We start from the raw sequence: 72089 nt of genomic DNA on the forward strand, positions 1-72089 counted from the left end.
TGCAATTCAAAACGTAAAAAAATGATTGTTACAAACAGTTTTATGTGTAATTTGGAAACATTTAATGAAATAAATATTTTTTTTTAAAGAAAGAAGGCAATTCTTAACAAGTGCTATCAGAAGGGCACAGCTAATATAAATGCGTACAGATCATAGATGGAATGTGTCAGTCAGGGAAGTCTAGTTTACCTGGAATGGTAATTAGACAAAAGGGTATATGAGAAGATGAAGTTAGAAATGTTGGTATGGTCCTGTCTGCATAAGTTCCTCAATACCATAATAAAGCGTTTTGATTTCCTTTGAATCCCAAAGGCAATGGGGAGCCATGGAATGCTTTTGAGTAGGGAAATGCAATGGTCAGACCTGATCTTTCAGACTAGTTTGTTTTCTGTGATAGGGAATAGAAATTGACATTTTTTTTCCTTCTGAATTGTTGCTGAGCCAACCAGCCATGGCAGCTTAAGAATAATGAAGGCCTCTTCAAGGGAGACACTGAAGCTTCTGTAAATCTGCCCCTTTTAAGTTTACTCATCTATCAGACAAAGAGTTTTTCACCTTATCTTTTGGAAATTGCTGCCAAGTAGATATATTGATTCAGCAAGCCATTTAACCAGTGGGATGTCTATTATATTTTACCACATTGGTAAATGTGGTTTATTTAATCCCATTCCCTGTTTAAAAGGTTTCAATGTTGATACAATCTGTGGAGACAGATGTACAATAAATTGTGCCCTTTTAATGGAATTACTATCCAGAATAAAATGCTACAGAAGCTTCCCACCCTCGAGTGTCAATGTCTGAAGGAATTATCTGCCACAATATACTTGGGGAAAAGTGGAATGGAGGGGTTTAATTCATTAACCTCAGTAAATATTTTTGTCTCCCTCAAAAGAGATTTTCTCCATGTCAGAGGCTGGTGATCACAGAAAATGGGTTGAGGAAAATGTAACAAATATCCAGCGGTCTTTATATCATGACATCTAAACGGACTGGTCCAGGCCTACTTTGTATACACAAGCAGTGAGGCATATTGCCTAGGATGTTGGGTACTGGAGCAGGTGGACCTTGGGTAAAAAGCTCCAAAACATCTTAGCTGGGGGAGTAGGGACAGGGGTGTGTATAGGGGGTGGAGGCCACGGATGAATCAGATGTTCTCTTTGAGACTTAGTTTCCTCAAATACAAAAAGGAAGATAGTATTACCTGTAGCATCCGCTTTACAAGATTTTAGTAAGGAAAAAAAGAGATATTTGTTACAATACTGTCATTCTTGTTGTTTTCAGTATACCTAGATCACCCAACAAGGAGAGGTCACATAGGAAACACCAAGGATCCGCTTCTGGGAGAAAACATCCCATCTTACTCTGCCACATGAGCAGAAGCGGTATCTTTCCATAGGATGTGTAGCCAAAATAGGCTGTGTATCTAAAAACCATGACTAGGACACTCATTCTTTCCTGCTGTGTGCAGAGAGGACAGCTAGGTGGCACGGCAGATAGAGAGCAGGGTCTAAAGCCAGAAAGACTCCTCTTTCTGAGTTCAAATCTGGCCTCAGACATTTACTAGCTGTGTGATCCTGGGCAAGTCACTTAACCCTGTTTGCCTCAGTTTTTTCATCTGTAAAATAACCTGGCAAAGGAAATGATAAACCATTCCTCTATCTTTGCCAAGTAAAATCTAAATGAGGTCCCAAAGAGACAGACACTACAGAAAGATGATTGAACAACAACATAGGTACCACGGTAAGATACTACTCCCCTCCGAGTGATAGGAGAATAGAGAATGTCTTCTACCAGAGGCAAATGCCTTGTGTCTCTCAAGTGTTTGCACTCATGCTAGTTGAACTGAGCATGCTACAAAACTTTTTTAATGTATGCAAAATACCTACCAAATTGCAAAATGCTATATAAATATTGACCTAAGTAGTCGAATATAAATTCTGAATTATGTAGGTAATAGACTCTTTTTTCATTGTACATTTCAAGAACTCAGTTAGTCAAGAAGCATTAATTAAGCAGCCACTGTGCACCCGGCACAAAGTTCCAAATGGGTATAGGGAGAAATAGTCCCTGACCTCAAGGAAATTACTTTCTAATAAAGAAGACATTATGCAAATGAATGAACATATTCAAAGTTGATAAATATAAATTTGGGGGAATGAAGGCAACTGATAGCCGAAGTTCCTCCAGAACTGTCTTATTAAGTGCTTTTCTCCTCCTTCTGCAGTTCTTTTTATTACCTCACTATATTTTTTTACTTTAGCATGTGTTAGGTTTGAAGCATATTATTATTATTAATTATAATTAATATTATCATTAATATTATATTATAAAATTATAATACTATTAATTTTTTTATTCATTACTAGAGACATTATAGTTTAAGGATAAAAGCACTAGAATCAAAGTCTCAGGATTTGAATTCAAACCTAAGTCTTCTACTTATTGCCTATGAGACTCTGGGAAAGTCATTTCATGCCTAAGCTTAGTTTCCTCATTAGTAAAATTAGAGTGGTATGAACAGAACAAGGGTGGACTGTTTGACCTCTGACATCTATTCCACTTCCCAGACATGACCCGACGAGGTTACATGGTATGCTAGAAATATCATATTGTAAATAGTACTGGAATAGAACATAGAACACCTGAGAGGCAGCTTGATAGCTCAGTAGATAGAGCACTGGGTTTGAAGTCAGAAATACCTGAGTTTGAATCCACTTTCAGACCCTACCAGCTGTGTGAGCCTGAGAAGGTCACTGTAATAGCAATGCTACTTCCGATACTTTAGCTGTGTAAGGCTGAAAACACCAGCACACGGGAGGGCTCCTAGCACAGGTTCTTTGATCTACTTTTCTAAGGAAAGCAACTTTAAGGGGTTTATAGTCTCACTTTAATTAAATATACTTATATCATTAACTTAGTTTAGGGGGAAAAGTCAGCACCCTGACCTTCAGAGAAAATGCAAAACAAAATTACAAGCAGAAATTATAAACAGAGACAACAAACACAAATCAACAGACAGGGCTTCTAACTGTCTGACCAAGACAATACATACATAGTTACCAAAGAGAGAAGCAGCAACATATGGGTTTTCAAAACGGGGTGGGGGAGGCTCCTTAATAGCTACCCAGAGTCTTGTCTGGCCAAATCACACAAACACTCTTTCAATGAGTGAGCCCCCAAAGAAAAATCTCTCCTCCCACAGTTCTGAATGTTCTAGCTTAATGGCTACCATCAGAGCACATATACCCTTTTCCAAGGCCGAAGGGCCTCACACCTCTGAAGGGTTTCATACCTCTTGTGATTAGCAAAAGGATTTGGGCCTTCCTACAAACAAATGAAAGACTCAGTCAAAGGCACTTCATTGCCTGGATGTTGAGAAGCACTCAAAAAAAAAAAAAAACACTAAAAAGTTCCACTTTGCTTGCCCTTACAGTCAGCCTCTGTTTTCATTAGTTTCCTCAACTATAAAATGGGGTAACATTAGAAGGGATCTGCAAAGATTGTTGTGAGGCTTAAATGATATAGAACTTATAAACCATTTAGCACAATGTCGGACATACAGTAGCTTCTATATAGGAGCATCTAGGTGGCATAGTAGATGGAGTGATGACCCTACCATCAAGAACACTCCTATTCTGAATTCAAATCCAGACTCAGACATCTACTAGATATGTGACCCTGGTAAAGTCACTTAACCCTATTTTCCTCAGTTTCTTCACCTGTAAAATGTGCTAGAGAAGGAAATGGTAAACCTGTCTCGTACCTCTACCAAGAAAGCAGCACATGGGGTCAGAAAGAGTCAGACACACGTCAATGACTGAACAACAACAAAGGCTCCATATTATTATGATTATTAATTATTACTATCATTATTATTTTCAGTTCCTGGCTTTGCCTCTTAAGAGCCCTGCGATTGTAGATGATGCACTTGTTCATTCAGTCTTAGTTTGTTCATTGGTGAAATGCACATAATAAAAGTCCACTGCTAATATGGAAGAATTATAAGGAAGTGACCTGAAAAATGTTGAGCTCATCTAATCTCATTTGATAGAAGAGAAAGTAATCCTCAGAGCACAGAAGTGACTTTTCCAAGACTGAAAACATGGTTCGACTATGATCCTAAATAAGCCCCTAGATTTAGAACTGGAAGGTACTTTAGAAGGTGTCTAGACCAACCTACCTCCATTAATAGAAGAGGTGGAGGAAATCAACCAATGTCTCATGGCTAGTAAGTAGAAAAGTCAGGATCCAAAGCCAGGTCTTCCCGGATCCAAATACAACATTCTTTGCAGAAAGCCACATTGTCTCACAAATAATTCAAAACGTTTTAAATCAATCAGCAAAAATATACTAAGTCCATACTACAGCATATAATAAGAACTGTTCCAGGTACTGGGTATGCAAACAAATAATCCCTATCCACAAATGCTTATCTACTAGGAACTAGTGGGAGATAACCTTTTCATAAACACATATCAAGTATCTATGGAAAGAAATCCACTTTTTGGAGGGGTACTAACCTCCAATCACTGAATTTCCAGTCACTCCAAGGGGAGTCTAGAAAGGCCTCTTGAAGAAGAGAGCTATTTTGAGAATTTTAGATTAAGTAATGATTCAAGTAAGAGCAGCTAGGTGGCACAGTAGATAGACCACTGAGCATGGAATGAGGAAGATTCATCTTCATAAGTTCAAACCTGGCCTCAGACATTTACTGGCTGTGTGACCCTGGGCAAGTCACTTAACCTTCAGTTTCTTCATCTGTAAAATGAGTCGGAGAAGGAATGGTGAAACACTCTGCCAAGTAAACCCCAAATGGGGTCATGAAGAGTTGGACACAACTGAAAAGCAACTTACCCACAAGAGCAAATGATTTAAGCTGTTTTTATTCCATCCTAATGGTTCCTCATAGTACTAGGTTCTGATTCTCAGATTCTAAGGAAGTATTCCAGCCTTCTTTTAATCCTGAAGTTGTTGTGGTCCTAATTAAGGACTAGATCAGTGATTTCCTTCATTATACAGAACTTCCAGATGAAGAAACTCCCTTGACCGATAGAGGTCCTAATCTTCTCTGTAACATAAAGAGTTGCCTAGAGCAGCAAGTGGTTAAATGACTTTCGTAAGGTCACACATGCTAGGTGCATTAGAGCTAGGAATTGAACACAAATCTTCCTGTCTCCAAGGATAAATATCTATTAAACCACACTGCCTTTCTGTCACTGGCAGCAGTAGCATCAATCCAGATCTATATATGCATGGGCAACTCTGTCCTAGAGCAACTCCCTTCAAAGATAAAGACTAGCCCCATGTCTGTAAGTCTTGGAGAGTCTCCTGGGGCTCCAAAGGCTTACCTAACTGCTCCAGCATCACAGTGTTTCAATACATGAAAAATTAGACTTGAACCCAAGACTTCCTCATTTCTGAACATCCCCTCTAGCTGCCACAGTGACCTGCCTATTGGACTTAACTGTAGCTGTGTTACTCTAACATCATTGAATTAAGAACTGTCCTGAACTCATTTACCTCTCCTGAATAGTTTGGTCATTGCTTCCATCATTCACTTGTGTCTCACTCTTCATGACACCATTTGGGTTTCTTTGGCAAAGATAATGGAATGATTACCATTTCCTTCTCCAGCTCCTTTTATATATGAGGAAACTGAGGCAAACTGGGTTAAGTTAGTTGCCATCTGAGGCCAAACTTGAACCTAAATCTTTCTGACTGTAGATCCAGCATTTTATACATGCTGTGCAACCTAGCTGCCCTTTTTCCCCCATATCATAGCTATTTTAAAACTCAATGTGGAATGATTACCTTCACTCAGAGCTTATCACAAAAGCTGGGAGTGCCCCCTCCCATAAGTTCACTATAATAATCACCACTGTCACCACTACTACCATTAATGTTGTTCTTATAGCCAAAAACTGGCACGAAAGGGGGCAGTCCACACCCCAACTTTATTATTATATAATGAAGCAAATGTACATGCAAATCTAATCAAGTGTCCTGTAGGCACTGACATTTACAAGAATCTGGCTTCACTAGCCACATAAAATCTGGAGCGCACCAAAATGTCACTGCAAGGAAAAAAAAAAAAAACAAGGCCCAGGAAGCCTGTCAAAAAAGAAAGAAACACAAGGAAAAAGGAAACAAAATCAAAACAAAGAAAATAAAAAAACAATTCAGACAAACTTAACCATGCGTCCCACTGTGCTCTGAGTCATTTTTCATTCTGCCTGGAAGAAAAAGACTATAGCCTATCTATCCTCAATGTGCTGTCAAAGGAATTATATTCTTTGAATGCTTGCCTTTCTGAAATGACTTTGTGCTTATCTGTGTATATCTTCCAGGGAGATGGTAAGGTCTGTTATACTTTGGTCTGTGTAGTTGCCACATCTTAATAAATATTTGATGAATAGAATTGGTGAATGATCTAATTTCAAGGCCCAGTAGTTCATCTGGTCACTCTCTATCAGAGGCAACAAGCCGGTAGTCAATGACCGTTCTAGCAATTAGGAACTCCTTTTCAAAGCAGAGGGGTTTGGAATGGTTGTAAATGATGTGAATACTGAAGACTGACCCACAGAAGAGTAGTCTCATAATTCCTAAAGATAATTGTTTTACTCCCAGGGAATCTTGAGCACTCTATCAATTCTTTAAAGGCACAGATATGAATATTGTTCATATTTGCAAATGGCTCTGCCAGTATCCCCCCCACCCTCCCCAAGGAGAACAGATTTTAGAGGACATGGAGCTTAATATCATTTTACATTTGCAGAAACTGAGGCCAAAAGAGGTTAAATAACTTATCCAAAGTCACATGAGTAATGATAAATGACAGTGGAAGGATTTGAACTTAGTTCGGGTGATTCCACATCCACAGGGCTGTTAACTTTGAACCATGCATATGTATAAAAGCCTTTTGACACTTCCTTTTTGATCCTGTAATACATTCTTCTGACCTCCTTCTTAATCCTATGATTAAATGAGAAAATAATTGTACATAATACTAATGATGATAATAATAGTGATAAAAATAGTAAATTTAACAAGATATTTCTAAAGGACTTAGCACAGACTATGGCACATAGGTGTTATATAAATGGAAAGAGAAGGAGGAGGAGGAGGAGGAGGAGGAGGAGGAGGAGGAGAAGAATCTTATGGGCAATACAGCTAAGAGGAAGAAAATCCTGAGTTTGGATCTGGAAGAAGTAGTATCAAGGTCTATTTCTGGCCCTGATGTGCTCTCTGTCCTTGAGCTTTTCTTTTTTTTCTTCCCTCCTTTCCTCTTTTCTTCCTTCTTTCTCTTTCTTTTCTTCCTCTTCTTCCTTCTTCCTTCCTTCCTTCCTTCCTTCCTTCCTTCCTTCCTTCCTTCCTTCCTTCCTTCCTTCCTTCTTGTTTAATTGTTTTCTTGTTACCTTCTTGGGCTATTTTCTCCCTTCCTTCCTTATTTGTTTGTTTAGTTGTGTACATATGGGCCTCAAAGTGAGATAACTGGCTCAAGTATGTATTTTAGTAGTTTAGCTCAAGTGTGTAGTAACTTTCTGTACATAGTTCAAATTGTTTTCTGTATCACCTGTGCTGATTCCACTATACCCAATTTTCTTGCAGACCTTCCAAAATTTGTAATTTTCTTCTTTTGTCCATGTTTGCCAGTTTGAGAAGTGTTAGATAGCAAGTTAAAATTATTTCTATTGGGACTTGTCAAATTATGAGTAATTTAGAGTATTATTTCATATAATTAGTGGCAGCTTGGATTTCTTCCATTGAAAACTATTTGTTTCTAATTATGACCATTTTTTCCTATGGAAGATTGATTCTTAGTCTTATAAAATTGAATCAGTTTCTAGTATCTTGGAAATGCTGCCTTTACTAGAGAAACTTGCTTCAAAGTTGTTTTTTCCCTCTAATTTTTGTTACATTTTTGTACAAACTTTTTTTAATTCTATATAAGAATTTGTCAATTTTATCTCATATGGTCCTTTCTATCATTCAGTCAGGAACTGTTCTTCTACCTATAGATCTAAAATGTGTTACTTCCTTAATCCCATGTTTTTTTTAAGATTTGAAGTTTTATTTATGTCATAAATCCATTCAGATCTTCTCTTGGCATATGGCATGAAGTATTGATCTTAACCCAATTTCTACTAAATGTCACAAAAAATGTCCTAACAGTTAGTGCCATCCAGAAATGGAACAGACTGCTTTGAGAAGTAATGGATTCCTACTCCATGGAGGTATTCAAGCAGAGACTAAGTGACCATTCTTCAAGCATGTTATAGTAGAGACTACATACCAATATCATTTGAATTAGATGGCTATGATATCTCTTCCTCCTCCCCAAATCTTCCCATTTCTTCTTAGAAATCTTGGCCATTCCGAACAAGCACTCAGTAGGCACCTATCATATGCTGAGTCACTAAGGCTAGAAAGACAGTAAGTAACCTGCCCCTATATTCAAAGAGCTTTTGTTCTATTGGTTTAACAAATATGTAAACAGATAAGCAAAGGCAAAATGCAACCTAAGTAGATGAAAATCATTTGCAGTGGAGGACGCTAAAACTGGAGACATCACTAATGTCTCTTATCAGAGATGGGATGTCATATGGACCCAGAAAAAAACTAGAAATTCTAAGAAGTGGAGGGAAGGCTATGATGCATTTTGGGCAGGAGGGACAAGTTTAAAGCAGAATGTGAATGTACTATTATTATCGTAACTGTCCAGGTGAGGGGTGAGAAAGAGAGTTATAGTAGAGAGGTGCCCGTATGAATAAAGAGATGGAAAATGAGATAAACTTTTTAACTACCAATTAACAAATGTTTATTAAGTTCCTGCCCATGCGTCAAGTGCTGTGCTCAGCTCTGAAGATTTTACATAAAAGTCCATGTTCTTGAAAATCTCACAACTGAATGAGACAGCATGCAAACAGTTATTTGCTAATATATATGGCATAAATTGTAAATAAATAGAGTAGAAATCAAGAGGCTCTGGGAAATGCTTCTTGGAGGGCATAGGATTTTAGCTGACTTGACGGAATCCAGGGAAGCCAAGAGGCAAAGATGAGGAGAGAGAGAGAAAGAGAGAGAGAGAGAGAGAGAGAGAGAGAGAGAGAGAGAGAGAGAGAGAGAGAGAGAGAGAGAGAAGGAGAGAAAGAGAGAGTTAGTTATTTTCAGGTATCAGGAACACCCAGTGAAAATGCCTGGAGTTGAGATATGCAAGGTCTTATTCAAAGAAGTCATTTTCACAGGATTGAAGTGTGAGGCAGAGGTAGAAGATATAAGAAAAGTGGAAAGGAAGGGGGGAAAGATTGTGAGGGGCTTTAAAAGCCAAAAAGAGGATTTTTTATTTGATTCTGGAGCTGATTTATCAAATAGGGGGCTGATGTGATCTGACCTGCTCATTAAAAAGATGACTTTGACCTCTGAGTAGAGGATGGACTGAGGGAGAGCAGACATTTATGGAAGGCAGACCAACCAGCAGACTATTGCCATGGTCTAGGTATGGGATGGTGATGGTCATCATCATGGTGGTGGCAGTGCATTGGGAGATGTTACAAGTAAAAGTAAAATCAAAAAGCCTTGGGAAGAGATTGGAGATAGTAGATGAAAAAGAATGAGAGTAGAGGGAGACATTTAGGCTGTAGCCTAGGTGACTGGGAAGATGATGGTCTCCCTTAAGATTTGCATTAGAAAGTGAGGGAGGGGGGAGAATCAATAACGGCTTTAAGATTATAAACCTAGCTAGCTGGCAATTTTTGCACACACTTTAGACAAGCCAAAAATCCATGAAGGCTTATTCTTTGCTAGCCTTTGGTTCAATATCCAGATTATTCCATGAGACATAAGAATATGGAGTCATTTTATTAACTCCCTTTGTTACATTTCACCATCAGCACAAATGGTTACCACCAGGAAAGGGCCAGGCAGAACTACTTTCTCGGAATACATTAGAATGGTAGAGCTTTGAAAAAATTACATAAAAACATATGTTTATCATAGATATCTTTGGGTTTTATGCCTTAATAGACTGGAAACTCCAAGAGGGCAAGGATCATGCTTTATCTCAAAGATGTATTTCCTTCAACACTAAGCATAGCATTCTTTACATTGTAAACACTTCATGAACATTTGTTGAATAAATGAATGTACTGATAATAGCATCCCTTTGTTACTGAGTACAATGAGAAAAACTTAGGATATTTCTTTTACTGATGCTTAGAGTTGTCAAGGTTTAGGTTTGCTCTCCTGCTTGAACCAGACCTGGATACACAGAAAGGCCTGGGATATTTCTGCATTATGGTTTCAAAAAACTAAGTAATATTCATTTTCTTGTGTAGCCAAGGTAATGATAGATTTCTTTTGGCCATGAGTAAAAACCATGGACATGCTCATGGGAGACAAGTTCTTCATTAAGTGGAAAAAAATGAATGGGTGCTCAAATTATAATCTTAAAACTAATTGAGAAGACAAAGGATGAATGAGCATGGTAATTAGATAGGTGATAAAAGGGGGAGCAGGAGATATTCTGGTTAGTATATGACATTACAAGAACAAGTAATACATTAACAGGAGAATTGATTATCACACGCTAGGCAGATGTTTTCTACTGTTTGTCCAGAGGCAGCAAGGTTTCTCCTATAAAACAAAGAAAATAAAATTATCTGCTCCATTCAGTAGCTTTGTTCAGTCCACCCTTGGTCCTTAACAGTAATTTTAAGCTTGGAAAATCAGGTTAAGGTGGGAAAGTATGGACCATTGGCTTAGTCAGCGCCTTTAGGCATACACAAAAGTTTGGGCATGATTACATAATGTATTCAACAACAAACATATCAGTCACAAACTTAGCTAGTACACACTGCATAGATCTGGATTGACCAATCAGCCCATGGATGCCCCGGGATAGAAGTGTCAGGTATCTTTGGTACTGTAGATTGAGTCCAACCATTTACCCAGTTCAGGAAACAACTAAATTTAGAGTTATAGGAACTGAGTCAAATCACTTAATCTCCCAACTTCAGTTTCATCTGTAAATTGAAAGGGTTGAACCAGATGGACTCCAAGGTCCTTCCTAGTTCTAGCCCTCTGATTCTCCTATTGCTATTATCTCTTTCTTCTCCATCTTTTCCACAAGAATAGAATCATATGAAAATACATATTTAGCTAAAAATGGATGTTGGAGAACATCTAGATTAATCCTCAATAATGAGATGTTTTTGAAACTTTTTTAATGATTCCTTCTTTTTTAACCTTTGCTAAAAACTGGGTAAGCTATGTCTATGGCATTCCCAATTCAACTAGCCTAGTAGTTCTATTAAAATGCAAGTGATGTTAATCCAACATAATCTGTTACTGCAGAGACAGGCTGATCCTTCGTGATCACTGCTTCCTTTATCTAGGGGTTACCAAAAATCAGAAATAACACCAAGGATGTGCTGGAGCCAGCTCAAACCAGCTCGCTAGAGTCAAGTGGGATTTTGTAATTGTAAACAGTTACACTTTAGAAAGAAGGCAATACTCCAAACCCTGACTTCATTTATTGTCTGTTTATTGAGTAGACTTAAGAAAGTGATGGGGGGGGGGTGGCAAGGTTAATAGAGAAGATTAAACTTAAAAGCATATCCCCTGTTTTGGGTAATCCAGTCGCCGAGCATTTACCAGCATATCCCTAGATAACACCATTGGCAATACTGAACTATTTCAACATAGGATCACAGAGTTAGAGCCAAAGTGACTTTAAAAGACAGCAAATCCAAACCTTATTTTACAGATGAGGAGGTTGAGGCTCCCAAAGTTTAAATGATTTGCATAAAGATTCACAGCTGATAAATATCGGAGGCAGGATTCAAACTCAAGTATTCCTGACTCTTAGCCTGGTACTGTAGCCCTATACTATGTAATTTCATCTAAATTCTTTACTCTTATGCATTTTAAGTATCATTTTACTCTGTGGCATTTACCAAAAGGATTTGTGTCTTCTGGGTCCCTGGTCACTATTCTACTTTTCTCTTATGACCCTTTACCCTACCCTAGTACTTCTTAAGCCAAATATTTCAATTTTTACAATGAAACAATTGGAATTATGCTTCTGGTTGTGTAAAAACAAAACAAAACTTCTGTATCTCTTCAGTAGAATCGTAATGTGACAGATAGTGTTTAATTTTTTGCCATTAACATTAAAGGTATCTAACAAGCTACTTGCACCCTAGAAAGCATTAGTGGTAGAATTTCAGTGTATTTTTTATTACCTCTTGAGTGAACACTGGAAATAACACATAATAAACTCATAAGAAATATAATAGAGTTTGAAAATTTTTCCCCTGAAAAAAATGGAAGCAATTTTCTGAAGTTTTCTACCGTGCTCTGATAGAGTGAAGAGAAATATATGGCCTGAAGATTGACATTTTTACACTTTAAACCTCAACTTTGGTGGGTTTACAAATGGAAAAAAATCACCAGGCAATTCCTCCCTTTCATGTCCATCACAGCTACTTCCCACCCTTAGAAGCTATTGTATTTCAGTCTGTTCCCAGGCAGATTCACTCAAGATCCAAAAGAAAAGGATCCCAAAGAGGCATAGGCATGACCCTTCTACTAAGGAGTCGCAGAACTTTAGAGGTAGAAGGATCTTAGAGGTCATATAAGGTCAAAACCAGATCAATAAAAAATTTACTTTTGAATTAATTCACTTCAACTAAGAAATGTTGTGTCTACTAGGCACAAGGCCCTGAGCCTTAAATTTCATGAGAAAAAGTTATTCAACTTCTGCTCAAGTACTTTCAGTAACAGAGAACTCACTACTTCTTAAGGGGATCTGTTTATGTTTAAACAGCTCTAAATTCTTTGTTTATTTTCTTCCTCTGACTCTCTCTAAATGAAGCTGTTGACATGACTTTCTCAGCAGATATTTTCTTAAAAACACATGAAAAGAAAACATGATAGAAATAATGAGAAACATGTGCTAATAAAACTGAAATATGTGTATTTCACTGAAACGGCTACTCTCTCCAATGGGGGTACCTACATCAGGTACCTATGCCTTTTTCGATATGAGACCCTGTGCCAAGAGGTGAGGATGCAAAAATGGAAGCAGTCACTGTCTTCAAGATGTTTATATTCTACTGGACTAGAGGCACTATTTATGAAGATATGTATGTATATGTACATACATATATACATATACAAACATATGTGTATATATGATATGTATGTATATGATTTACTATATATATATATGATTTATCATATGTGTGTGTGTGTGTGTGTGTGACAGGTAGGTGATATAGTGAACAGTGCACTAGACTTGAAGTCAAGAACACTTGAAGTCTGAATCCTACCTCAGATGTATCCTAGCTGTGTGACCCCCAGCAAGTCACTTAACCCACTTCCACGTCAGTGTCCATAACATAAGTATAATAATAGCATCTACCTCACAAAGTTTTTATGAGGATCAAAATGAACTAAAGTAAGAAATGGATGGGCTCAAGAAAGATTTGAATAGGAGGTGACAGGTAAGTTGGGGCATGAATGGATTCCAAGAGGTAGAAGTGACCAGGATGAGAATGTAATTCCCTTCAACTCACTCCAATTCAACTTCAGAAGCTTTAATTAGGCACTTAATATGTGCCAAGCATTGTAGTTAGATACCAGGGATACACAGACAAAAAGAAAATTGTCCCTGGCCAGAGGAACTTTTATTCTAGTGGTTGGTGGGAAGCAAATGCATAGATGTGCATAGGAAATACAAAGTGATAGGGTGGGGAATTAACAACTGGGGGAATCATGGCAGGTCTCTGATAGGAGATAGTACTTACTGGAGCAAAGCCCTGAAGGGAGCTTAGGGATTGCTAGACATGAAGGTGAGGAAAGAGAATTCCAAGCATGACAGACTATCTGGGCAATGTTATCGACGTGTATAGGAAATGGAAGCCAATCAATTTAGCAAAAGTACTAAGGGAGTGAAGTGGAATATAGTATAATTAATCTGAAAGTCTAGGTTAAAGTCAGACTCTGAAAGACTCTAAATGTCAAATTCCAAACAATCACCTGTTATCCTAGAGTCCACTTATTCTATATCCTCTTTAGCATATCAATGACATAACAAGCAGCTAGATACTGAAGTACAACAACGTTGGGCTTGGGGTAAGAAAATCTGGACTTTGAATCCTTCTCACACATTCACTCATTTATGTGATTTTGGCCTAATCCCTTGGTCTCCTTTTGTTCATCTATGAAATGTGGATGATAATAACAACTATCTCATAGGTCCGTTGTTAGAGTCAATTGAGATAAAGATTGAGAAAAGGATTTCAAAACTTTAAAGTGTTATATAAATGCAATCTATTGTAGTCTGGTCAGAACTGCAGAATAAAAGCAAAAATTTGTTCCATGTTTGGAGCTGGATAGAGAAGGGAGAGGCTAGAGATTAAGAGAAAATTAGGAGATTATTCCATTAGTGAAGGAAAAAAATGAACACGAATTTTGGTTGTGTGATGCAAAAACAGGGAAGGAAGGAAGAAAAGAAGGAAGGGAGGGAAAAGGAAGGACAGAAGGAAGGAAGGAAGGAAGGAAGGAAAGGAAGGAAGGAAGATGGAAGAACCCATTAAGCACTTGCTTTATGTCAGGCACTGCTAAGCACTTTAAAAAGAATCTCATTTGATCCTCACAAACAACGTTATGATTTAGGGGTTATCATGATCCTTATTTTACATTTGAAGGAAATTGTATAGAAGAAGTTAAGTGATTACCTCACTACTAAGTGTATAAGCCACACATGAACTCAGTGCATATTAACTCCAAGTCCAACTCTTTATCCATAGATCTATCATTTTCCTAGGTAATTTCCCTGAAATATAAGATTTGTAAAAAGCAGGGAATATCATTCACTTCTAGTACGTTACATAGAAGTGAATGATATATCCTTAAAGAATGTGGAGAGCATTTAGATTTCACAAAATCACATTATCATAGAATTGGAGTTGGAAGGGAACTTAGCAGCCATATAATATAACCAACACCTGAAAGAGAATCGCCGCTATAAAACACTCAATAAAAGGTTAGCCAACTTTTATTTGAAGACCTTTCCAATAAGAGAAGACACTGCAGTCTCCCTAGACACTTTGCATCATTTTTGGATAGCTCTAATTTGTTAGGACATTCCTACTTTCAAATCCAGCCTAAAGTTGCCTCTTTTGATGCCTATCCCATATTTTTAGTTGTTTTGTTTTTCTCTGCTTGCCCAAAAGGACACATTTTATACCTCTTCCACATTGAAGTCTTTGAAGCTTTTGAACCCAATGGCAATAGTCTCCAGGGTAAATATCCTCATGTCCTTCAAATGATCCTCATGACAGCAAATTTTTGAGGCCCTTTATCATTCTGATTGCATCACTCTGGAATTTCGTCATATTACCAACATATTTCCATCTAGTGCCCAGAAGTGAGTATAGTGTCATGATTACAATAAAACTCCCATCCCCCATCTCTTTATTCCTCAATATTGAATCAAATTTGTAAGCATTTATTAAGTGATCACTATGTACCAGACACTGTAGAAAGCACTAAGAATATAAATAGAAGCAAAAAGAGAGACAGTCTCTGTCCTCAAGAATTTTACATTCTAATAGGGGAAGGTACCATAGAAAGAAGCTGAAAATCAGGGGCAGGCAATGGAGAGATTTACTGAGTCAGAGATATGATGGATAAAGAAGAACAGACATTCAGGGGCAGAGCTGGAGAGGAAGGAATGAGTGAACATGGCTGGACTGGAGACTTCTTCAAAATGGAGGAACTGAGAAGAACTGACCAATCAGAAAGAAGAGCTGCAGGGCAAAGTTATCTTCTGGACAAAGAGGTTTCTGAGCACAATGGAAAGAGAAGTCTAGAGAATGAGGAGCAGAATCCAAAGAATGAAGGAGTGAGCCGTGGGAGCTCTGATTCTTGGTGCCACTCAAGAGTGTCCTGAGATTTGTTTTGTTCTGGTTCTTGGCCCATCAATATACATTGTGGCATCATTTTAATCTTGCATTCTAGTAAAAGCCACAAACATTGTTTTTTTTCAGACCAATTGCTGCCTTACCATCCCTCCTGGCCAGAAAAGTATTTTTTTGAATCTAAATCCTAAGACTTCCTGTAAATGGCTAGTAAATGTAATTTCATCTTTATCTCACCTTTCTGATCATTCGGGATTTTAACTGTTATACAATGTGTGAACCACTTTTCCTGTCTTCTATCTGAACTATGAATTACAATACAGAAACAGCAGGATCCTGGTTATAGATGAAATCCACACAGCAAAGGGTCATAAGACAGTGTGTGCTGGACATTATCAATGGCAGGTTAGGTGAATACAAGTTGTGTAGCTATAGTAGAGGTTCATTTGGCTACGTGGGTTGGATTAAATTCTCTCTGAAGTCCCTACCATCTCTGAAATTCTGTCATTCTGTATACGATGTCTGATTATGGAGCTGAATCTGATAGAAGAAAAACATGGGAAAAGGTTATTTAATTGGAAGACGACTATTTTTCTGCTGTTGGTTTTTCATTGAATTGTATTTGATGGGGGTGGGGAAAATTACCTAAGTAACAAAAACAAGCCAATGCAAATAAGATTCTAATTTCCTGTATCTTTTTTTTCCTTATAATCACCTAGAGCTTAGCATTATTCTAGGAACATGGTAGGCATATAATAAATAAGTTCTTGACTTTCCTAATAAAAACAGAGTGAACAAGCATCTTTACATGGCTTTGGAGTAGTTTTCTTCATTCTGCCCACTCCATATCCTCCAAAACACACACACTTCCTGGTTCATCCTGCCTATCCTGCGTATGTTCAATCTTTCACTTCCGTGGACATATTGTGGAGATTATTCTCCATTATGGAAGCATTTCTGTTTTTGTAAAAAGCAATGACATACCACAACCCCCAAGAAAAGCCATGCCGATTTCTCACTCTCAATCTCCAAGTAATTATAGTGAAAAGAATTGTAAAGCCGGTAGCATTGTCTGGGACAATCATGCTCTTGTCTTCAGTGAATGCGTCATTTCTCCAAGCTTCATGAAAAGATTTGTAGGGAGATAGTAATTATGGCACACTCACACACACACACACACACACACACACACACACACAAAGAATGACAGCAAAATCACCTGAATTCCATAGGATTAAAAAAAATCAATCTGTTCAACTGTGTAAGTTTCCTACATACATTCTTATCCCATTCTCTGTCAACACAGTTTGCTTTGCAGAGATGATGATAATCAAACTGAAGACAAAGGCAGAGAGGGGGGCCCTGTTCAGAAGCAAAGGCTGAGCTATATTTTGATCAGCCACTAAAGGATATAAGATTGTAGAGTCATTGGCACAAAGGCCTTCTAGGCCAAAGCCCTCATTTTAAAGAGGAGGACCTGATAGTTTAACTATCTTGTTCAAATACAGACAACTAGCAACTATTCAAGGTGGCACATGGAAACAACACTGGACGGTGAGTATGAAAGACCTGAAGACGATCTTGCTCCAGATGCTAACTGTGTGACCCTCAGCAAATGACAACCTCTCTCAGCCATAATTGGGGATAATATACTTGGGGCTGTTTGGGGATCAAACAAGATGGCCTCTATATGGTCTATTGCAAATCTTAAAGCACCATATAAATGCTGGCTCTCAAATATTATTAGCATGCAGGTATGATTCCAGAACTGATCCTCTTTATGCAATTCTCGGCTGCCTGTTCTGCTCAGAGGGAAGACACTCATAACATGACCAAAAAAGTCTTTGAACTCAGTTCACAGTAATCTATTTTGTTTCCTAGAGTATTATAGTCCAGGTAAGAACGAGGGCCTGATAGACCAGAGCTCCTACGTGGATCAGAAGACAGGGCTACCTGGTTCCTCCCAAAGGCACTTTGCAGGCACCAAAGTGCTATCAGTTTCAGAAACTCCTGCTTGCTCTGCACATGGGGTCCTTGTGTCCCATTTGGCCTTCTGTTCAGTTTATGCCAACCAGTCAACCCGGACTGTTCTTCTTGGACTTATCTCTTGGCTTGGTGGGCATTTTCTCTCCCTCGCATTCACTTTTCATTTCCCAGTTTCTGGAAGCAGCTTGACTCACAAGTAATACCCCCATACCCACACTCAAACAGAAACTAATGTAAATAGACAAGTAAATGCAAAACACTTTGATGAGGGAGATAGCGCTATCAACTCAGAGGACTGAGAAAAGCTATACGTAAGAGGACAACCTCTTTATGACACTGGATATAGCATCCAAGGGCATTGATTCTAACCCTAACTCTGCTATTAACTCCCAGTATGACTTTGCACAAGTCATCTCGCCTGTAAGCCTCAGTTTCCTGATCTGTAAAATGAGGAGAGAGCCTTGACTTTGAATTCCCTTCCATTGTTTCCTATAGAATCCTATGATCTCGCACCGATCCACAGGCAGTGAAGGACCAATACGCTTTAGGAAGTCAGCGTGCTGTGTCAGAGGTTGAGGTTAACATTCTAGTTGAGTTTTTCAATTTCCAACCTCTATGACTTTATGATTAGAAATCAAGGGTTTGCTGATTCAGGGAGAAAGGGAGCCAAATTCTCAGAATAAAACTCACAGTACAGCGCTTCTCTTAACAATAACTGGAAATCTTTTAAGTTGGGAGTTTCCAAAGTTTCGCCAGTTTTATTGAAACATTTCTTCAGAATTCATCTAAAATGACTCTATGAAGGACACAGAATCACTGACTCTCAGACTGACAAATGTTAATTATCCTTACAAAATTATCAAATGTTAGAGTAGAAAGGGACTTTTCGAGGGCATCTAGTCCAACCTCATGCATTGAAGAATGAATCTCTGACAACTATCGAACACTTATAGTGAAAGGAGTGTCACCACCTCATGAGGCAGCTAATTCCATCTTTGGATAATTGGATAAGAAATAGAAGGATTTTGTTGTTGTGCAGTTGTTTTAATTATGTTCAGCTCTTCATGATCCCTTTTAGGTTTGTTTGTTTTTGCAAAGATACTAGAGTGGTTTGCCATTTCCTTCTCCAGCTCATTTGACAGATGAGGAAACTGAGGCAAACAGCGTTAAGTGACTTGCTCAGGGTCACATAGCTAGTAAGTATTTGAAGCTGGATTTGAACTCAGGTCTTCCGGAATCCAGACCTGGCACTCTACCTGCTGTACTACCTAGCTGCCCACGAGGATTATATTGAGCTGAAATCTGTATGTGTGCATATATGTGTGTGTGTATGTATATATGTGTGTATATGTATATGTATATATGTATGTATATGTGTATGTATATGTATATACACACATACATATACACACACATATATACGCATATATACACACATATATACATATATATACACACACATGTACACATACACCCATATATACGCACACACATACATACACATCTATATGTATGCATGTGTGTATAGGTGTATGCATGTTTATGCACATGTTTATGTAGGTGTATGTATATACATATACACATATATACACTGCATATATCCGTGTGTGCACATACATGAACATTTGTGTAGATGTACACATGCATGTATATGCACATATGTGTATGCATTTGCACACACTCAGTAGGGCATAGAAATCCATCTTACCGAACAAGAAAGTAGGAGTGATGCAGGATAGGAGAAAAGGGAAGGGATAAGAAAGTGGGAGTAGATTAAGGAAGTCAGTGGTCAGAAGTAAACAGACTTGAAGAGGGCTGGCCAGGATGAAAAGGAAGAGAGAACAATAAACAGCTAGGGGACAGAGGGATTCTAGGTAGTAATCATAACTGTGAATGTAAAAATTAGATAAACTGACTCATAAAATGGAAGTAGATAGTAGAATGGATTAGAAACTAGAGTCCCACAATTTGTTGTTTACAGGAGACACACACCAACAGAGTTAAAATAAGGGGTTGGAGCAGAATCCATAATGCTTTAGCTGAAGTAAAAAAGGCAGGGGTAGCAGTCATGATCTCAAAGCAAAATTAAGCCAAGACTTGATTTAAAAAGATAACCAACGAAACTATATTTTGCTAAAAGGTGCCATAGACAGTGAAGTAATAGCCAGAATTTTTCAGCAAGTTTCTCTGATTTAAAACCTCATCTCTCAAATATACTGGGAACTGAGTCCAATTTGTAAAAAATAAGATTTTGTTATTGTTCTGTCATGTCTGACTCTTTGTGACCCTATATATGTACCATAACACTCCAATACTGTTTATGGGGTTCTATTGGAAAAGACAGTGGATTGGTTTGCTATTTCCTTTTCCAGTGCGTTAAGGCAAAGAAAGATCAAGGGACTTGCCCAGGGTCACGCAGTCAGTAAGTGTCTGAGGGATTTGAAGTCAGGTCTTCCTAACTCCAGGCCCAGAGTTCTATCTACTGAGCCACTTTGCTGTCCCACTGAGCCATTCCTCAATTAATTAATGGTCAAGGAATATGAAAAGACAGTTTTCAGAAAAAGAAATCAACACTATCTAAAGTTATTAAAAATGTTCTAAATCACTAATGATTAGAGAAATGCAAATTAAAACAACTCTGAGGTACCAACTCACACTTATCAGAAATGACAAACCTGGAGGGGATGAGGGAAAGTAGGGACACTAATGAACTCTTGGTGAAGTTGTGGACTGGTCTAACCAGTCTGGAGAGCAATTTGGAACTAGACTGAAAAGGGCTATTGATCTGTGCATATCCTTTGATCTAGCAATACCACGGGTAGGTCTGTAGCCCAAAGAGAGAAAGAAAAAGGCAAAGGACCTAAATGTACAAAAATATTTCTATCGCCTCTTTTTGTGGTGGAGAATTGAAAATTGAGGGGATGTTCATCAGTTGTGGAACGGCTGAGCAAGATGTGGCATATGATTGTGATGGAGTACTATTGTGCTGTACACACAGAAATCATGGTAAGACTTGCATGAAGAGATGCAAAGGAAACTGAGGAGAAGCAGGTGATCTTTGTCCAGAGCAACAGCAATATTTTAATGCTCCGATCGATACAATGATCTAAGGCAGTTTCAAAGGACTCGTGGTGAAAAAATGCTGTCCACCTTCAGAGAGCAAGCTGCCCGAGACTGAATGGCAATGGGAGGAGAATTTCTCCCTTTATTTTTCCTGCTTTTATGTGATATAGCTAAAACAGAAATAGATCTGGTGTGATTTTAGACGCATACTAGACGTAGTGCTTGTTTGCTCAGTGAGTTGGGAAGGGGGAAAAGAGGGAGAGAATTTGGAACTCAAATTCATAAAAAAAGTTAAAAATAAATAAGTAGCATTAAAAAGGAATCTTGCCTCAGGCTCCTCCCAGCTGTGTGACCTCAGGCAAATCTCTTAATTTCTCTCAGCCTCAGTTTCCTCAGATAGAAAAGGAGGATAATAACAACTTCACATGATTGCTGCAAAATCATTCAGGTGATAAATGTAAAATGCTCTACAAATCCCCAAGGCTATATAAATGCTAGTGATTATAATTAGGTAAGCAATCTCTTTTATAACTGATTAAATATGTAGGAAGGGAGGGAAAAAAATATGCATTTATAGAACACCTACTATATGCCAATCACTGTGTTCTATGCTTTACAAATATTCTTTCATTTCCTCCTCAAAACAACCCAGTGTGAGGTAACTGTTTATTATCCCCATTTTACTGTTGAGGAAACTGAGGCAAACAAAGATTAAGTGCCTTTTTCAGGGTCATACAGCTAGGTAGTGTCTGAGATTATATTTGAGCTCAGGTATGTGTGTCTGTGTATTATATATGTCTGTATATGTCTATATTTATGCATATATGTTCATTTATTTATATGTATACATACATATATACACAGAGACATGGAAGAGCAATATTTAAAATTTAAAAGAAAGTAATCACAGTGAAGGGCCTTCTAACTTGTCAAATATATTTTTAACCATCTTCCTTTTTGAGTTGATCTTAAATTGACTTTCATATTACCTTAGAAGCCTTATGTAAGGTTTGTCTCAAGTGAACACATTTATCTCCATGCTTTGCCTACCAGTTTGAAGGAATAATTTCAGTATGAAAAGTAAGTAAATTGCCTAACATATAATAACACTTTCCAGTTGACAAAGTGATTTGTTTTTATTCCAGTAACCCTATGGAGTAGAGTATAAGTGTCCCTGTTTCCCAGTTATCAGAATTCCAATTGAACCTTGATTTCTCTCCTATAATATGTCTTTTTAAATGAGAGCTCTCTTTGCTGAAACTTGCAAAATTAGGGGCTTCACACCTTTCACTGAGGCTTTTTTTTTCATTCCATGTCCTGACCTTTAAAAAACATTTGATTTGTTGTTTTCTTCCAATGTTCCCTTCAATAGCTCGTGTGTGTGTGTGTGTGTGTGTGTGTGTGTGTGTGTGTGTGAGCATGTGGGAGAGAGAGTGGGGAGAGAGACAAGCAGACAGATAGACAAACACAGGCAGATGGAGACAAAGGGAGAGACAGAAAGACCAAATCAGAGATGGAAAATAAAAGAGAGAGAAATAGAGAATAAGACAGAGAGACAAAAAAGCAAAGACAAAAACACAGAATATGATGTGGAGAGATAGAAACAAAGACAGAGAAAGGGAGAAAAAGACAGCAAAAAAGAGACAAAAGAAAGCTTCTAGAACAAATGATTTCTATGATTTCTTTATGCTATACTCTTCAGTTCACTTTAAATTCCACACCCCTTTTAATACTCAATAGGTCTTTAACATTCAGTTGGGTTATTTGTTCACATTTCAATTTTTCTTATAGATCCAGAATCTGCTAAAAAAAATTGGGGTGGGGAGCAGCTTTCTCCCTTCTACTCCCTTTCCAATATCTGAAATCCCCTGAACAGAGTTGAACAGTTCATCAACATAGTTATATTCTATTTCCTCACAGGAGGCTTCGTAGTTTTTATCCTTTGGAAATAGTTCATCTGGGATGATCTGAGCATTACAAGTCTCATCATGTAGGCAGCCAACATACCATGCTTATCCTGTGGAGGAGAGAGGAAAAAGAGTAAAAGAAAAACTCAGGTGTCTCTGGATCTGATGTATAATGCAATAGGAATCATCCCAGTGGACCCCAAGTGTGGAAAATAATGAACTAGCAGGCTGGGCAGCTGTCAACAGCTGCAGGACTAGCTCCAGGAAGAGAGCAGATGTCCATGCTGAGCTCAAGTCTCCTCTGTCTGTCCTACCTCTTTGTTCACATTCAGCAGTTGGGGCCTGATCTCTCTGCACCAAAAATGATGAAAGGATGGTTATTATAAGTTATGCTAAAAAAAACAGCAGTCCAGAATAGTGGATCAAGAGTCTACCTCCCAGTTACAAAGTTGGAAGTTTGAAACCCCTCTCTGACATAAACGGGTTGTGTGGTCCTGGTGAAGCCATTTAACCTGTCAATGTTCTAGGCAGTATTCTGAGACGCAGTTGCTGAGAAGACACTAAGCTGAATCTGGAGAAAGCATGGGTTCACGTCTCAGTTTGCTATACAATTAAATCACAGGCCCATTCTCCACCCCTTCTTCCAAAGAAGATACAATAACTTTACAGATGTTAAGAAACACCTGTAGGCCATTCTTCCCTTTATATCTCAAGACAAAATATCATCATCTGAAGCTGTCAAGAGCAGGGAAGCCACCCTTTCAAAGGAGTCTGGAGAAGATTCCTTTGTTGAAACAAAGGCTGGACTCCATGGGCTGCCAATGTTACAGGTATGAGATGCTAAAGTATCCTGGACAGATGAGACTGTAGCCCACATTTTAAAGACATCTAAAATGGAATTGCACTAATTTCCTGAGTAATTCATTGAAAAAGTAATTCATGCACACTTTCTTTTTGTGTTGATGTAGGAAAGCAGGGCAATTGGGATTAAGTGACTTGCCCAAGGTCACACAGCTAGTAAGTGTGCCAAGAGTCTGAAGTCATATTGGAATTCATGTCCTCCTGAATCTAGGGCTGGTGGTCTACTCACTGTGCCACCTAGCACCCCCTTCATGTTCATTTTCACTGCATTTTTTTCTTTTAATTCAATCTATATAAATTCCAAATTTATACTATTTTCTATATATTTTTTTCTTATTGTGGCTGGTCTTACATAAAGATGTAGGAGATGCATTAGGATATATATGTATATAAGATACACATATATATCTTAAAGATATAACGGTCATAGCGGCAGCAGTAGTAGTAATAGTAGAGGTACTAGTAGTAGTAGTAGTAGTAGTGGCAGTACTAGTAGTAGTAGTAGTAGTAGTAGTAGTAGTAGTAGTGGCAGTAGTGGTAGTAGGGGTGGTAGTAGTAGTAGTAGTAGTAGTAGTAGTAGTAGTTGTTGTTGTTGTTGTAGTTGTAGTAGTAGTTGCAGTAGTAGTAGCAGTAGTAGTAGTAGTAGTAGTAGTAGTAGTAGTAGTGGTAGTAGTGGTAGTAGTGGTAGTAGTGGTAGTAGGGGTGGTAGGGGTGGTAGGGGTGGTAGTAGTAACCATAATAAGCATAATAGCAGCTAATATTAATGCAATGCTTTAAGGCTTTCAAAGCACTTTACATATGTTATCATATGTAAAATGAAATATGTTCTATAATTATCCCCAATTCACAGATGGGGAAACTGAGAGTGAAAGGATTAGGTCTTGACCAGTATGACAGCTAATATGCCCATCTGATACGGAACAAGAATGCAGATGTTCCTTACTCCAAGTGCAGGACTTTACAGACTGTGTTGCCTAACTGCCTAAATATCAAAATATACACGTCAGAGATGTTGTGGACTACAGAATCCCTGTGAGGGGAAAGAATTTGAGGAAAATGAATCTAAGGTCTCAAATAGCTTTGGAATACTACTCCAATTCTATCACAGTGAGAAATGAAAAGGGAATTGGGAAAGGCATGCAGAATTGTAGTGGGCAGGGGACAAAAAAGAAAAAAAAAACTGCTTTTGGGCAGGAGCTACATATATTTTCCTCAAAAGATAACAATAGCACAGAGGATTCCACCCCTTTTCCATAGGTATTTTAAGAATCAACATAACATGCATGGAATAGACCTGTCAAACTGTACCCCCAAAAGAGCAGCAGGGCATTTAGGAGTGGTTGGCACTTTCAGGGACTAAACTCATAATCATTGATGGTATGGATAGAAGGCTCACAGCCCATCTCTGAGGGGAGAGTGACATCTGATTGGATTGTCATCATGAGACCATATGTGATAGAACTAGTGCAAGGGGGGAGTGTTCTTCTCTCTGGCACCTTGGAGTTCTATTTTATGTAAGCCATGTGCCTTTTGAGAAGTACTTAGAGGGGCAGCTAGGTGGCTCAGTAAGTAGAGCACCGGTCCTGGAGTCAGGAGGACTTCAGTTCAAATTCAGTCTCAGACACTTGACATTTACTAGCTGTGTGACCTTGGGCAAGTCACTTAAGCCCGCTTGCCCTGCCTACCCCACTAGAGACAGAGACAGAGAGACAGAGAAGTACTTAGAAATATGAGAACCTGGAACTGTACTTCTCCTTTGTAACAAAGATAGTCCATGAAGCAAGATACTGGGTACTTAGTTTACTGGGAAAGGGAACAAATTAATGGAGGGCTGTGAGTGAAGCAATCCAGGATTACCAAATGGACTGAAACAGGGAAAAAATAAGTAGAGACATTTGCAGTAACGGCCAGTTATGGGCTTCAAGAAGAGCAATGCCACAACCAACCAGAGAGCCTATAGAGGGGAGTACTAATACTAAATAACTACTATTAATATCGAACCCATTGCAATTCTGTATTAGCTTTTGGTGAGTAGACTTGCTCATTGCTTAGTAATATTCATTTCTATGGACCCTACTAAAATACAGATAGATATAGATGCACATTTGCATATTATACAAATACATACATAAAATATATGAATAAGACATGTGTCTATTTGCACATATGCACACGTTTGTATTTACATGTGTGTAAGCTCTGTGAGACTATATGCTCATAAGAAACAACCCTTTGGTCAAGGTTGACATCCCTAGATTGTCTGGGCATGGGAAAATCAAAAGTCCTATGATGTGCACTTGAGTCTAGAACCTGTGATAATACTTCAGATAAGAAATCGACAAGAATAGAAAAGAGGTAGAACAGGGAAGGAGAAAAGTTGAAGCAAAGGGAATTCCAGGAAAAGTAGTAAAATGGAGGGGAAGGAAGAATCTCAGTCTGCATGGAAAAGATTAATAACTAAATAAAACTTTCCCCAAAGTTGTTGTATTTTAATGGAGATCATAGCTCTGGGCTAAGAATAGTGTCTTATGCATCAGGAAACATATGGGGAAGATTTTTGGAGGCAAATCAGGCCTCCTATTTTCCTTATATAACATGTATAAGTAATGGCTTATTCATCCCAAAGAAATTTCCATATATTCTTTGGCAATTGTGGTCTAGGGAAAATGGAGCAGAACCTAGTCCCTGGAGCTCATTCTCCTTTACATATTCTCCATTTCAATTAAACTGAAATGCTAAATGTTAAATGGGCACTACATTCCACCCCTCTCTTAACTCTATTTCCCTGGTACTTCACACAGCACTGGGTGCATGATTTAAGCACGTCAATTCCTCTCCGTTGATTGATATTCACCCATATCTGGAATACACTTGCTCTCATCTCCACATCCTAGAAGCCCTAATCTCGAGAGTCCCTTCCTGATACATTCTGAATGTCCTACACAAGGCCTTATTTGAATGAAATGATATTGTTAACTTTAGGAAATCCACTATGGTTAGATTATCATATATAACAATTTTCTGCTAAGCAGAGATCCACAGGACTGATTATACGTACACACATATACATATACATACACATATATACACATGTACATATGTTTGTACACTACATATATGTATATGTGTATGTGCATGCTATGATACACAATGTGCAAATTCATGCTTGCATGTACACATATGTATACGTACAATATGTGTACATGTACATGTGTGTATTCATGTATAGTATCACATACATGTGCATTTTTGGTGTTCTAGCTCTTTTCTTGAATGCATTATTCTGCCTGAAGAATAAAAATACTGGTGGTAACCAATAACAAAAGCTGACCCATATAGAATTTTGAGGTTTGTAAGTGCTTTTTGTACATGATCTTATTGCTTGCTTTAGTGCATAGTGAGCTATCCCTGAAGCCCGGAAATACATGGGTTCAAGGTCTAGCTCTGTCAGTTGTTGACCATGTGATCCTGTGAAAATCATTTCTAAGACTATAAGTTGTAAGGAAGCTGCCATTCCACATTGATAGAGGTAATTCCGTCACCTGAGATTTCCCTATGCCAATTAAGTCACAGATCTAGTTCTTATCTCTTATTGGAATATGAAAACAGCCCTGTAAGGGAGGGACTGTAGCTATTTATCCCTGTTTTTATTCCTTCATTTGTACTGGGGATTTCATTCTTGCAGGGAGTTCTTACTGGAGAAATTTCTTCAACCAAATTCTTTCAACCAAAGGAGTTCAACAACTCCTCTGTAACGTACTGCCTTGGAGTTTTGCTGGGAGCATTGAAAAGGTTACCTTGGAAGGGTTCCACTTTGGAAGTCTTCATACAGAGACCAGACAGCCCCTTTGTTAGGAATGTTGTAATGGGATTCTATCAGTGAATAGGTTGGACTAGGTACTTGTTGATAGCCTTTCTAACTCCCAAATTAAATAACTTTGTTAGAGACTGAGTAATGTAGCCATGGTAATATAACTAATAGGTGTCAAACCAGGAATGAATTCAAGTCTGTCTCACTCCAGTTTTACAACTCTTTCCACTAGCCCATATTTCCTTTTAAAGAGGATGCTAGCAAATGTTATACTGTGGTAAGACACACTGAGGAGTGCGATTGAGGAAAAATAGGGAATGAACACTGATTATCTTTCTTGTAAATCTACCTAGCTCAAATCGAACAGATAAAGGTCCACACTGGTTGCTTTCTATAGAGATGACTGGGCATAGTAGGGTACAGACTTGTGGTGGTTTTTCAATAATAATAATAATAATAATAATAATAATGATAATGCTGCCTCTCATTTATTCAGTTTGATAATGTTTGGAAATCACTTTACAAGCATCACATTTGAGACTCACAAAAAACTTGTGGTGTACCTACTAACCAATGGTATCTAATTCAACAAGAAATGGATCCTTGCTGGCCTATACATTGGCTTAGAAAATCCAAATTAACATTATCTATGTTGTATTGTATTTTGATTTATTTTGTTAAATATATCCCAATTACATTTGAATGTGGATCAGGCATCATTCTGGAGTTTTGCAAACAGCTTGAGGTTGTGGGTCTTGATACATTTTCCACAAGAAATATGATTCCCATTGGATTGATAAGGCAACTGACTCTGAAGGTGGTTAAATGGTCTTACCCTCAGCTAAAGTTAGTAAGTGATAGAGGGAAGATTTGAACCCAGATCCTAGATGTTATTGAGTCCCAAAGTGTTCAAAGAGAGACAAGTTTTATCGAGTGGTCCTCTATTCTCTTTCCTAGGTTTCCTAAATACTGAAGGCATATGGTTGTGAGCCAAAGCTGGCAAGTAGAGGGGCACAGTCTGAAGGCATGAAATAGAATGAAATTTACAATCCAACAAACAAATCAAATTGACAAATATGACCCTAATTGCACCAAATGAGTTAGCTGGGAATTGGAAATGTTCAGGCATTAGAACAAGCCAGCCTATGGCCACATGCCATAGTGGAGAAACAGAGAGGTCTTATGACAAATACACAGTTGTGAAATTAACAGTAGATATTCAGACCCTTCCAATACCATGCTTTTCATACTACTTCTGTAGGCATTCATTAGAAAAGAAGTGTTCTAACCAATTGTTTTATCTTACATATCTACAATAAAAGAATCATGGTATAATGGAATATATAGATTCCTTACCAAACGGGTAGCTGTTTCATCAGTAAGAACTGATTCGTACTCTGACTTATACTTATAATAGTTCCAGGACCATGGACAAGTCACTTAACCTTTTAGTATTCCATTCAATTTTATAAGATTAAAAGTTACAGGAGTGGAAGATCTGCACTGGTAGATCAAAATTCTACTCTGCAATTTTCCCATACTAATTAAATCACAGATCTGGACTCCTATAACCCGCATTAGCAAAAATAATTGGCATCACTTTCAGTTAAAAAAATCCTTCTGGCGTTTAAAAAATTATCTGTTTTGTGAAGAGTCAGCATTTAAGTTTTAAGGTGCATCACCATCGGCTTTTATAAACATCTGGCCCCATCCCAACTCTTTCTTTGGTCATTTCACTTCACTGGTGTTATAGGCACATAGATCTAGAGATGAAATTGGCTCAGTTTAATTTAATCATTTTACAAACAAGGAAACAAGGACTCCAGAAAGTTAAATGACTTGCTTGAGACAATGCTGGTAGTAAGTATCAGACTACAGTTTTGAACCTAGGTCTTCTAACTCCTGTTCCAGGGCTCTTTCTGCCTTATCATAAGCTTCATTAATTCTGCTGATTTTTCTAAGCTTTGCCAGGGTCGCCAACAAATATCTTATCATGGGTTTTGAAGCTTTTACTCGAAGAGAAGGACTGTGCTCCCAATGCCTTTAGCTCCCACTCAGACAGGTACCTGGGTCCATAGAATTCTCCAAGTCTTTCTGTTCTACTTACATTTTTAGCCTATAGAACTTCTTGGGATTGACAGGTGCCTTTCCAAAAAGGGATTCAAGAGATACAAATTCAATTCAGTGTAACTCAACAAATCTATAGAGCCATAAATTTACAGCTGAAAGGAACCTTCCAGATCTTCTATTCCAAATCTCTCACTTTTATAGTTGAGAAAAATAGGTCCAAAGGGATAAAGGACTTACCCAAAGCCAAAGGGAAAGTAAGTGGGAGATTTGGCATTTGTATACATTGGCTCTGTCTTCAACTGTGCATCACTTTCTACTGTAGTACACTATTTTACTAATCATTGGCTATTAGCAAGACGAGAGGCAGCATGTTGGTGTTAACCTGAATTCACGAGAAAACAGGCAATATAGCAAAATCTCACTAATCACTAATGCATCTTGGGGTGCCACACTGCAAGTGCCGGGCTACCTGAAGAAGGGGCTGGGAACAGGGTTTCTATAGGATACTAAGGCAGAGGGAATGGCCAGGCTGAAGGAGGGAGGGGTTAAGGGTGTTTTACTGTTTCACAAGGTTGTTTTACATAACAAGTGAAAGTCCTTATGGAAAATTTGGGAATCTCTGGAGGGGAGAGTTTGAGTCATTTACAAAATAGCCAGAGGCTGGGAGTGATAATATCTGAAATCAGCCTCAGGCAATTCATTGGGTTTCGGGATCAGATTCTCTGTCTCCTGAGTTTGACTCTGGAGAGCATTTAATTCTCAAGTGGAGGCTAAGGTTTCCTGGGGGTGTGTGGAAAGGCTGTGCTTAATGTGGGATCTTTGGGGTGGTTACAGGCACCCACAGAAGCTATTCAGGCAAAAGCAGAGTAGAATGTTTGATTGACTCACTTGAACTCCTCCCTTGAATATTAATCAATCAATAATTGTTTATTAAGCAGCTACTGGGGCAGTGGGAATGCAAATAATTAACCAATCTGTATCCAAGAGAGAGATTTCCGAGTCACAAATCATACATTCAGAAGAGTGGGAAGGGGGAGGGTGAAAGTTGTTTCTCCCTTTAACATCTATGGAATAGGTGATAGTACTCAAAAGCCCATTCTCTTTGATACTATCTTCTTGAAAAGGGAATCTTGGGTAAGGGGTCAATCAGAAATGTCTGTTTGTGCATCCCCTTTACCAAACAGACCCACAAAAATAAAGGAGCCAAGGTACATGCTCAGGTCCAGAGCATGTGCTCCAATACAGTTGAAAAGGGAGGGAGGGTTTAGTGTGTAAAAGAGAGTAATGGAAAAGTAGGATGGGATCAGGTTGTGAAGTGTTAGATGCTAAGCAGAATTTGTACATGATCCAAGAGGTCACGAGATGACATTGGAATTTATTGAGTGAGAGGAGTGTCATGGTCAGACTTTTCCCTTAGGAAAATCATATTGTTAATTTGACAGGAGAGTAGATTAAAAGGGGGATAGAGATGACACGGTGAAACAAATTGGAAGGTACTATGATGGTTTTGATGCAACGTGATGAAGGCTTGAACTTCAGTGGTGGCTAGTGAGTAAAGAGAAGGTGACAAATACAATTGAGAGTATGATATGGAAAATGTAAGGCCAAAGATTGTATGTGAAATGAATAAACCTGAGGATTTGAAGTTGACACAGATTAAAGGTGTGTGCCTACATGACATAGGGAATATGGTATGGGGGTGGGTTAGAGGAGAAAAATCATAAATACTGTTTAGAATATTTTAATTTTGAGAGGTCCACAGAGTAGCTTATGCAAATCATCCACTAGGCAGTTGGTGATTCAAGACTAAATCTAAGGAGAGAGACTAGAGCTGGATAGATAGATCCTGGAGTTCTCTGCATAGAAAGTGAACCCATGGGAGCTGATGAGGTTGCCAAGTAAGAGAGTGTTGAAAGAAGAGAAAGAGCATGCAAGGTAGAGTTTTGAGGTCCACCCACTACTAGAGGACATCACAAGGATGATGATCCAGGAGAGGAGACTGAGGGAGGAAGCATCAGATAGATAGGGGAGGAAGCGGAAGGCACAAGGGATATGAGAAGCCTAACCAATGTTACTCTGACAACCATTTTTCATTCAATCCCCAGCCTTAAAAGTAGATGAGAACTTTATTATTCCTATTACTTTTGTTATCGTCCTTGTTGTTATTGTTTTCTTGGCAAATAATAAAATGAGAATTTCTTCTAGCAAAGGAGAAGAGAACAAAAAATGATTTCATAAAAAATTGGAAATCTGCATCATGTGTTTCTTGCTCTTAAAAATAAACTCTATAGGATTTGTGGCTTGTAGATCTTTTTTTTTTAAGAATTTGATTATTACTGAGTTCCATTACCCTTGCAGTCTTTGAGGTGCTCTGGTAACAAGGTGGGGAAGCACATTCAGTATTTCAACACTACCAGAGACTAGGCCTGGTGCCTGGATCCCTGGCACCATGAAAGAAAAATGGCCTACCCTTCTCTCTCATCCTATCAGAAGGAGATTTCAGCCTCAGGGAGGAAGGACCACTTTAAAGGACTATAGCTTGATACTGCAGTAGATGAGGGCCCCGACAGAGTCATCAATTTGCCCTAGTATTTACTTGCTATCAGTAGCACTTCCCTCTTCATCTATATTCAATAGCTAATAAGCAGATGACCAAATTAGTGAGACCTGATCATCCAGAAAATTAAGTGAATTAGAAATTCATCCCAGCTTCCATCTTCCATCTCCAAAGCATCCCTTCCACCAGCCAAATACAGGAAAAATGAATAAATGCACATTAAGATATAATTGCCACTTAGAACATCTTACCTAGATCTCTGTATGTATACATCATTTCCATGAAAAAAAATCATGAATAAGGGCACAGTTTCTTTCTTACTTAAACTGTGGAAGCCGTGTCAGGAGGAACGTAATACCAGTGGGCTGGCACAAGAATAAATGCCCTGGAACACTGCAAAATTGGGGTTTTAACCATCAGAACAATGTTACCACCATTAACATGATTTTATGAAATGGTGGCTTTGGGCTCAGTTTCAACATATGAGGCTGGAAATTTCAGTGGCTGCCCCCTGACTTCCTGAGGAGGGGCACTCTCTCTTTTTTAAATAAACACAAGGGTTTCATGGATGGTTCATGCTCTTTGCCTCTTTTAATCTGACTGCATGGTAGAGTGCCAGAGTGGTTCTTCCAATACGTCATTCTGATGAGATGACAGTTAGTGCATGACCTTTCCCTGCATGCTAAATTGACACTCAGGGCCTTCAAACAATGCTCCCTGACTCCATCTTGATTTCTATAGCCACGTACCACTTTCCTGACTCTGAGTCCATCTGCTACCTGAACTCTGTTTTGACCCTCTTCACAATCTGGTCTAGTCTCTTTGCTCAGATCCTGCACCACACCTCTTTATCTAGGCCATTTTCCCCACCTGCCACCTTCATCCAGACTAGTGGGTTGTCCTTAATCACTGGCACTTAATCATCCTTCAGCTATGTCAATAACCCCCTCATTTGTCTTTGTTCCTTTTAACTCTATCCTTCTCTGATCTGAACTCTGAACTTTAAACTATGGCTGCCCAAATTGACATGCTTAATCACCCATTTGATTATACCTATCCCCTCCTCAAGAAGCATCAGTAGCTCCTCCTTGCCCCTAGGGGAAAAAAAGGCAAATGCTTTTGCTTAACTTTGAAGGACCTTCATAATGTGATTGCAGCCTATCTTTCTAGGCTTGATCCACTTTATTCTCTCTCATGTACTCTAAAATAGAGCCAAAAGGCCTTCTAATTATTCCCTCTATATAACATCACCTATCCTATTCTGTACCTTTAGTACAGACCATCTCCAAGGTCTGAGGTTGTTTAGTTATTTTTCAGTCACATCTGACTCTCCATAATACCTTTCAGGGTTTTCTGGCAAAAAATACTGAAGTGTTTTGCTATTCCCTTCTCTAAGTCATTTTACAGATAAGGATACTGAGGCAAAGGGGGGTAAGTGACTTACCTAGGGTAACACAGCTAGTGTCTGAGGTCATATTTGAATTCTGGTCTTCCTGACTTCAGGTCTGATGCTTTATCTATTGTGCCACTTAGCTTTCCAAAGAGCAGAATGCAACAAATCCTTCCGTCAGCCTCAAATGATCCCTGGCTTCAAATTCTTTTAATCCCTTCCCTCAGATCTCCATGAAATGCCACTTCCTACAGGAATCCTAGAGAGAATCAACCAAGTTCCTAATGCCCTCCCCCCATCTCAGAAATAATAATATGCATATTTTCCTTTAGTGGACTTATGATTTCATCTCCCTAAATGTGTGGTCTTTTAAGGAAAGATTTATCCTATTACACACAAACATACACACACACACACATTCAACATTTGACCCAGTCCAATGTACATGGTGGGTTATTAATAAGTATGTCTTGAATAAATGAATCTCCCTGGAAAATGAGCCTATCAATGACTGATTATTTTTCCCAGGGCAGTAGCCACCTCCCAAAACCAGGGTAGATACAAGAACAACTTAATTCATCTTTAATCTTCAAGCATTTTTATTACTCTGACTTCAGAAGAATATTATTACATTCCTAACATGTGCCAGGCACTGTGCTAAGAGTCAGGGACACAGAGACAAAAATAAGCAAACTTTGTCCTCAGGGAGCTTATATTTTATTGTACACAAATAAAACATATATATGTACACACTTGTTAAAGCTTTTTTTTTTTTTTGGTGGGGTGGCGGGATGGAGGAAGCAGTTATAACTAGGGAATCCTGGGAAGTAGCATAGAGGAGGTGGCATTTGAACCCCAAGAAGGCAGAGGGAGAGCTTTTCTGGCACAAGGGAGCAGATTGCACCAAAAAAAAAAAAAACACAAGCAGGACATAGAACGAATTGTATAGGGAGCATCAAATAGATGAAATTTCATGATTAATCATCCTTGAAAGCTGGAATGTTGTGTCCATTGGTGATTCTACTTTATCTCTCTCTTGTGAGATCTCATAGCATTTACATGGCAGGAGTGATCACTGAACAGCATGGCTGAATTGATAATGTGCCCTGTCTTGTTCACTCTTTAGTAAGAAAGAAGAGAGTTGGGAAAGTTGGCATCCAAATGATGAAAAGTTGCCAACTCCTGGGGTAGTTCATTCTCTTGAAAGTTATGATTTGAAAAATTGCTGGTTTTCTGAGGGCGTACACAAAAACACATTCAGTTCTCCAGATATTTTTAGGTTAAGTACACACATATTATTTAACCTATCCATATATATACATATATACATATGCATGTATACATATGTGTCCATATTATATATCTACTATACATTTGGTATTTAAGATACAAATAAAGACAAAACACTTAGCCTAATTTCAAGTAGTGATTCTGGCGAATCTTTTATCACAGTAGGCCTCTTACTTCATCTGGACAATGAATGGTTCAAATAATTTATATCTGAAGAGAAGTGGTCAGAAGCAAGGTCAAATTAGCTCTTGAGAACCAATTGCTGAATTTTAAGTGTATCTGAACAGAAATTGGCAAATATTACAAATTAGGGCTTGTTTTATTCTTTTGTTGATTTCTAGACTTAAGAAAGTGATGAAGGAAATTTTAATAATAGAGACTAAACTTAACCGTATGGTAGAATTCTTTGCTTTTTAAGAGATCCTGTTGTTAAACATTTACAAGTGCACCCCTGCCTCTAAGATGCCTTTAATGAAAAGAGAAAAAAGGCATGCAGACATTTCATTAATGAAAGCAAGAATGAGATAAGTGAAGGAAGAAGTCCAGGCAAAGAGCTACAAGAAGTTGGACAAGAGAAAAATCTCATTCTCCTAGGTCGGGTGGGGAAGCCAAGTGACTCACAAAGAAAATACCTTAGGTCATGGAAGATTGAAGGAAGGAGGTAGAGTACATCAAGATTGAAGGGGAAAGATAGATTCCAAGAATGTTTTCTCTCAATCAAACAGCTCATAGACTTTTAACTTTATTCATTTTTTTATTGGTTTACATGGAGTCCTTCATGAAGCAGGTGGAATGGCCTGGGTGACATTTTCAGATACATTTTTACCTTAAGATTGATCCTTTAACAAGTATACTATCATATGGTATAGAAATTATGCCAGATGTCTTCATTTGCAGTATAGATTTATCTAATGTGGGGGAAAAAAAAACACACACACACACACAAGAAAACCTTTGATGAATTATCCCCCTGTGTTGGTAAACAAAATGGGCTCTTAGCACTCAGTTCAACCAAGTGCCCTTGAAGAATTCGGCCTTTGTTTCCTTGATTAGATTTGGGAGTCCTTGATTACCTCCTTGCCTCAGGGTAGGGACTACTTTACACATGGGTTTGAGTGACATGTTTGGGATATCAGAGGCTTTTAGAACACGTGGGTTTAAGTCACCTCTTTGTGATGGTCATGTGGGTGACTCGCATGTGTGACTCACCCTCGACCCTGAAAAAGATATAAAACCAGGGGTTAGCTTTCTCTTTTTCAGAGCTCTTACCCACAACCATGGTGGTGTGCATGACTCTGGGCCAGCCCTTGCTATGAGCTCCCGGGCTGAACCTAGATTTTGGTAACTATGAATTGTATTGGCCTGTCTGCCAATGTTTGTAATTTGTTTTTATTTGCTCTGAAGTTCAGAGTGCTGGCTTTTTCCCCATACTAAGTGAATGGTATTTGTATGCTGAATAAAAGTAAGCTTGTCAACCCCTTAACATTGTTTTCCTTAGTGAAGCAGATCAAAAGAACCTGCGCTTTTGTAGCATGCTACGGTAGTGTGCTTGTTGTTGGGCTTGTGTTGGTCTTTCACCCCCACAACAGCTGCTAGCCAGATTGTTGAAACACCCACAGAACGGCTAAGTGATCTAGAGTTTGATCTTTCCAATGCACTACTGGGTGCTCTTAAAGTCTGGACGCATAGGCAAAAATGAATAGTTTCAATAAATGAAATCATTGAAATTTTCAATAACATTTTATTTAATTTGAATATTAACAAACAGCATCTTCAATGTGATTTTTATCATTTGTGAGGCAAAGGTAGATGCCCTTTGCAAGATTCACGTGAACTCAACTCAATAACTCAATAACTCCACATTGCCGTCAATTTTAGCACATTCACTCTTGGAATATGAATATGAAATCATATGATGTTATTTGAAGTTGAAGATATTATTTGTTAATACTCCAATTAAATAAAATGTTATTGAAAAATTCAATCATTTCATTTCTTGAAAATATTCATTTTTGCCTGTGTCCAGACTTTCGGAGCACCCTGTAATAAAAACAATACTTGGCCCTATTCAAATCCCAAGAAAATACTTAAATTCCAGAACAAATGACCAGTAATATCCCTTTCATTCCCCTCTTGTGCGATTGTTATCAGCCAGAAACCTATGGTTTGTGTCTTAGCTTTGGTGGAGAAGTTTTGATAGACCAATCAAGGACAATCCGTATTTATTACTGTTTTTGATCAGTAGATCAAAAAGTCACTTAATCAATCTATTATATAATATAAATTTAATGTTCTACATCACTAATAATCAGCAACATGAAAATTATATTATTTCTGAGGGTTTAACTTATACTCACATATTTGAACAATCTGGCTGGCAGCTTCTGTGGGGGTATAAGATCCACCCACAGCCAGCACCCAGAAAGCTGCCAACAGCACAGGTTCTTTCGATCTGCTTAATTAAGGAAAGCAAGGTGAAGGGGTTGACAAGCTTACTTTTAATTCAGCATTCAAATATCATTCAGTTAGTTCAGGGGGAAAAGCCAGTACCCTGAACTTCAGAGCAAAATACAAACAAATTACAAACATCAACAGACAGACCTTGTCTGATTCAAATCCCAACACATAGTTACCAGAGTTCAACAAAGTCTCAGCATCCAGGTTTATGAGCTGGAGGGCTCCTTAGCTACAGCTGCTCAGAGTCTCCTCATCAGTACCATCTCCAGAGCCCCACACAAATGTCTCTGTCCTCCCTTCTCATAGGGCTTCAGACATCATCAAACATCATCTGAATCACCAGAGCTCAGGCTCTGGTGATTGGTTCTTGAGTTGGCCCCTCCCCTTAGGACCCTGGGAGATTCACATTCACATGGATCACGTTAACACCTAATGGAGTCTGGGCCCGGGGCTTAGCACTTAGTAAAGCTCACTGAGATAAATTGAGTCACTCAGAAAACAAAGGCCATTCTGGTTACACCATAAAATCAATCAAGATGATAAAAAAGTGGAAGTATTCAATATTGGAGGGGTTGTGGAATAGCAGAAACATTGACAGTGTAGGGAGAACAAAGAATTTGTCTAATTTGTCCAGAAAACAATTCGGAATTCCACAAAAACAGTCACTAAATCATTTCATACTCCTTACTCAGCAACCAAATACAAGCCTGGTCATATACACTAAGAAGATGAAATGCAAAGAAAAACCTCTCTCTCTCTCTCTCTCTCTCTCTCTCTCTCTCTCTCTCTGTCTCTCTGTCTCACTCTCTGTATGCATGTATGTGTGTGTGTGTGTGTGTGTATATATATATATATATATATATATATAGGTATGTACATGATATGTACATATATGTGTGTACAGCTGTATAATATTTCTTGGGGGGCATCTAAAGGGTACAGTGGTAGGTTGAGTCCCAGGCCTGGAGTCAGGAAGACCTGAGTTCAAATCTGGTATCAGGTAGTTACTAGTTGTATGACCCTGGGCAAGTCACTTCACTTATGTTTGGCTCATTTTCCTCACCTGTAAAATGGGGAAATAGTAGCATCCACTTCCAAGAGTTGTGAGAATCAAATGAAATAATATTTGTAAAGTGCTGGGCACAGTGCCTAGTATAGGGTTAGCACCATATAAATGGAACTTACTGTTGTGGTAACAGAAAGAAAAGCGTGATGGATGAAGACTCCTAGGAAAGAAGTTGAAATACGAGCTTCCTCTACGTACTACCTGCATAACTACCTTTACGACCTATCACCTATATAACTGGTAACATTGGGGAAGCTATTTTTCCTCTCTAGGCTTTATTTCCTTATCTGAAAGATTAAGGCATGGAACCAGATGGCCCCTGATTCTGGTTCGGGCTTTCTTTCTCAATCTCTGTCTTTGTTTTATTGTACTTTTATTTATCTTATTGAACATTTGCTAATCACATTTTTATCTGGTTTGGTCAGCACCAGAAGCAGTTCGACATGTCTTCTTTAGAGTAAGTGCTATGACACTTGGGCAAATGGATCATCTTGGCTATAGAAGACCAATGATACAACCTACCTCCTTCCTTTATTTCAGAGAGATGGCTAATGGCATGCACTGACTGCTGCATATGCTATTTGATGAGGTCAGGGCTGATGTTTGCTTTGGTTTATTTGTTTCTGTTTTTGTTTATGACAAAGGATTGTTCTAAGAGAGGAAATTGGGAGTGATAGGTAATGCTTTTAAAATAAAGTACCTATAAGCAAAATTAGTATGTTAGACACAATTATGACACTAATTTTGGTGTAAATGGTTCACTTCTCCTATTGGGGATGTGATGGTGGAGAATGATTTAGTCCAGCAGGATAGCAGCAGGCACGGGCAACTAGCAGCATAAAGGTAGGAACCATGAAAGTGGTCAATAGTGGGTTAGATCGATAATGTCAAACTCAGAATAGAAATGAACAATTCTGCTGCATGTTGACTTAGAAAATTGCAAATTAGCTTTCTGTTGCATTTTATTTTTATTTACTGTCTTAAACATTTCCCAATTACATTGTTTCAAATACAGCCCATGGACTTAACACCTCTGTAGAAGACTATGGGAAATCAGCCTTTAGTTCATGATGTGCCAACTTCTACAATTCAATAAATGTGTGATAATCAGTAATCCCAGAGCATATTGAAGTATGCTATAAATGGCTTATGGCCAATGAATCAGTTACTGAAGACCAAATGTTCTCATTCCTCTATCTGCAGTGCCCCTAACCAAGGGTGTTCATCCCTGGATATAATCAGTCATGGAGGCATGGTACCTAACACTAGGCACTGTGACAAGACACACAAATAGCACAAATAGAAAGGAATAGATGTAGTACTGGGAGGGCACTTTGTGTGAAATCTCTGATCATGAGAAAACGAAGAGCATTCTCCTGGAAGGGTTTAATTCTGCCCAGCACAAAGGAATGTCATTCATCCTCCTCTGGCTCATGAGGAAAGTGACCTGTAAGGATGGGAAAGTATAGAGGGACAAGGAGATGGATTATTTAGAGAGCAATACTCAAACTGCTGGAACTGTTGGCCTGAAAGTTTCCATCCTGATACATCCACATGGGACAAGGTCATGAATTTTAAAGAGGTTCATTCATTTAAAAAGCATTCTCTTTCCACTATATGATATGAGCTGAGCTTGGTTATGGAGATAAAAGCAGATTTTTATATTTAGAATAAGAGAAGAGAAAGTGGAAGAAGACCATGAGGAAAAAGAGGAATAAGAAAAAGAAAAGGGGGAGAATGAGGACACAAAAAAGAAATAGGAAGAAGAGAGGAAGGAAAAGGAAACATCTTAAAATGTCAGATATAATTGTAAATTAAAGTCACTATTATTGTAGGTAATACAAAGGAATTGAAGTGGTTGGTCACAGAATTGAATGGGATTTCAGAGATTGCCTGGCTTGTTTCATTTCATTTTGTTTTATTTTATTTTTGTTAGCATGTAAGTCACGGTCACTGCTCTGTACATACATCTCTTCTCTTTTGAAATGAAAACATTGACCCTTTCCAAACTCCTCACATTACAGATGGGGAAGTCTTCCAAAATGTCAGGAAGCTAATTAATGATGCAGTTGGATCTAACACCTGGATCTCCCAACTCTCCACCCAGTGGTGTTTTCATTATATTCCAGCTTCCTCTATCCCAATCCTCCAAAAGTACAAACTGGCCCACCCATTGCTTTGAGCTTTGCTAGAAAGCAGGGTTCATTATGAGTCAGTAATATGAAGTGACAGACACAAAAGCCTAGAAAATCTTGGGCTGTAACATTGTATGCATTTCCATATAAGACTTCATTTGTTGATGCCCTCCTTGTATGAACAGTTCATTTATTCAATATTAAACACGTTCACCTATCATGAACCTTCTTTGAAGGCTTCTTTGGGGATAAACGCCTTCTCATGGGGATAACATACAGATGATGGAGCCTTTTTTGAAAGTGTGTGTAAAGTTAGACATAGTTTCTTGGTACAAGGAAGTGATTATTCCCCTGTACTCTGCCTGGATAAGAATATACTTGGAGTACTGTGTTCAGGTCTGGGCACTACAGTTTAGTAAGGGCAATGAAAAAGTTAAGAACATTCAGAGGGAAAGCAACCAGGAAGATGAAGGGTTTGAGTTGCTGTCATGTAAGGCTCAATTTCAGGAAAATGTCATGTAGGGGAAGAACCAGAAGCAAGGAGAAGAATTTGCAGAGACAAATTTAGATTGTATGGCTGGAGGAGGGGGAATCTCATTCATAATTAGAGCCCTCCCAAAATGAAATGGAGTGTCTTGTGAAGTGGCAGGTTCCCCTCCTTGGAGAGTTTTGGAGAAATCTGTGACTTGTTGCATATGTTACCCTGGGGATTTCATTTGGGGGTATAATTTGTTGGGTTTTTAAAATGTATTTTTGTTTTCAACATTTGTTTCCACAAGATTTTGAGTAACAAATTTTCTCCCTGTCTCTATCCTTCCCTCCACCCCAAGGTGGCATGTATTCTGATTGCCCCTTTCCCCAGTCTGCCCTCCCTTCTATCACAGCACTCCCCCCAACCTTATCCCCTTCTCCTCACTTCCTTGTAGGGCCAGATAGATTTCTATTCCTCATTGCCTGTGTATTTTATTTCCCAGTTGTATGTAAAAAACAATTTTAAAGGTTTGTTTTTAGAACTTTGAGTTCCAAATTCTCTCCCTTTTTCCCTCCTAACTCACCTTCCTTGAGAAGGCAAGCAATTCAATATAGATTACACATGTATCCTCATGCAAAACACTTCCATAATAGTCATGTTGTGAAAGACTAACTATATTTCCCTCCATCCTATCCCATCCTTTGAGCTATAATTAGAACTAGATAAGCAGTGCACTGTGTTCAAACACTAAAATTCTCTGATTCTGAAAGAGAAAAATCAGGAAAAGGAGGAAAGGAAAAGAGAAAAAGGAGAGATAAGAAACTTTACTTGTTCTCTTTCTATGTGTGCCAGAGGTGAGATTCAAATCCAAATTCCATGACTCAAAACCCAGAGCTCTTCACTGCAGAAGTCATATCACATACATAGGGCCACACCTTTGTCTCTAAAATATCTAGAACAAAAAGAGCTAAGCCAGACACACCAATTGTGAATTCACATAATAGACATATACATTGCTAACATACTGTTTCTCTGGTTCTGTGATCTAATTACATTCGTAATTGTTCTTTAATCTAATGTATTTTCTGGATGGTTTAAAACTCATTTGCTTTTGTTGCACATCTCCACTTGAAGATGATCCAAGAAAATTATCAAAATATCCCTGAGTTGAGTACCTATATTTTACAACCTGCCAAGTATTGGAAATGGTACTGACCCTCTCCAAAGCATGCCATGTTTTTTTTTTTTTCATCTCATTGTGTTTCCTTGTTGAATGAAAGAGCCTTGAAAAAAGTGAATGTTTCATTTTGGTTGATATATTCCCTCTGTCTAGCACTAGGACTTGTACTTAATAGATGTTTAATAAATGTTAGTTGGATTAAATTCAATGGTTCTAATGACCTGAATTATTACATCGGCTCTAGACAAGTCAACGAGCTTTGAGGGCTTGAGTCATAGAATAGCTATTTCCTGTTCTCTGAATTTCTCATTTCATCTCTTACATTCCTACTTTTGCCTCGGCCTAAATGAATTTTCTCCTCACCTCCCCCTAATTTGGATTAGATTAATTTGGAGTAGGTGCAAGCCTAAGTTGATTAGGTTACCACCTAATTCCTAGTGTGGCTGAGGAAAGTGAAGGGGGCTGCCCAAAGTCATAACTGACCCAAAATGGTTGAGTCAGAACATGGAGTCTTCCCTTGTTGGCAGAAGTCTCTTTCTATGACATCCTGATGTTTTAATATTTCATGATTTTTCCTAAGGCAAATACTGGCAAGTATGTATTTATCTCTCACAACATATTTAAAGTCTTCTGTCCTCTTCTCTCCCTTTGATTCTGCATAATAGGATGCAGAACAGAAAGCAAAATGGAAAAAAAGGCAGAAGATTCTCCTACTTATGAAACTGGACACTATATTTTCACTTCATGAAAATGAAGAAACTCTTCCTAAGCTTGCAACAACCAATCTCTGACCCTTTGCCTGTGGGATCATTCACAGAGCAATTAGGTAAAGTGGAATTCGATAGATCTATCTACATGCTGTCTATTTCAGTTAGAGTCTCCTGAGATAACTTCCCCCAAAACCAACAGATCCTTCTAAGTCCCCTATTTCTGCTGAGGGCACTGATATTCTTTCAGTCACCCACATATGCACTTTTAGACTCATACCTAACCCCTCACTCTTTCTCAGCCAGCAGCCAATCAGTTTTTCCGGGGTTCTCCATCCTCCTCTCCAATTTGGCTCCTTCACACCCCAGCACCCTTCCTTCAGGCTCTTTTCACAAGTCATCAGGACTATCAGACTAGGAATTGGCCTCCCAGACAAATGTCTCTCTCCTTTCTCCTCCACACAGCTGCCAAGTTGATGTTCCCAAAGCATAAATCGCATCATATGCTTCCCTTGCTCCAGATGCTTTTATGGCTCCCCATTGTCTCAAAATGAAATACAAACTCTTCCACTTGGCATTTAAAGCCCTTTTCGATGTTGCTTCAGTTTCATTTTTTCCCAGTTCATTGCATTTCCCCCTCCCCTTATACCTTATAAGTTCCATCCAAATGAAGCTATTTGCTGTTGTTCACACATAGTATATTCTATTCCAACACTATGCCTTTGCACTAGGTGTCTCCTATCCCTGGAATACACTCTTTCTTCATCTTTCCTTTCAGAAACTCGAGATTCCTCCAAAGCCCTACTCAAGAACCCGCTCCTACGTGAGGCTTTGCTTGTTCTGCACAGGTACTAGGTTAATTTTTCCATCAACTGTTCTCTTTGGTTTCCACTCCACAAACACCAAGTCTTTACACCTCCTCCCCCAAGCCCCCTGTGATTTCCCAACTACCAGGAAAAACTCATCATTGGAAATTTCCTCATCATAGAGACTGATCCTCAATATTTCAGCAGTTAACTCTCCCCTCCTTCCTTTTCAGCTTCTTTTTGTTTATTATCTTGCCTACATTATATCCTAAGTTCTTTAAGATCACAGACAATCTTTGTTTTTCTTATTTTTTATCACCAGAACTTAGTGCAGTGCCTGGCACATAGTAGGTGCTTAATAGCTATTTATTGACTATGGTTACTGACTAGCTCTCTTCCAAATTATTTCATATTTCTTGGGTATATAATTAGTATTTACTTAATTCATATTGTTTATCCCAAAGCAGAATGGAAGCTCCTTGAGGGCAGCAATATTTGTTTTTATAGTGTATCCTTGGTTCCTGGCATAGTGTTTGTGCACGGTAGGTGTTTCACACTGTAACCAGAAAGGCCTTTGTTTTCTTTGAGTGACTCAATTTATCTCAGTGAGCTTTACTAGGTGCTAAGCCCCAGGCCCAAACCCCATTAGGTGTTAACGTAATCCATGTGGATGTGAATCTCCCAGGGTCCTAAGGGGAGGGGCCAACTCAGGAACCAATCACCAGAGCCCGAGCTCTGGTGATTCAGATGATGTTTGATGATGTCTGAAGCCCTATAAGAAGAGAGGACAGAGCCATTTGTGTGGGGCTCTCGAGATGGTGTTGATGAGGAGACTCTGGGCAGCTGTAGCTAAGGAGCCCTCCAGCTTGTAAACCCGGATGTTGAAACTTTGTTGAACTCTGGTAACTATGTGTTGGGATTGAATCAGACAAGGTCTGTTGATTGTAATTTGTTTGCATTTTGTTTTGATGTTCAGGGTGCTGTTTTTTTTTTTTTTCCCTGAACTAACTGAATAATGTTTGAATGCTGAATTAAAAGTAAGCTTGTCAATCCCTTCACCTTGCTTCCCTTGCTTAAGCAGATCAGAAGAACTTGTGCTGTTGGCAGCTTTCTGGGTGCTGGCTGTGGGTGAATCTTATACCCCCACAGAAGCTGCTACCTGGATTGTTAAAACACACACATCCTTTGATTTAATGATATATTGAAATGAATCTCTTAAGAGTGAGATTTTAAACCCTTGTGATCAGGAACATGAGAAGTAATTTTAACTAAAAAAATTTCATTCAGGGCACCTCAAAACCCACTGTGCATGTGTCTGACTACTTAATTCATATATTGGTCCTGACATATTTATTCTGAGTCACTTTATAACTTTGGAGTCATGTGCCACATGGTAAAAATACTGTGCAATAAGGTTTATACTTCTGTCAAACTCTTGCTTCCTGCAATTGTGTATTTCAGTGCACATGATATGATTCATTGTATAGCTAAATTTTATGTGTGAGCAACTTATGGTAATCAGGGGCTTTACTGTTGTAGGATTAAATAAATGATTTAGAATCTTAGCATCATAGATTTAGAGTTGGAGGAAACTTTATAAGTCAATCAGAGCAAACTCTTCATTGTTCAGATGAGAGAAAGAAGGTAGCCTCTAAAAGTGAAGCTCCTTGTCTAAGACAGTAAATGGAAAAAATGTGATTCATACTCAAGTTCTCACCCCTCAGGTCTCAAACTCTTTTTTTTCTTTAACAATTCTTCCTCCATTGGAGGGTACCCTGATCATTGTCAGGGATTCATCACCTTGGAAAATTAAAATACATAAGAGAAAATGGGAGGGCTATTGTGAAGGACTTAGTTTTCACTGATCTTGTAACAGTTATCATCCAGAGTTTTAGTACAATTTGCATATAAGACCTCAAGCTTCTTAAAGCACAGTCTGATACCCACAACTTTCTGTAGGGAGATGTCTAATCTAAGAACAAAGGAATGAGAACACAGACACATAGGAAGTGCTACCCAGATAACCACCTTCTCTAAATCAGTGTTGCCATTTTGATAATTCTCATGTGATTCATTTGATTTCCCTTTCATTAATAAGAGGAGTTTCTTCACCCCAGAGGTCCTTACGGTAATGAGATCACAGGTCCAGTACCTGTATCTAGCTATAATCAAGGTACAGTCAAGTCAATTTAAAGAATACCAGCCCAAAATCATGGGCAATCTTTTCTATTATTAGCTAGCTTTGTGATGCCTCAGAGTGGGAGAAAGACTGATGTCCTCATTAGGATACTTGGCAGCATATGATGCCTTCCTGATCCCATATCTCAACTTCCTTGACCTCTTGATTATTATACTATTTAATTTAGTTGTGGGTATTCATGTGTTTCAATTACATTCATAATCTGTCACTTGATTTCCCTTGGAAAACCACATTGAGTGATATTGAAAACATATTTAACATTACATTTGGCATTACTTCGCATGGTAATCAAATGATTTATAAAATCATAGAAATACAGACTTTGGCAAGAAACTTACAAAGCATCCCTTCCAGCTCTCCTAGCTAATGTAAAAGTCTCTTCTATAGCTCATGAGGTGGTCATCCAGTTTCTATTTGAATATGTCGAGTGTCAGAAATCTCACTACATTTTGAGGCAATCCAATCTACCTTTGTAAATCTCTAATTCCTAGGAAGTGCTTCCTTCTAGTGGACAAAATATGTACCTTTTAACAAATTCCACCTATTGGTTTAAGTTCTCTTCTTTGGTGCCTCATAAGCCAAGTGCCCTGCCTCTTCCCCAACACTCCACCTTGTGATATGGCCATAGACAATCTTTAATGATCGCAAGGATTTTGTCACATTCTGTGGTAGAAGTGAAACAGGCTTTGTTTATTTAGTTAGTCCATTCATTTGGAAGCTTTTCTCAAGTTTGAGCAATTTCTCTGATGAAGCAAGTTATGTCACAGTGTTATGGATTTCAGGGGGGGGGGATCTTCTAATTTAGTAAATATAGAAGAACACTTTGCTGTCCAAATATAATCATTTATTAATGGGCCAGGTGGCAGTTTTATGGTGTGTCAGTCAGTCCCATAAACATTTATTAATTGTCTATGATGTGTTAGGCACTGCACTAAATGCTGAGGATACAAATAAGAGTTCAAAAAGGTAGTCCCTGCTCTCCAGGAGTTTACATTCTAATTGGGAAGACAATATTAAAGCATTAATATCATCTGCCTCGGGGAAGGAAGACTTATGAGTCAATTGAGATAATATATGCAAAGTGCTTTGGAAACCTGAAAGCACTGAATGAATGTGAACTATTTTAAGTGGACATATTCTTTCATCCGTACAGGGAGCTCCCTGTGAAGGACCACCTCTATAATGCCCATCACCACCATCATAGATCACACTGATATAGCACTTTTATATCTGCCAAGGATGGCCCTGATACTGGGTGTACCAGAAGTTGTCATAAGGTTTAAAGCTAGTTTAAACAGAGGCTTCTGGATTTAGGCTGATGAACAGATGCCAAAACATCTGCATGAGCTGACAGGCTGGTAGAAAGACAAGGCACAGGAGGGCAACCAGGGTCATTCATTGGCTATGTTCTCATGGTCATCTCCCCATGTTGGGCAACAGACGGATGTCAAGGGATGGAGGAGCAACAAAGAAGGCTGGGGGACTTTCCATGTAATTGAGTTACCTCTGCCCTGCTAGGCTTGGTCACTGAAACAAGGAAAAACAAGGGTGAAGGTCCTCTAGTTAGCTTCCTATGATTAAGCAAGTGAACTTACAGCCTGCAGTTCACAGTTCTGAGGCCTGCTATCAGATCTTATAATCACCACCCCTATGGAATTATATCAAAGTGATTAATACTGATTACAATAGAATAAGGGTCCAATAATATGGGGGTCATCTATCATACTGGGAGGGATTTCAGAGGCTGCTTTAGATGTGAGTTGATCTAGATAGCCTCTGAGATTTGTCCTAAGCCTTAGATGTAAATGCCATGATATCCTTATGTCCCCATCTTATTGCTTGTTACATGGGTCAGAGAAATATCTGAACACCAAAATATAGTCCTATAAAGCAACAAGTGGTAACAGCTTAAAGGATGATCTTTATTGGGCACATTTTTGAATATTTTCACAACAATAAATGCCTGATGATAAAAGAATGAAGAACTTCTTTCATGAAATTGCAATATCAAAGTGCAGGGGCGCCTGTTTGTAGGGATCAGACGGCTATATCCCAAACTCCCCAAATAGGATTAATGTTGGTTGCCATGGCATTTGTCTACACATGCAAGCATGGCATTTACAAGTCAGAAAAAAATAAATAAGCAAATATATATGTATATATACATACATATACACACATATATGCATGTGTATGTGTATATATGTGTGTGAATATACATATGTATACATGTATACATATGTATACATGTATAATGTATACATATACAATGCATACATTATATATATTTTAGATATATACATATACATATATACATATACATACATACACATATACACACATACACATATACACACACACATATATATATATACACACACACATATACATATAAAATACGGTGATATTTGACAGTAGTAATGCTGGTGTAGAGCTCTGTAATGATTCCACAGGCAAGACTCTCCTAAGCACTTTTAACCCGGGCCCTTTTAAGTCATCAAGGAAGAGATTTTTTTTTCTTTTCTTACTTTTTATTTCAGGAGGGGTGGCAAGAGATAAGATTAAATCAGGTCATGCAAAAGCATTTATTAAGCATCTATTATACAAAGGCAAAAACAATCCATATTTGCCCTCCAGGGGCTCACAGTCTAATAGTAAGACATCATCATAGCTATATAGAAACAAGACAAGGAACACTGGAAGTGATACCATAGGGAAGGCATTAGCATTGAAGAGCACCCAGAGACACTTATTACAGAAGACATGATTTTAGCTGGGACGTGGAGGAAGCCAGGTAAGTCAGGAGGCAGAGATGAGGAGGGAGGCAAGCCTAGGAATGCAGGACAAGGAGTGAAAGTATACCATGTAAGAAGGAGAACCTGGCTAAGAGAAGCTGCTTCCCATTGTGCTAGAAGCTCTGTCTTGGACAAGGCCCAATACCTCTCCAGGCTCCAGTTTCCTCAAATGTAAATGAGTGTGCTGAATATTCTTTCTCATGGCCTTTCAGTTTAAATGACATGATTGTTCATCATATTCATATGTGGTTCTTACAATATTAAATTTTAATTTGGTATTTCAGTAGTATCCAACTTTTTGTGAACCCATTTGTGGTTTTCTTGGCAAAGGTACTGGAGTGGTTTCTCTTTCCAGCTCATTTTACAAATGAAGAACTGAGGCAAACAAAGTTCAGTGACTTTCCCAGGGTCACAGAGCTATTAAGTATCTGAGGCTGGATGTGAACTCACGAGGATGAGTTTTCCTCTCTCCCACTGTGCTACCCAGCTGTTCCTACTATACCTATAGCTAAGGCTATCCCTGCTTTGCATACCCAATGCAAACTCCTATTTGGGACAAAGGGGGGCATCAGGGCTATGACATTGTGACATGCAAGAGCCTAACCTTGGCACTACTCTGTTTTCAGAATCACAGAATCCAAAACTTTGAGAGTTAAAAGAGTTATTGGTAACATCCAACCCTTAAGCAAAAGTAATCCCCACTAAAATATGCCAGACAGGCTGTCTGGTCAGCTAGACTGCTTAAATACCTCCAAAGAAGGAGAATGGATGATTTCCTAAGGCAACCAACTTCACTCTGAGGCAACATTTACTGTTATGGAGATTTCCCTGGTAAGAAGCCTAAATTTATCTCTCCTCCAGCCCCTATAACTCCTACTTCTACTCTCTGGGAACAGATAAAATTAGTCAACCCTCCTCCACAGGACAGCCAGTCAAAAACAAAAACATGAAACCACCCTTATCACCAGTAGTCTCTTCTTCAAGATAAATGCCTTGACTTCCTTTAATTTTTTAGCCCCCTTAAAGCTAATCAAACTCCTGTAAATTACCCCCAATTTGTCCTGTAAACATATTTCATTAACATAATTGATTTCATGTCATTTTTTCCCCATCTGACTCTGAGCTCCTTGAGAGCAGGGACCCTCTTTTGCCTCCCTCTGGATCTCCAGGACTTAGCACAGTGGCTGGCACATAGTAGGTACCTCATAAGTACTTATCGCCTGACTAATATATGACATGACCCTTCAATATTCTGGTCTCTACTGGATACTCTTCAGTTTATCAGTGCCTTTCCTAAACTGTGACATGCAGAACTGAAGATAATATTCCAAATATGGTATGAAGGGACAAGGTGACCCACAGAGAGCAATTTTCATTCATTTCTGATTTCTCAAGTGCCACATAAAAATAATTGTTTTGCCCTTCATCCTTGACAGGGAAGAGGAGAGATTATCATTTCCTCCCTCTCAGAAACCAAATCTCTAGTTTTTACTTAACATGCATTTTTTTCAAGAACAAAATCTCATGACAAATATGCATTATCAAGCAAAACATATCCCCATATTGTCAATGTCCAAAACTGTGTATCTCATTCGGCATGTTTTGCCACCTCGCTATACTGAGATGGGGAACATTCTTCATAATTGTTCTGCTGGAATCATGGCTGAGCATCACAGTGACCAGATTTCTTAGAGTTTCAAAGTTGGTCATTTTTACATTTCTGTTGCTTTAATATATATGGTTCTCCTTTTTCTGCTCACTTCCCTTTGAGTCATTTCAAACAAGTATTCCCAAAGTCACCAGACCATTTTTGGCTGCCATATCACATGACTAATTCATTGTGAACTCTGGATTATGTGGTACTTATATTTTGGGTACAGGCATATTCAAAAGAGACCTAACTCATGAACTAGTTTGAGTAAAGACACTAGGACTGTATATAATTTATGTGAATTAAAAATATTTTTGAGGGGAAAAGAGTGCTGAAGCCACTGGGTCATTTGAGGATTTTCCCAAGAACCAAAATCAAGCCTGCTAGTCTATAGTATCAATCAGCTATGAGGGAAAATATGTCAAATAGGGTGAAACTAAGGACAGAGGGGAATTCAGGTCATGATAAAAGAAAGACAACAGCATTTTATGGGGAGTATGTAGACTGTGAGAAACAGAAGAAAGCATCATCTTAATACAAGTCATAGGTCTGTCCTCAGTACAGCTTCGGAAACTATAGCCTTTCCTTCCTTCCATGCTAATCGATGGATTCAGCTGTCTTAGGTCTATTACTATCTTTCTTCAAAGCCAGTTATAAGAATAAGTGATATAATGAGATGCATTAATTACCAGAGGAAAAAATATTACATAGTGTCCCTCTTGTTTAGCATTGGATTAGGAATCAAATGTTTGTTTTAGTTCTGCCTGTAATAAGCCAGTTGCATGACATTGCATATGCCCTTTAATAGCTCTGGAACTTAAGGTCCATCTGGGGAAAAATGAAAAGCTCCAGTGAAAAGATCTCTAAGGAAACTTACAATTATTTTTAATTATGCTCTATTTTATTAATTAAATATTTTTTTGAATTTTGGAAGCATAGATAAAAGCCCAACCTGTGATTTCATTGATATAGGAAATTGAATTCTTGGTGAGGAAGTTCCATCTTCCAGTGAAGATGGACACATTCCCTGAAATTTATGGTCTGAAGGAGTTGTCTGGTAAATGAAAAACAATGTTGTTTGTCATTCAGCATAGCCATTATGGGTCAGAGATAGGATGTGAATGCTAGTCATCCTGGCTCTGAGACCAGGTATTAGGCTGGGAGTAAATTTGGGTTCAGATCTCACCTTTGTCACTTTCTAGTTGTGGAACTTACCCTTTCTGATCCTCAGTGACCCCATATATAAAATGGAAATAATGCTGCTCACAGCACCAATTTCTTGGGATTGAGACAATACATGAAAAGCACTTTTGCTAGACAGTGTATTACAGTTGGTGCTTATTGCATTGTTCATACTTGCTAAATTATCAAGATTCAAATCTGCCCTTAATCCCCATGTCATCTTCCCTTGGCTTTGACTTTTGGTGGATCAGTGCCTCTGTACCTATTTCTTGACATGCCTCTTTAATTTCCTATCTTCTGATAATTTTACAAAAGGTGAGCCACAGAAACCATTTTCATCTATTTCTGATTTCTCAAGTACCAGGTATAACAGTCATTTTCCTCTTCATCAGACTAGACCAGACAATGTGTGATTAAATAAAAGGCTGACAGAGTCTGGGCTTCTGGGTATCTGAATACTGACTGGACACACACTGGGAATCCTATCTCCAACTTTTGCCATAGATGTCTTTCTTTTAATGGGAGGAGGGGAGACTTAGGCTAAATGATATCACTCTTATAGAGTTCTTTCTAATGTATCTTTTTACAACTTTTCAGATCTTAGAATTTTTAGGTAGCTCAATTATGAGAGAATCTATAATCTGGCCCACTTTCTTTGCTTTGGTAGATGGCCAAAAATATCTCCACTATTAGCAATTGTCAACCTGAGCTATTTGTCTGAAGAAGCTGCTGCACTCTGACAAGTGGTATATAGTCACGAATAGTTTATTTGTTTTTTTAAGGGGTACCTGGAAGTAGAAGTTAATAGCCTCTAGGTCTTTAGTAATCTCTAAGCAGTAAGAATGGATTTGTAGTCAACTACCACCAAGACTCTCCTAAATCACAGGATGTTAGAGCTACCACCAGATGTCTGCTCAATGCACGTCATGTTCGTATGGTTTCATTCCTACATTTATCTATTCATGTCTCTTCCATTTCCTACAACAGAGGTAACTTTGCAAAAGGGCTTCTTTTAGACTTGAAGAACCTGACCTTTGTGGGCTTGGCAGTTTTTAATTAAATAGAGACTCTAGATCAGAGATGATGTGTGGAGAGGTCTTGCTTCAACCTCAATGCAGTCCAGGTGGTTTTTATATTGCAGAATGTTATATCCCTGTGTCACATGGGAATATTCCCAGGCTCAGATGACACATCGAAACTAGGGGAAATGGAATGATCAATCAATATACATTTATTAGGCAACCACTATGTGCTAGGCACTGTGCTAAGAGCTGGTTCCTGAAAGCCATCTACTTCCACAATATCTGGCATCACTTTGTTCCCGTCCTCCTTTGACTTGGGTACAAATTCCGCCTTTCACATGTATTACCTATACAATCTCGGACAAGTCACTGAACATTTAGAATCTAACTTACCACAGCTGAAAAATGAGGGGGCAGAATTAGATGATAGCTACTGTCCTTTCCTTTTTGAGATCCAAGATCATATGTTCATCACTTCTGGTTTTTGCTATAAGAGGACATGATTGAGATGTTAGGGATGGAAGTATATTTGAGATGTTGGATAGAGTGGAAGGTGCTTTCAGTTGCTCATTAAATCTATACATGTAAATGATGCTCTCTTCAGAACCTTACATATTGTTCTAAATGCTAGATAATCATAGGAAGGGCATGGTTGCATGAAACTTCATTACTTGTTTCAAAAAGTGTGTATACAGCGCAGAAAAGGTACTTGCTCCTTAACCAGGTTCTGCAGGGAATAGGGAATTTACCAGCCAGCTATTGGGGAGAAGACGGTCCAGAATCTCAGAAAGGGAATTTTAAAAAGTGACCAAAACAAAATGAAAAACAAAATAGCATTCTAAAGTAAAAATAAGACATCCTAGGGGTGACATAGGGTAGTAGACAAAGGTTTGACCTTAGAGTAAGAAAGATCTCCCTTGAACCTTGCTTCAAACATGTACAAGCCATGTAATCCTAAATAAATTCCTTGACCAAGCTGTGCTTCCATTTCCTAACCTACACAATATGGGATTGGACTAAAAAAGGTTTGAGGTCCATTCAATCTCTTGATCTATGATCCTAACTCTATATCAGACAGAATGAAAAAGTCAGAAAATCTTGTTTTAGTAGTTTATTTTTTATTTTTTTTTCCCCAGACTGAGTCATTCTCAGTCCAACACACTGGCTATGTTCTCCTCCCATCACGTAAGCTCTCTCTGTGTCTGGCCTTTCTTTTCAATCTTGTTTGATTGGTGTCTGTGACCTCAGTGGTAAGAAAGAAATAAACATACCATCATGAGTGGGGCACATAGCTCCCTTCAAAGTACATGATCTCAGATTTGCCCTGAGTCCAGATCTTCCTGAGCTACCCTGAAGAAGGGTCCCCAGGCATCCTCAGTAGTCAAAGGAATAACAGATTACAACCAGACCCCAATGTTGGAAACAACCTTTTGGTAGGAGATAGTAGATTTCTTCCTCTTTACATATCCTGGTTTCCATACCAATACCATTGATCCCTAGGAGTATCCTTCCCCTGAACTTGTGCAGCCATACTTTGGAGGTAACAGTCTTGTACCAATTTTAAGTGAACAGTAGGCTACTCAAGTGTCTTTCTCTTTCTTTGCCTGCCTCCTCCTCCACATTCCTTTGAGTGTCTCTAGCTAAGCCATGGCTCCACCCCTTAAGTATGTCAAACCACGAAATCTAATACCTTCAGAATTGACTGGCCCATGTAATTCTTCTGGGAAATTACTTAATTTCTAGCAGTGGTCCTTGGCAGAAAGAAGCTAAAGCCACATTGGAATAACTGAGAAAGGAAAGGGATTTGGAAGCCTAGGTCCAAGAGGTCAGGGGATTATTTCAGTGGAAGAGCTAATAACAAATATTTATGTAGCATTCATGAAACATTTAGCATATATTATCTAATTTGATCTGTACAACAATATGAAGTGGGGACGATCATCATGTCCATTTTAGGAAAGAGGCCAGTTTACTTAGCCAAAGTCCCACAGCTGGTAAGCATCCGAGAAAAGATTAAAATTCAGGTCTTTCTGGCTTAAAGCCCGAAGCTATAGCAATTATCCCCCCTACCTCTCTCATAGCCAAGGCTTTGACAAAAAGTAAGGCGTTTGAAATCCGTTGTAAACTCTGTGGCTGCTTTCCTTCAAATGTAGGTGCTATTTTGTTCACCCTGAAGAGCTGGCCTGATAGCATTCACAGTTCAGTTACTAAGAATCTGTCCATCTGTGTGTTTCATCAAAATTTCAGACTTCCGTTGTCATTTTTAGAAGTCCTTTTGTATTCAATCTTCCTGAAGCAGATTTTCTTCCATGATTTTTTAAGAACAAAAAAACCTGTGAATACCTGCTCAATTATTCACTATCCCAAAGAAATCATGCTACAAAATCACAGCTGGAAGGTCCAGCTATCAAACAAAACTATGAATTATTTAGCTGGACAATCTCCATAAATAATAGTGCTCACAACGGCAGCCTGTCTCTGCCTGGCAACTAGATACACTTAGCTTTTCTGGGAGGCCTGAGGGGAAAAAAAATCATTTAACTTCTCAGAGGGTCAGTTTATTTATCCGTAACAAGAGAAAGAGGAACAGAGGTGGAACTAAGAATATTGCACCTGGGGAAAAGATTTGGGGGAAGGAAAATAGAGAACAGAAAGCAATCCAATCAGGGATACAGATGTATTCTGAGTTCCTTTTCTCCCCCCCAAAAAATCAGGGGTATAGACTGGTAGGTGACAGGAGAGCAAGAAGCTGAGAGGAAAACTATATAGAACTACACTCCCTGAATGTTGACATTAGGAGCAACACACCACTCACCCCTTCCTTATTACAACCCTGCATAGCAATCCTTCCGCCTTTCCATAGCAATCAATCAATCAGCAAGTATTTATACTAACTATGTGCCAGATATGGTGTTAGGTACCATGGATACAAAGGTCAAAGTGAAATCCTGTATGATGCCACTGGATATATGCCCCCAAATCAACATGATTGTTTTTTTTCACAGGAGGGACTAAATAAAGTAAAAAAAAAAGGGAGATTTCTTGTTAATGCTTCTTGCCTTCCATCTGAGGCCTTCTCTCTATTCTAGGAAGCCCCCATCCCTGCTTCTTTAGGTGGCCAATGGCTCCCTATTTTCTTACCAAAACACACTCTGGGGGAAATTGTCATGTTGGGTCTTGATCTCACCATGGAATAGAAGGCTTCATCCCTTGTTGCAGACATTTCAGACATCAGCTTGTGTGTATATGGTGGTGGGAGTGCATGGGTGCATACCCGTGAGGGTGAAAGCATATTTGCTGCAAACTTTTAAGCCCTTAATATATGCCAGGAATTGTGTAGGGGTTTGAGTTTCAAAGGTAAAAAATAAAATAATGTCTGCCCTCAAGGAAAACTATATACAAACCTTAGTGAACGAAAACTAAATAACAGAGGGAGATCACTGATACCTGAGGAAATCAGTAGGCTTTTTACAGGAGGAAGTACCTGAGCTAAGTCTTGAAGGGACCATGGTGATCCTAGATTTGGAGATGAGGTGGAAGAGGATTTCAGACATGAGAAATGGGCCATGAACAAAGCCATGGAGTCAGGAGATAGAATCTCATAGATTTTGAGTGATGCGCTGGGGGAGTAGGCAGACTTCTCTGTGACGACGACATCACACCTTCTAGAAGGGGGTTTAGAGAGACTATGGGAAAGTCAGACTTATGGTGAAAGAAACAAGGGTCTTACCAAAAGCTCCACATGGGCATTAGTGAATTCAGGAAGAATTTAACTTTTATTTAACGTTCTCATGAACAAGTAACCTGGCAGGCACACTTGTGGTGCAAAAAACATAATCTTTTATCTTGCTGTCCAGAATGTGAATCCCTCCCCTAGTTCCCCATCAGCTGGATACTGCAGAGTTTATAGCCTATGCAAAAAATGCCTAAACTCCCCCCCCCAGGGGTCTCTGCCCCCATTCCCATTCCTCACATTTCAGTGCCCCCCCCTCCTCATTTTCTTTATACTTTATTTGGTAAAAGAATAACAAGCCACAAATACTTTTAATCCCAACTCAAGATGTCTGCATCACTCAGATTCTGTGATCTCCATAGCTTGAGAATGGAATTTTCTCAATTGATAAGAGAGTTGATTCCTACTATTAACATAAGAAAAATCCCATTATTCAAGACTGTGTCTTGGATTACTGGGCCTCATCCTTAATGGAGTTTCACCTGGCCTTGTAGGAAGAAAGCATTCTCAAAGAACAGAAAATGAAATGTCTGCTCTCAACCTCTCCAACTACTCTCTCTACAATGGGTTTACTTCCTGCATTAGCCATCCTAGGTTTCATAAGTCATGTATCACATGATTTCTGTGGAAAGAAAAGTTTAATCATCTCTTATAATATGAAACAGACACCTGAACATTAGGTGACCAGGTGTTTAACACTGCTATTGTGAAGTGTGTGGAAAGAAAACTCCTTGGGGACATTTGAGGTGAGTCATGGCCAGCTATGACATTCTAGTCATTTGGTTCAGAAGTTTGAGTACTCTGGTTCCCATTGCCTTCACCCTATCCTGTATGGTGATAGATGTTCTTCAGTTAGGAGATAAGCAACCCCATTGTCTAATAACTCCAGTGGATTTATTAAAAATCTTTTCATGTCCTGTGTCTCGTAAGGCTCCATATGAGCTAATGACAAACTTTTTTTAGTGGTATGTCAAATTTGAAAACCATTGTTCTGTATGTCTATTAGTAGTATATATATATGTATGTGTATATATGTATACATATATACACATATATGTGTATATACACACATGCTTACATATGTATATACACATACATGCATATATGCATACAACTACATGTACATACGCATGTATGTATCTGTGTCTCTGTCTGTTCTGCTTGGGCAAAGAGGGAAGAACTGTGAGCAATAGATGGAAGGTCTGTGGAGAGACAGATGTTGATTCCATATAAGGAAAAACAATTAAATCTTTTAAAATCAAAGCTGTCTAAGAGATGAATGAACTGCCTTGAGAGGTGGCAGTGTCTTCTTCACTGGAAGCCTTCAAGCAAAGGTTTAACATTCACTGTGTATTTTGCAGAAGGGATATTTGATCAGGTCAAGGTGAAACCATAGGAGCTATCATTTGGGTTAATATGACCAAAAACAAAAAGAAAAATGATAAATGTTGGAGATGTGGGAAAAATCGGAACACAAGCATTGTTGTTGGAATTGTAAACTAATCCAATCATTCTTCAAAGCAACTTGCGACTATGCCCAAAGTGCTATAAAACTATTCATACACTTTGGTCCAGCCATATGACTACTAGTTCTGTATCCCAAAGAGATCCTTACAAAGGGAAAAGGACCCGTATGTACAAAAATGTTTATGGCAAAAATTTTTGCATAGCAAAGAGTTGGAAATTGAGGGGATACACATCAATTGGGGAATGGCTGAACAAGTTGTGGCATATGAATATAATGGAGTACTATTGTGCTACAAAAAATGATGAGTAGGCAAATTTCAGAAAAAACCTGGAAAGACTTGAATGGACTGATGCTGAGTGAAGTGAGCAGAACCAGGCAAACATCATACACAGTAACAGCAACATTGTGTGATGGCCAGCTTTGATAGACTGAGCTCTTCTCAGCAGTGCAATGATCCAAGACAATTCTAAAAGATTCATGATGGGAAATGCTATCCACATCCAGGGGAAGAATTATGGAGTCTGAATGCAGATTGAAGCATATTATTTTCTTTCTTTTTGTTGTTTTTTATTCTTTCTTGCGGTTTTTCTCTTTTTTCTGGTTCTTCTTTCACAACATGACTAGTGTGGGAATATGTTTAATATTATATGCATATATACACATATAGGCTATATCAGATTGATTCCTGTTTGGGGAAGGGGGGAGGGGAAGGAGGGAGAAAAAAATCTGGAAATCAAAATCTTATAAAAGCGAATGTCAAAAACTATCTTTACATGTAATTGGGAAAAATAAAATACCATTAGGTGGGAAGGGGAAGGTGAGACTATGGGGTATTTGAGATGACTTCAAAATCATGCCATGTAAGGATTATTTGAAGAAAATGAAGATATGGAGGACAAAAGTCTAAAAGAAGACATTCGATCAGGGTTCGACATATGCCACATAAAATAGGGATTCAATTTCATCTGCTTGAGAGAGTAATGGGTGAAAGCTGCACACAGAAATTCACAGCTTTATGTAAATGTCAAGTGAGAGCTGCCCCAAAATGGAATGGCCTTCTTCAGTTGGGAGTGTGGCAGCAGGGAGTGCAGTGGATAGGAATTGAATTCAGGGAAAGTGAGGTTCAAATCCTGCCTCAGACTCTTACTTAACTAATGAGGAAAATGAACATTGTACTGTATTATTTAAAAACCAATATTACTCTGAGATCAATATTTTCCCTCATTTTTGTCAGATCCCACTTCTGATGGGCAAGCAAGTTGCCAAAGGAGCACTTCGAGCCCCTGAGGCTAAGCAACCTGACTAACCAGCTTAGGCACTGGGTCCCTCCCAAGTGGAACCCTCACCAACCTGAGCTAGGTCCATCCTAGGGCACATGTCACTTGGCCTTGCTTTTCCTACATCTAAATTGGGGGTGACTTGGTTTATAAGAGGGAGACCAAGCAGAGAGATCCTGATTTGGTTTTGTTTTGTTTTGTTTTGTTTTTTTCTAGCCAAGATTGGTAGAGGCAGCTGGGTCTCACAAAGCAATTAGCATTCCTTAAGTATCAGAGAGGGGTGTAAACTGGGTTCACTTTCCCTAGCACAAAATAATACTTTCACCAGAGGTTTAATCCTGCCCCCACTCCCTTCAAAATGAAGTAATAAGGAGGAGCTAAGAACCATTAGCCCACCTCCTCGTCAAATGTCCACCAATCAGAACTGCCTTGCCTTTGCCTTGGCTAGCCCAAATGATGTGCTGTCAAGCCAATGAGAAAGAAGAGAAGCCTAGGTTTAAAAATCCCTGTAGTTCTCACAGCAAGCCTTTTGGCACAGATGGAAGCAGGCCAGAGATCCCTTTATTAACAGGTTTGGTGTACTATTAATAGACTGTTATTTTGCTCAGTGGATTGCTTTTATTTTGCCTTTTGTTAAATTTCACCCGCAACCCTAGCTTTGACTGCAACAATCCAAGATGAGAAAAATTAGAGAAACAAGTTGCCTTGAAGATGCCTTGCTCTATTGATTCCTCTTCCCTTCCCAGAATATGATCAGTCCTCTCCTTGTAGAGGACAATTGATTTTGTCTACAGGGACCCTCAGGAAACACTTAGTAAATAATTATGTGTGGCTGGTACTAACCAAGATGAGCAGTAGAGATGTGACTCCAGGTGACTGAAACTATATTTCAGATGCTCAGGGAAGACGCTGTCTTACCAAGAGGATAGGAGGAGATGATCTATATTGTGATATAAGATCATAGATCTAGATTTGGAAAGCCAGTGTCCTCATTGTATATACAAGGAAACTGAGTCCAAGGATGTAAACTGATTTGCCCAAGGTCACATGGATAGGAAACATCATAGGTCAGTTGGAAGAGATCCTAGATAGAGGCCATGTAATCCAAATCTCTCATTTTCAGGTCAGGAAAATGAGACTCAGGCGATTTACCCAAAGTCAAACAAGTAGTAAGTATCAGAAGCATAATTCTTCTCTAAAATTGAAAGATGCTATAATTTTTTTCCCAAAATGACTTGCCAATTTGTGAAATTTGAAGTCGGAAATTGTATACATTTTGAAGAGGGATTCTTATCCTCAAGTGTGTGGATTTGTTTTCTTTTCACATTTTGACAATGGTTTTTATTGTTGTTCAGTCATTTAAGATGTATCTGATTCCTTGTGACTCCACTCAGGGTTTTCATGGCAAAGGTAATGGAGTGCTGTGTCATGTCCTTCTGCAGCTCATTTTAAGATGAGGAAACTGACAAAAACATGGTTAAGTAATTTGCCCAGGGTCACACAGCTAGTAAGTGCCTGAAGCCAGATTTGAACTCAGGAAGATGAGTTTTCCTGATTACAAGCACTGCACTCTATCCACTGTGCCACCTAACTGTTATGCTTTGTGACCCTGTGTATTTTATTTATTCATTTAAAATATTATTCTTAGAAAGAATACGGCAGACTTCACCAGAATGTCAAAGAGGTCCATCAGTCACTTACTCATGATGCATGATGTGGGCATGGGCATACACACACAGACGCACACACGCGCGCGCACACATACACACACACACATATTAAAACCTTTACTTCAGAGTAAGGCAAATGGATGTTCTGATCCCTTTTACAATTTGAATGTCCATAGGAAATGAATTTAGCCATCAGTCCTCTACCTCTAAGTGTGCACTAAACAGATAATTTTCTATAAACAGATGTTAATTGAGTGACAGGGGGAAAGGTATAGGCATAAAGACAGGGATAAATGGGATAGGGCTAGGGATCGAACATATGATTTCATTGGTGTAAGGAATTCCTAGGTGAGAAATCATTCCACCATTCCACCAAACATCTCCTGCAACTTATAGTTACCTGGAATACTGAAAAGTTAAGTGGGTTGCCCAGAGTCACACAAAGAGCATGTGTCAAAGGACAGACTTGAACCCAAACTTTCCTTGCATCAGAGGACGCTGTGATTTCACTACATCAAAAAGCCATATTTTAGTTATTTGCAGTTTAATTATGCTACTCAGTTGCTGTCTTTTTTATATTATCTTCTCTGGAAAAGTGAAACATAACAGAATGAGCAATGGTCCACAGCTCTCACTGAGTTCTGGTTCTTCTGACATTAAAGTGAGGACATTATTCTACCTCTCTAGGACTTGGGTCGCTGAAAAAATAAAGGGATTGGATCAGATATCTGCAGTTTCCCCCTAGCTCAAAATTATATGATTATGACTAGCCCTCTATTGATATATATCCATCTGATCCTTCTAGCATCCCAGATACCACATTCCTCTAAACTCATCCCATGTTTTATTTATAAGATGATATTGGGCACTCAAATTTATATCGTTAACTGCTTTGTTTTTTAAGGTCTATTTGAGCCCTTCCTGCTGCATCACATACCAGATAAACAGTATATTACTTTTTAAAAAATGTTTGGAGTTAGAATCTGTGTACGAATGTAGTGTAAGGCTATGAAGGACTTTCCTTTAACAAGAAACAAAATGATGCTTTATGCTCCAAATGCAAAATAATTGCTTTCCAAGATCTAATTTCCTTGATTTCAATATGCACAGAAAATGATGGACTTTCTGCAAATATATATGCACCCACACAGAAATCTTTCCCTTAATGTAGTTTTCATTATTTGACATCAGCCTGCACAGTGTGCTGTATAATAATCTTAAATCATATATTTTGGTTCTAACTGAATTTAATTTCCCATCATATGTTGAAATCTTATTGATACTCTCTCTGAAAGTATTTGAAAAAGAAAAAGATTATCTTGTTCCATTTCAGATTTCATTCCTTTTAACTGTGGCAGAATGATCTGAAAACCTTAGAATGATCAGCTGGGCTCTGTAGCACTCTGGCCCTTTTGCCTTCCTAGTAAAGGTCACTTATTGGCCAACTGCAGCTGATTCTAGGTCTAATACTAAAGGATTAGATACCCACAGGATAAGATATTAGATTAGATAATCAAAGAATAAGCAATCACAGGGGAGTAGGACAAAAACAGGCCATCAACAGATAAACAAAATTCATTAAATGTATTCTCTGGACTAAGCTCTGGATTTATGGAGATGCCTGGACAAATGGTGGAATAGACCTTGCAATAGACTATAAAGCATCAGATTAGCTGCTGACCATGTTTTGGCCCAATGCACGGCTGACTCCATGAACACAAGGCTCCTGACTTATCTCCCTGCTTACAGAACCCAGTCCACTTCTGTGTGGCTGTGCTATGGTTAAAAGTCCTGTCCTAGCACTGAAATCCCTTCCCAATCTGTTCCCCACCTACCTTTGCAAATTGATTCCACATGATTTGCATTCCATTCCTCCTGGATGACAATCCCTTACACATAGCTGCCTTTCCCTATCTCATCTCTCTGTGTATGCCATCCTTCTTCCCTTTTACCTTTTGCAATCCTAATTTCCTTCAAGGTTCAGTTTAGGTAGCACCTCCTATAGGAACCTCTTAAAATTTATCATAAGTGAATAACAAATAACGTTATCTCTTTTTACTCATTTATGTATCTATGTACTCTTTGTGTACCCTTAGTAAAAGATAAGCTTTTGTCCCCTTATTTGTTTCTTTTGTTTTAACTAATGCCTCCTTTATGGTGCCTAGCCTGTCTATAAAGGGCTGGTCATGTACTCTGAAAGACTCATGTCCCTGAATTCAAATCCAGACTCAGATACTCACTACTGTGTGATCCTAGGCAAGTCACTTAGCCCTGTTTGCCTCAGTTTCCTCATCTTTAAAATGATCTAGAGAAGGAAATGGCAAACCACTGCAGTATCTTTGCAAAGAAAACCCCAAATGGGGTCATGGTAAGGCAGACATGACTTTAACAACTCAAAATTGACAACCTGGAGGAGAACCTACCTCCTGAGGCAGTCCGGAACATTTTTGGATATCTCCAATGGTTAAGATATTTTCTCTAATATCAAACCTTAATCTACTTTATTGAAATCTCAGTCTTTAGGTTTCAACAAGTTCTTTCCTATGGGACCAAATGTAAGAAATTGAATTTTCTCCCCCCTCTTTTTTTTTTAAAATTACAGCCTTTTGAATAGTTGAAGCTAGTTATCATTTCATTTATTTGTCATTTTTATACCGAAGTAAACATACCCATTTCCTTCAATCAGTTATCATAAGGTATATAAACCAAGTCCTTCACTATTCTGATTGCTCGCCTTTGATCCTTTTCTAGCTTATCAAGCAGTGCCCAGTGTTCCAGATGTGTTCTGATGAGAATATATGATGAAAGAACCATCCTTTTGTTTGTTGAAGCTTTGACTCTCCCAGTTCAGTCCAAGGTCTCTTAAGTTATTTCATTCTTTATTTATTTGGAAAGGGGTGGTAGTGGTGAGGGAAAATAACATATCACTTTATAAACATATTGACCTTGTGGTTGACCAAAACCTGAGGACCAGAGCCCAGGATTAAACTTGAGTCTCACTCCTAGCTATGCTACTTAGTAAGTGACATTCCCTCACTGGGTTTCACTTCTATCATCTGCAAAATAAAGAGTATGGATTAATTATTTTCTAAGTTTGCTTTTCAACTTTAATATGCTGGGTTCTATGCAATAAGGTCCCTTACAGAGACTGTTCTATGTTATAGAATCTCCTATGAGTGCTTATATTCAATATTCTATGTATTAAGCTCCCTTCTAACACTTTCTGTGTTCCATATTCTGAGGTTCCTCCTTGCACTGATCCATGTTCTATGTTCTAAAGTACCTTCCAATCTGAGACAGTTCTGTGTGTTATATTCAATATTCTATATATTAAGCACCCTTCGAGTTCCACATCCTGGGGTCCCTTCTTGCACTGAAATTCTGTGTTCTCTGTTCTAAGATCCATTTCCATCTGCAATAGAATTCTCTATTCTATAGTTACTTTCCAGCACTGAATCTAATCTTCTGTATCTTATATTTTCCATTACTACTCTTATGATTCTGTTTTTAATATATCAGATATGACTCTAGCCAATATTTTGTAGGTTTCGTGCTCATTCATAGAGTCAAATGGAAAAAAATCTTGAACCTTTACAAAAAATGAAAAAAAAATTCACCACAACCCTCCCCACCCTTCCCAAAGAGCAAAATAACTTGAAGGCCACTCAAATAAGCCAAAAGCTTCAAAGGGATTTTTCCAATAACCCAAGCTCTGTGAACAATAAACAGCAGGGTTTTATATACTGACCAAAGGGACAGAAATGAAGAGTAATGATAAACAGCAACCTGCAGAGTAGGAAGGCAGTGGATGGTGGGGTGCCTGAAAAAATACAGGGAAGAGCAGTTTTATCTGACATTCTTATTAATGATTTGTAAGAGCTGAGAAGCAGCATCTTAATTAATTTTTCAGATGATGCTAAAATTGGATGATGGAGGAACCCTTAGGGAGGAAGCAGGGGAAGTCAAAAAATATGGCCCAGCATCAGTGTTTGCCACATAGTGGAAAGATCACTGGGGGTGCGATCAGAAGACTTGGCTTTCAATTTGGCTTCTGCCACTTTCCAGTTGTAAGGCTTGGGTTGGGCCGCTAGGTGGTACAGTGGATAAAGGATGAGTCACGGAGACCTGAGTTCAAATCTGACCTCAGACGCTTACCAGCACTGTGACCCTGGGCAAATAACTTAATTCACATTGCCTCAAACACACACACACACACACACACACATATGTGTGTATATGTATATATGTATATATATATGACTTGTGTCAAGTCATTTTAGCTCAGTGGGTGTCAATTCTCCCAACTCTAAAAAGGAAATATTATTTTTATGAGCTAACATAGGATTCTGAGCATTAAAAGAGATTAGGAAAGTGAAAATTATACACACACATATAGTGGGAGTATTTACATGTGTGTGCATATTATATATAGTTATATATTTTGTTTGTGTGCATATATACATATATATTTACAAAAATTTGTTTTAAAGAAATCATTGCTATTTGATGAAGGTCTAGCTTTGGAATCTGGAAGACCAGAGTTCGTCAAAGTCTGTGTGACCATATCTTCATTTTTCTACCAGGTCACACTTCTTCGGATTGGATTCTACCATGTTCACAAGAGGCTTATCATCAGAAAACTCATCACCCTATGACATCGCATCAGTCTTGGTACTCAAACCTTGTCAACACCTTCAGTCCCTTCTGCTCTGCTCTCATTGAAGGGCTGGAGGGCAGGATAAAGAACTCTCAAGTATCCATTTAACAAAAGCTCTCAGACCAACCATCTTTTCATTTCCCACCCATTTGCCCTCATTCGGACTGGATGCCATCACTCCCTTGCATGGATACCGTTGCCCTCTGCCCCAACCTTTGCAGCTGCCTTTGTGTTCTCTCTCGCCATTAAATTGTGAGTTCCCTGAGGGCAGATAGTGTGGTATCATTTTTTTTTCATATTTGTATCTTCACATTTAGTGTAGGGCTTGGCACATTGTAGGCACTTAATAAGCATTTATTGACTGACTGATGATGGGTAAGTCATGTGCAGTCTTTATATGTCATTGTAGTTCTAAGATTGTGTGTGTGTGTTTGTGTACGTGTGTGTGTGTACGTGTGTGTGTGTGTGTGTATCTCTTCATAAGTCTATTGAAGCCTGTGGACCTCTTCCAAAAGTAATGTTTTTTTTTTTTTAATTCATGAAATCAAAGAAAACCAAAGGTCAGTGAAAATGATTCATATACCCTTGAAATCTTTCTGTTGAGCCCAGGTTCAGAACCCTAGCTCTAAACCATCATTTGCAGAACAATCGCCAATCTCTATCAGTTGAGGAAGTTTCCTTACCAGAAGTCCCATCATGGATAAAATCACCACTATAGCTCCATGTCCTCCACACTCCCACCTTTAAAAAGTCTCATACCACATACGGTAAAAATCAAAAATTTTTAAACCAATTTTTCTGCAGACTAGTTTTGACTACAAAGTCACATAGATAGTGAACATCAGAGACAGACAGGCTCTGAAACCAAGTCCTCTGAGCACATAGTCAGTCCTCCTTCCACTGTGTACCTGGGTGATTCATAGAACTCTCTGTGTTGGCACTTACACAGCACAAGATGAGAGGCCCTGGAGCAAACTTTGGAAAGCCCAAGTAGCAAAATCCATTAGTTTAAGATAGGGAAGCATCTTGGCCAAAGAGATAGCATCAATTGGGTTATTGCTAGAGTTTGGATAATATCTACCTCCAGCCCAGAGAAGAGGCAGGAGAGACAGTCATACTCTTGATTCTACCACAATGATGAAGAGAGGATCCTTGTATTCTGAAATATGGCAGCTCCCCAGCTTCCTGGAGGGGGCAGCTAGCTGGTGCATTGGGTGGCGCTCCAAGCCTGGAGTCAGGAAGACTCATCTTCTTGAGTTCAAATCTGGCCTGTGACACTTCCCAACTTTATGACCCTGGGCAAGTCACTTAACCCTATTTGCCTCAGTTTCCTCACCTGTAGAATGAGCTGGAGGAGGAAATGGCCAACCACACCAGTAAGTTTTGCCAAGAAAACCCCAAATCAGGTCACAAAGAGTAAGACATGACTAAGAAATGACTTAATAAGAACAGCAAAGCTTGCTGAAGTAGGATAAGAGTTCCCGAGCATCGGCGTCCTACATAGGAGAGGGTGGATATTCTGTGAAGCAATAGCCCTCAATCTAGTCTCATAATTAGAAAGAGGGACTCCTTAGGTGGCAAGAAGCTCAGTATGATTACCACTTCATCAACCCCAAGCTAGAGCATTCAAAAATCCATTCTTTTATTAGGGAAAAGCTATTCTCTCACATTATCACTTCAGCCACTTCTTACTCTTACAGCTACAGGGGCCAATTTCTTAAGGAGAAGCAGATTATTGACATGACCCCTGTAGCTACAAAAGAAAGAAATGATGGAAGTGATAATATGAGGGGGCAGATGACATGGAATTTTCTTTCCACTAATATGATGAGTAATATGGTGTGGATGGTATGGATCTAATGAAACTTGCCAGGATGTGAAGAGTTGAGGGATGTAACTAGCAAACCCTAAGCGATTTCCTTTCTAGCATTGTTGTGGAGTGGGGGAGGGACCCCACAATGCTATTGGAAATCTAGTTTAATAAATAGCACATTAAGAAAAATAAATCTCACTGAAAGTTGCGAAGATTGTCTCTCCATCAAGCTCACTTACCTTTCGTTTCTGAGGGAATTCTTAAGCACAGGGTAGCGCTATAGATCAAGGGAATAATCAGAGTCTAGTAAAACTGGGAGTCATTGGTACATCAGAGGGTGCGCCACTGGCAACCCCAGATGGATTTCCCCCTGAGAAGAGTCCAAACTTGAAGGATAGAGCTTTGAAACCAAGAGAACTTGTGTCTCTGAGGAAGGAAGGAGCATGCATTTAAGTGTCTGTTATGTGGCAGGCATTGTGCCAAGCACTTTACAAATAAGATCTTGTTGTTTCCTCACAACTTTGGTAGGTAGTCATTACTTACCAACTGAGGAAGCTGAAGAAAACAGATCAAGTGGCAAGTGTTCAGTAGTTAGTAAGTGTGCAGTGAGGCCGGATTTGCACACAGATCTTCTTGATTCCAGGTCTACCACTCTATCCATTAGGCCACCCAGCTATCTCCATGGAGAAAAGTATCTATTGTTTCTGGGCTGTTGTGACTTTTTGGCTTTTGCAAGTTCTTTGTCCTTGTTTTTGTATTAATTGTGGAACAGAGTGAAGGTTGTATTGCATCTAATACTCACGTTGTTATCTTGATTGCTTGTACAAGATCGGCCTTTTCTCCTCACATCTATGGCAGCCTAGACATGAACAATATTTGGAATTTTCCAAGCACAGACTCTGGGTGAGGGCCTAACGAGTCAAAGAATGATGTTTTGGGGGTAGTCTTTGACTAATTTTATTAGCTAAGAAATTAGCAACTAGGCCAGAAATATGATTTTGGTTTTACTTGTAAAATTGATTTTTTTCGTACTCAAGTGTACGAGTTGTATTGGCAATAATTAAATTTCATTTTTTGAAATTCAGTCCAATATTCTTTGTCAAGATCTATTTGGATATTTACTCTTTCACACAATGCATTAGCAATTTCCCACAATTTGGTATTGCCTGAAAATGTGATGAGAATGCCATGCATATATTTACCCAAAGCACTGATTTGAAAAATAAAATAAAATCTTTAAACAAGACAGAGCCAAACATAGATACCCTTGACAATACAGTGGAAAATTCCTTTGAAGTTCACATTGAAACATGAATGATTACTCTTTGAGTCTGTCAATTCAACCAGTTTTGAAACAACCCGTAATTGTACCACTGCCAAGCCCATAGCTCTTTATCTTGTCCAAAAGATGCAGAAGGAGACGTGCATTTGGACATGGACAATATAGGAATTTGTTTTGCTTAAGAGTTTGTATTTGTTTCAAGAGATTGCTCTCCTCTCCTCTCCGCTCCCCTCGCCCCTCCCCTCCCCTCTCCTCTCCTCTCTCCTCTCCTCTCCTCTCCTCTCCTCCCCTCCCCTCCCCTCCCCTCCCCTCTCCCCTCCCCTCTCCCCTCCCCTCCCGTCCTCTCCTCTCCTCTCCTCTCCTCTCCTCTCCTCTCCTCTCCTCTCCTCTCCTCTCCTCTCCTCTCCTCTTCTCTCCTCTCCTCTCCTCTCTTCTCCATTTCTTCTTTTCAAATTAGGAGAGATGAAAGAGACACAAGAAAAAAATGGGTGTTTCTTAATTAAAAAAGAAGTTTGTGCTTTTTGATTTTTTTTATTCTTAATATAATTAATTTATTTTTAGTTTTCAATATTCTCTTTCATAAGATTTTGAGTTTTAAATTTTTCCCTTTCTTTTTCCTCCCCCTTTCCAAGATGGCATGCAGTCTGACATAGACTCTACTTATTCATTCATATTAAACATTTTTTCACATTAGTCATGATGTAAAGAAGAATTAGAACTAATGGGAGGAACCACATGAAAGAAGAAACAAAACAACAAAAGAAAAAGAGAGCCAATAGTCTGCTTCGATCTTCATTCAGACCCCAAAGGTTTTTCCTGGATGTGGATGGCATTTTGCATTGTGAGTCTTTTGGAGTTGTCTTAGATCCTTGTGTTGCTGAGAAGAGCAATGTCTTTGTTTGTTTTTAAAAAAAAAAAAACATGAGGAAGTGCTTCCCTATTTATGAGTTTAAAAACAATGAAAAATAAAATAAGGCCACACTACCATGACATTTCTGACAAAGCTCTGTTATAATCAGTGCTCACCATTGGCCTTTGAGATATGTACTGCATCGCCCTTTAATGATGCATTCAAGAATTTTTCTGAGAACTGACATCAAGCTCATTGATGAGCCTCCACATTGCTGACTCAAATTTGTTCCATTTTTTTTAAACGTAAGGACAATTTTTTTTTCTCCAATTCTATGATACTATTTATATTCTCTTAGCCTTTTGAAAAACCATTGATGGGGTGGGGCAGCAATTACATCTGCCATTTTTGTTTTGGTGCACAAGGATATAGTTTATCATCAGGATTTAACTGAGCAGGGGCATGTGGGTGTTCTCTTACTGTCTCATTAATTATTTTGTGTAGCAACTCTCTCTTAATTATATTTATTCTGTCTTTTCTATTCCAAACAATCAAAACTGAAACAAAGAACATCTTGAGAATCTCTGTGCTCTGTCTGCCGCTGTCTGTCTCTGTCTCTCTATCTCTGTCTTTGTCTCTCTCTCTGTCTCTTTCTGCCTCTCACTCTCTCTTTCTCCATTGCTACACTATATATGGAAGTCTGATTCCTGATTTTATACTCCTCTTCTTGAATATATCTAAAAAATAAATAAATAGCTTCATTTTTTTTTGTCCTTAGCTCTCCTTCTGAACTTTTGCCCCTGTGACAATATTTTTAACAGAATATGCCATGCTTTTCTATTCACCCACCCTTGTCATGTCTTTTCCATCTTCTCAGTCAAAAAGTATTTTTTTCTTTTTTTATTATCTTTATCTGTTATATTAAATAATTATTTATCGTATTAAATATATTGTTATTTTTAAAAATAAATATTTGTTGTCTTCCATATATGTATTTATGATCTTCTTTGTGACTTGAAGGGTTGTTGATGAGTTACTTGTGCTTTAATAACATAATGTGGCAATGATCTATAAAGTGCTTCGTATACATTGTCTTGTTAGACACTCATAATATTAGAGCTATTACGATGATCTAAGAGGCTAGCACTACTGAGTAACCATGGAACTTTACTCTTGGATGGTGCCTGAGAGGTTAATTTAGCTAGAATTCTCAATGAAACCCTTGTGTACCATATTTAGAGAAAATGGAAAACTACGTGATAACAAGCTGATTTGAGAATTTGGCTTTTTATTCTCAGAGGATGGCACTGAATCAGTGGATTTCAGAGTTGGAAGGCATTTTGGTGGCCATCCAGTCCCATCCATCCCTGAAAAGAAATCCTTGTTGTAGAATGAATACCCAAGAAGCAGACTTAGAAGGAGGAGATGACTAATACTTCCTTCCATTTTTAGGTGGCTTTCATTTTTCAGAAGCTTTTCCTGACATGAATCTTAAATATGCCTCTTTTTGCAACTTTCATTCATTGTTTCTGATTTTGTATTTGTCTCTACAAAGAATTTAGGCTTCTTCCACATTTTAGCCTTTTAAACACATGAAGTTAACTATCATTTCCCTCAAGTGCTCCCTTCTCCAGGAAAAATACGTCCAGTCCCTTGAACCAATCTTCACATAAGCACCATTCTTGTTTCCTTATTCTGGATGTTCTCCCATTTATTATGTCCTTCATCATCTGTGGCGCCAGAAATGAATGCAATGCTCCAAATGAGAGATGATGAAGGAAGAGATGAAGCATGAACACTTTTTTCTTCTTTGAAGTGATGCTTTCCTTAATACAGCCTGAGATGCCATTAGGTTTGGTGTTCTCTTTGTTTCTTTAGGATGTTTATGGGGGGTGGCACTCGGGTGGGTTTCTCTTCTTAGTTTTACTGTTATTGTTCCCCTGATTTTTATTATCTTTTTATATTGTTGATTTATGTTGTCCTTGGCATCCACTACAAAACTCCAGATATTTTCTAGATAAATTTCTGTCTAAACTAGGATATTCCCATCTTTTGAAGTTTTGTTTTTTGTATTTGAGTATAAGACTTTACATTTATCTCAATTGAATTTAATCAAATTAGTTTCGACATGGTAATCTAGTCTGTCAAGATCCCTTTGGGTCCTGACTGTCAAGTAATATCTTCACTGTCCCTCCAAAGCTTTTAACATCTCTCAGTCTGATGAGCATGGAATATCTGTGCTGGTTCAAGACATTGAAAAAATGTTAAACAGTCAATGAATAAAGAAAGATTCCTGATATATTTCACTAGAGATCTCCTGCCATGTTGGTGATAGACCATTAACAATTCCTTTTTGAATCTGGTCTTCTAACCAGTGCAGAATGCATCCAATTATAGCATCATCTTGTCCTTAGCTTTCTGAGCTATGGTCCGCAGACCACATTCTGCATTCCTCTTCTTTTTTTTTTATTTTTATTGGAGAAGTTTGACTTTCTCTAATTTTGTGCTCTCTTATTTTCTATTTTTTTTAATAGTACTATGAGGCAACAATCATATCTGCCAGTTCACTCAGTACTCAAGGACATAGCTCATGAAGTCCACAGCTCTCAATCTTCTCCACGATAATTCAGATAGCCTAAGTGATTCGAATGCATGAAGGTCACCAATGGCTGAAGTCAATTCCCCTTGTCACTCCTTTGTACCTTCTTCACCTTCATATCCAGTTCTGTACAGTTTGAATTGTTCAGTGATGTTCTAAATAATGTCTCTGAGCCCTACAAGCTCCCTGGATGTCTGACAGAAGAA

Source organism: Trichosurus vulpecula, chromosome 3, assembly GCF_011100635.1.
Source record: "Trichosurus vulpecula isolate mTriVul1 chromosome 3, mTriVul1.pri, whole genome shotgun sequence".
NCBI lineage: Eukaryota > Metazoa > Chordata > Mammalia > Diprotodontia > Phalangeridae > Trichosurus > Trichosurus vulpecula.